General features: G+C 43.7%; 5 protein-coding genes across 10 annotated transcripts in view; 3 read left to right on the forward strand and 2 right to left on the reverse strand.

Moving 5' to 3' along the window:
• Nucleotides 1-2,222: 2,222 nt before the first annotated feature.
• On the forward strand, nt 2,223-4,845 carry LOC106901564 (translation initiation factor IF-2-like; the record flags this gene model as incomplete). Its single annotated transcript, XM_014964411.1, has 2 exons — nt 2,223-3,056; nt 3,900-4,845. Coding segments are annotated over 2 exons (1,780 nt in total), but the record flags the coding sequence as incomplete, so codon positions are not given.
• A 502-nt stretch (nt 4,846-5,347) lies between these two features.
• On the reverse strand, nt 5,348-29,620 carry APLF (aprataxin and PNKP like factor). 2 transcript variants are annotated; one of them, XM_014964531.1, is made up of 9 exons: nt 29,521-29,620; nt 28,276-28,427; nt 26,779-26,905; nt 23,983-24,161; nt 20,879-21,267; nt 14,719-14,844; nt 12,587-12,633; nt 11,181-11,219; nt 5,348-6,346 (listed from the first exon to the last, which is right to left on the reverse strand). In XM_014964531.1, exons 2-9 carry the CDS (start codon nt 28,372-28,374, stop codon nt 6,141-6,143), a joined length of 1,212 nt encoding a protein of 403 aa, XP_014820017.1. In that variant the 5' UTR covers nt 28,375-28,427; nt 29,521-29,620; the 3' UTR covers nt 5,348-6,140. The 2 variants fall into 2 exon arrangements, with proteins under 2 accessions (XP_014820017.1, XP_014820018.1); XM_014964532.1 differs by lacking the exon at nt 29,521-29,620 and adding an exon at nt 29,437-29,516.
• On the forward strand, nt 29,585-32,164 carry FBXO48 (F-box protein 48). The gene is made up of 2 exons (XM_014964540.1): nt 29,585-30,041; nt 31,673-32,164. Exons 1-2 carry the CDS (start codon nt 29,760-29,762, stop codon nt 31,832-31,834), a joined length of 444 nt encoding a protein of 147 aa, XP_014820026.1. The 5' UTR covers nt 29,585-29,759; the 3' UTR covers nt 31,835-32,164.
• Nucleotides 32,165-42,419: 10,255 nt separating this feature from the next.
• Nucleotides 42,420-70,621, reverse strand: part of PLEK (pleckstrin) — a 62,215-nt gene continuing 34,013 nt past the window's right edge. For 3 of the 5 annotated variants that reach the window (XM_014964535.1, XM_014964536.1, XM_014964533.1), the window contains 12 exons: nt 64,518-64,641; nt 63,395-63,567; nt 60,435-60,549; nt 59,957-60,126; nt 56,159-56,314; nt 50,844-51,025; nt 49,557-49,648; nt 48,641-48,825; nt 47,291-47,395; nt 45,404-45,487; nt 44,282-44,351; nt 42,420-43,577 (listed from right to left, as the gene is read on the reverse strand). In XM_014964535.1, the coding sequence (XP_014820021.1) occupies nt 43,438-43,577; nt 44,282-44,351; nt 45,404-45,487; nt 47,291-47,395; nt 48,641-48,825; nt 49,557-49,648; nt 50,844-51,025; nt 56,159-56,314; nt 59,957-60,004 (1,062 nt within the window). In that variant the 5' untranslated portion in view covers nt 60,005-60,126; nt 60,435-60,549; nt 63,395-63,567; nt 64,518-64,641 and the 3' untranslated portion in view covers nt 42,420-43,437. Of the gene's footprint in view, nt 43,578-44,281; nt 44,352-45,403; nt 45,488-47,290; nt 47,396-48,640; nt 48,826-49,556; nt 49,649-50,843; nt 51,026-56,158; nt 56,315-59,956; nt 60,127-60,434; nt 60,553-63,394; nt 63,568-64,517; nt 64,642-70,621 lie in introns of all 5 variants that reach the window. The other 2 variants (XM_014964534.1, XM_014964537.1) reach the window with 2 other exon arrangements.
• Nucleotides 69,020-70,621, forward strand: part of CNRIP1 (cannabinoid receptor interacting protein 1) — a 7,493-nt gene continuing 5,891 nt past the window's right edge. The window contains exons 1-3 of the mRNA XM_014964538.1: nt 69,020-69,036; nt 69,297-69,574; nt 70,256-70,400. Coding sequence (XP_014820024.1) covers nt 69,396-69,574; nt 70,256-70,400 — 324 coding nt within the window. The 5' untranslated portion in view covers nt 69,020-69,036; nt 69,297-69,395. The remainder of the gene's footprint in view (nt 69,037-69,296; nt 69,575-70,255; nt 70,401-70,621) is intronic.

Consider the following 70,621-nt stretch of genomic DNA (forward strand, 5'->3'; position numbering starts at 1 on the left):
ACATGGGCTCCTCTGGTGCGGCACCAGGACAGGCTCTTACAACGCTTTGCAGTGAAGCTCTTCTCCATGTCGCTGTGACAATGAGCTGCTCTTGTCTGGCACTGTGAAGAGTGTGATGAATGACTGCAAAGGGTGGTGTTATGAAGAGGTATTCTGGGGCAATAGGATGATGGACTCCTTCAGGTTGCCATTGTGAAGGTTTCTCATGGTTGTAACATGATTATTGGCATCTCTGGGGTGGTGCAAGGAAGGGCTCCTTTGCTCTGCATCTGTGCCAGCATGGGTTCCCCCGGGGCTTTGCAACCATGGAATCCTGCAGGATGGTGCAACAATGGGCTCCTCCAGGGCATCTCACTGAAGGGCACCTTTGGTGTGGAATGGTGAAGGGCTCCTCTGCGGCAGAGCAATGTATATCTCTTGGCCTCTTTCTACACAAGACGGAGATCCACACAGCAGGGCTTTTCTTTCTGTACACAGAAGTGATCCAATCTACAAAATACAGACACCGCTGAGAACAGGATTTTGCTTACCTCTGTGCACAGCACATACACCAAGAGGAGAGGAAGGCTTTTCAGTCTATAAACACCACAGCCTATCCACAATCAGAACAGACACAGGCAAGGTGAAGAGAGGCTTTTCTGTCTACACACAGAATATGGGGACTAAATATGCATGTACACAGAAAAGACATGCCTCACCTATGTCTACATTTAGTATCTACCACCTGTGCACACATGACAGGCCAACAACAAGAAGAGACTTTTATGTCACTATACAGACTCTAGACTGTCTTCCTCAAGACTACACATGGACAGGCTAAGCCAGAGTTGGTTTCTCTGGATGTAGCCCCTAAGAGGAGATACTCTGCCTATAGAAAAGAGGTAATGAGGCTTTTCTCTCCAGACAGAGACTGCATTCCATCTGTATATAGAATGTACGCAGGCAAAATATGTCTTTACTGTCTAGTCATAGGCTAGATAGGCAGGGATTTTGTGTCTGCTTGTATAGTGTACCCTGGCTGTGCAGAGAACAGAAAACAACAGGAAGACTGCGTGCTCACTGGAGTAAAGCGTCTTTCTCCCCTCGCCACTGCCTGGGGAAGAGATGTCTGCTCCCCTGGCCGTTCATCCCAGAGACACCCTCCTCCTCCCCCGCCTCAGGGCTGTGCTGCTCCTGGCAGCTCCACAGCTGGCACCTCACACCCCAGACATTGCCTCCAATGGACCCCATGTCAGCCTTGACTGCTGAGAGCTGATCGGCAGAGCTCCCCGCAGAAGTTAAGCTTTCACCTTTCTAACAACAAATCTGAGTCATCGAGCACTGACACAAGCAAAAAGAATTACGCAAAAATCACACTAATCTGCAGGTTTTGCCTCAGCTTCTGGCAGACCTGGATCTTCAGAGTTTCAAGAGCTCTGGAAAGTTCCCACACTCTGGTATTTCCAGATTTTGATCTTTCTTACCACAGGGATATCCCTTGGCAGTGCCCGGTGTAGAAGAGCCCTGAGGAAAACTCCTGAGCAAACCCCAGCTGTGTGAGGTGCTGCACAAAGAGCAGGGCCCTTCCACAGGGCTGAACTGAAATGACTTTACCTCAGTTTGGCCAGTGGTTACTACAGCCACAGGGAAATTTGGCCAGCACGGCTTCAGCCAAACTGGTAAAGAATGGATAACAAATGGGAAATTGTGGATATTCTTTTGAGGGCACAACCGTCACTTCTGTTCAATCTTGCTAAAATCAAAGCTATTGCACCTGGAAGAGCTGGGAGGGGGCACTTAAAACTTCCAGCCTCCTGAGAGAGAGGCAGGTCTCGCTCCATGGCAGAGGCATTTAGGGCATCGGCATCCCTGAGGGGACACGTGAATGAGGAAAAACACAACAAATGCTGCAGGAACCATGAAAACAAATGCTCCTGCACAACGCCATCAGGCTGGGGTCTGAGAAAGAAAGCCTATCTGTGGTCCAAGAACATGCACCAGCCTCACCAACCCTGCACTGCTCCACCACGTCCCCAGAGCAACCAGGTTTGTCATGACAGGACGGCGAGGAATCAAAAGGGAGGAGGAGCAAAGGAAATTTAAATTAAATGAAAAATTCATTTTCTACGGACTCCAGTGCTCAGCCTCACACCGGCTGCAACCTCAGGTTTCAAACACCCAGTGGGATACCCACGCTCCGCTGCCTGAGCCACACTGGCGGCCTGGGGCCGCCCTCACGGCAGGGCGGGGCCGGGGCGGACCGGCCGGAGGCTCCGCATCCCCGAGCCGCCCGACCGCCGCTCCCCGCAGGAAAGCGGCTCTCTCCCTTCGCCGCTACCTGGCGACGAGGTGGCCGCTTCCCCGGGAACACCATCCTCCTCCTCCGAGCGGCGCCGCTGCCGGCAGCGCCACAGCCCGAGCCCCGGCCGTTGTCTCCAACGGTCACCGCGCCGGCCTGGACCGCCGGGACCTGACCGGCAGCGCTCCCCACCGGGAAGTGCCCGCCCGCCCGCCCTGAACCGGCAGCGCTCCCCACCGGGAAGTGCCCGCCCGCCCGCCCTGAAGCTCCGGAGGGAGCCGGGAGTCAAAGCGACGCCCGATGCAGAGCCCGCCCCGGGGGAAAAGCCGGGCAGGGCACGGCCAGGAGGGCGAGCTCAGTGCAGGCCAGCACCTCATCTCAGCCCCGGCCTCATCCCACTTGAAGCCCCCCACCTGTGGAAAGCCCCAGCCCCGCACTACAGACCCGCTCCGGCCTCCCCAAAGCGGGGCAGGGCAGGCGGCGGCACCCCTGCTGACCACCCAGCCTCTCCCCGCCGCAGCACCGCGCTGTCCCCCCGGCCAATGCCCTGGCACCCGTCGCTAGGCGACGGCAGCCCCCGCTGGGCCCCGGGGCCTCCTGCACCCCCGGGGCCATCCCGGCACTTCGGCACCCCCGTTCCCACACAGACCCAACATGGGGGAGGGCTTGGAGCTGCAGGGAGGGCTGTGGCCATGCACCGCTGGGCGCAGGAGCGGCAAGGCCCGGTTAATGCCTTCTCTCAGCAAGAAAAAAGGCGTCCAAGCCAGCCAAAAAACACGTCGGGGGTGTTGCACAGACCACCACACCCACAAAGTCCTCCTCCCCGCCCAGTGGAGGCAGCCACAAAATCATCAGCACTGCAGATAAAGAGGGGATTTGGCCCAGCCCTCCCATGTCAGTATCAACAACGGTTCATGTTGACTCCCCTCAGCAAAAACAAAAAGGAATAAACATAGTAAAACACCACAGCTGAGCCTACAGAAATCTCCCATTCCCTCGTCCAGGCACAACCTTGGTTCAGCACAGGCAAAATAGCTCTTGTGGGAACCACAAGGACAGCACCTCAGAGATGCATTACTTATTAGACATATTATTAACCAGTTAAAGTGTGAGAGGAAAAAAAAAAACCACATTCAGAATCCACCTGCTAATCTCCAAAACACCCCAAGTACATAAATTATTATCTTTCTTGAGCTCTTTGAGACCTGCTGATTACAAGTGCAATGCAAAAGTTGAGCTTTCACCTTTCTAACAACAAATCTGAGTCACCGAGCACTGACACAAGCAAAAAAGTTACTCAAAAATTACACTAATCTACAGGTTTTGCCTCAGCTTCTTGCAGAGCTGAATCTTCAGAGTTTCAACAGCTCTGGAAAGTTCCCGCACTCTGGTATTTCCAGATTTTGATCTTTTTCATCACAGGGATATCCCTTGGCAGTGCCCGGTGTAGAAGAGCCCTGAGGAAAACCCTTCAGCAAACCCTGGCTTAATGAGGGGCTGCACAAAGAGCAACCTTTCCACAGGGGTGAACTGAAATGGGGTGACTTTACCTCAGTTTAGCCACGGAAAACACATTTTCCACCTACTCCAGTGCTCACCTTCACACCTGCTGCAACCTCAGGTTTGAAACACCCTCTGGGACAACCGCCCTCCTCAGGGGGCCTGGGGCCGCCCTCACGGGCAGGGCGGGGCCGGGCGGAGGCTCCGCCCCCCTGGGGGTGCCCCACCGACCGCCGGAGGGAAGCAGCTCTCTCCCTTCTCGGCTACGTGGCGACGAGGTGGCCGCTTTCCCGGGAACACCATCCTCCTCCTCCTTCTCCTCCTCAGGGCGGCGCCGCTCCAGTCAGCGCCTCAGCCCGCGCCTCGCGCCTCGCGCCCCGACCGTTACCTCCAACGGTCACCGCGCCTCGCGCAAGGCAGCGCGTGCACCTCCGGAGGGGCGGGAAGGGGGAAGGAAGGGGCGGGGCCAGGGGAAGACGGGAATGAGGGAAAAAGCACCAAAACCTGCAGGAAACCCATATTCTCCACAGAAAGCCCATTGCCAGCAGAAGCCCATGCTGTCCATAGTAAGCCAATGCCCAGCAGAAGCCCATGGCCAGCAGAAGCCCATGTTCTCCACAGAAAGCCCATGGCCAGCAGAAGCCCATACTCTCCACAGTAAGCCCATGGCCAGCGAAGCCCATGCTCGCCACAGAAAGCCCGTGGCCAGCAGAAGCCCATGCCCACCACAGAAAATCAATGGCCAGCAGAAGCCCATGCTGCCCATAGCAAGCCTATGGCCAGCAGAAGCCCATGCTCTCCACAGAAAGCCTATGCCCAGCAGAAGCCCATGCTGTCCACAGAAAGCCCATGGCCAGCAGAACCCCATATTCTCCACAGAAAGCCCATGGCCAGCAGAAGCCCATGCTGCCTATAGCAAGCCTATGGCCAACAGAAGCCCATGTTCTCCACAGAAAGCCCATGGCCAGCAGAAGCCCACGCTCTCCACAGAAAGCCCATGGCCAGCAGAACCCCATATTCTCCACAGAAAGCCCATGGCCAGCAGAAACCCACGTTCTCCACAGTAAGCCTATGACCAGCAGAAACCCATGCTTTCCACAGAAAATCGATGGCCAGCACAAGCCCATGTTCTCCACATTCAGAACAGTTGCCCATTGTGGACGTTCATATTTTTGATACCTACCAACTTTTGAGGGAAGCTTCGACCCACAGTTGACAAAAGATGACCCTGTGCCCAAAAGCAGCCCACTGCCCCCTTTGCAGCGCTGGCCATTTTATTTTAAGCAGAAAACTCTTTTGCCACTCAACTGAAAAGCTTGAGTGTACGTGGATGTCCGTTTTCAACCATGATGGGACAATGTTCACAGGGCAGCCCGAGCCATGCCATGCTTCCCCTGCTGAATTTCAGCATTGTGCCCCAAAACATACCCGATACACACAGCTCCAATCACCTGTCCTGAAACACACTGGAACTTTTTAGTTACCTCTCTGGGAAGCTCAGGAAAGCTGTGAAACACAGCAAAGGCAAGATCCTCCAATGAAGCCTTTAGAAATCACACAGTTACACCATTTTCCCACAGTATGTTAAAAGTTTTATTGTGCAAAAATACAGTCATCAAGACTTCAGCTTTATTGTGAACTTAACACAATTCCAGTGATGTACAGGCATGGAAAGAGCTACTACTGTAATTATAGAAAATACACCATAATTTTTGAGGCAACAAAGTGGTTAAATACACTGAGATACTCCTCTCAAGTGATTCAGGCATCCTGTATTTAACTACCTTACACCAAGAGAATCAAAGAAATGACACCTAAAAGGAAAGCCAGTATCCAACTAATGAAGTTTAAGACTGCACTAACTCAAAAGAAAATTAAAAACTGTTTTAGGCAGATTCCCCAGCGATGGCCAAGAATTAGTCTGCGATACTGCAAGCGTGAAGTGTAACTCTTCTTCAGTCAACACAGTATTTATTGTGTTTCAGCAAAATAAAAGGCTTTCCTAATGCCAGTATTTCTTCCAAGCACAGGAAGATGAAACATTAACGACCTTTAAATTGTATTTCAAACTATGAGACACCAATCGTGTTGCAAAAGAAACAGATTAGAAAACAAAACAAAAACATTAACAAAACAAAAAACGTCCAGAGCTCAGCCCTCCGGCTCCATCACTTAACAAAAAAAACCCCACCAAAATAACACATTTGGACAAGAGAGGCATTGCTGAATCCTCTCACCCCCATTAAAATCTTCCTGTAGCGCCTACATGACTGAGGAAAACAGTTTTCCAAGCAATTCCTCTCCTTGCACATCCGTGTTTTAACACAATCAGATTGGACATTCATAATGTTGTTCCGTGCAGCTACTTTTTGGTCTTAACAAATTTACGTGCTTCTTGCAAAAGAGTTTCAACATCTTCACTATCCTTCTCTTCTGAACTCGGTTCCCAGTCAGAGTCTTCATCAGTAGGTTCGCACTCCTCTTCCTCATCATCTATAAAGCTGTCGTTAAGGTCATATTCATTTGGTTCATCATCGTTGACACCGTCTTTCTCCACAGCCCTTCTTCCTGTAGGGACAAAATGTCATATATTCATGAACCATAAATACAGAACTAGAGTGACCTTTCAGAGACCATCTAGTTAGTCCCTCCCCTCAAGAGGGGACAATCAGCCAAAGCACTTTACCCAATGTTGACAATTTGGGTTTGATTTTCAAGACACATGAAAAGCTGTGCCATCTCTCTTTGACCCCTACTGCAGCACTTACCAGTCTGACCGCTTACAAAGTTCTCCTTACTGGCTTTTCTTCCAGCACTTGGAAGACAGTCTCAGGCCTCTTCTGAGAATGTCTTCTGATATCAAAAGATGACAGTATCAGGTAATGTCTTCTGATAACCCTCCTTTCCCTAAGGAGGTGCACACACAATTTTCCTTGCCATCTTCCTGCTACTTCTCTCCATAAACAATCTATCTATCTTGCCATTTGGCCTCTAGCTACTGCCAGATGTCTATTGTGACCCTTGATTTTCTGCCTTCATCCACAGATACTTACGTAGGACTATTTTATACTCACACCCTTTGGAATCTGACATGGTTTTTAATTTTCATTCATTTCTTTCCCGAGCTTCAGGTGAGAGAAGGGATCCGCTACATCACGTGCCTCCTACGTTCTCAACTTGGCTCCACGCTGGACAGTCTGTGCTTCCTTTCTGAAGGTGGGTTAAGGAAACAACAAAGGCTGAACACTTCTTTCCTGAGCTGGGGGCAGCCTACCCATTTCCCCAGTTCAGTCTATTCTAATAATCGCGCCGCTTTCTAATCTGCTCTCCATCCATCTTCTTCACAACTTATATTTTGTAATCAAATTGCCTTCTGCCTTCGTGGTACTTCACAATACTCTGTATCAGCAGGAATCAAAGACTCAGAAACCTGTTTACAGGAAATGGATGCTGTTCACAGCATGTTCCTAAACTTTTGTAGACAGCTTGTTTTGCAGTATTCTTTTAATTGTTTGACTATGTTGGCACATTTAAACCAATTCCCAGGGCAAGGATAAGTCTCCTATTTGAAGAAGACTTATCTGTCTGACTTGGTAGAATCTATAAAAAGCTGCTGCAATGGCAGCATTGTCTGCTCCTTTTATTTATCGGTAGCTGTGAACCTTTAAAAACTTTATTTCCACTGCTTCATATTTTCAGCATGTTTTCAAGCCTGAGCTACCTCCCTTTTTCTTTCATGTCCACAATTCCTAGCTAGCCAGTCTGTTAATATTCCCATCAAGTGTTGCCCCCTTAAATCATACCTCCGAATAAAACCATACTCATTCCTCCTCTTCTAAGCCTCCAATTTCTGCATTCTTATTTCATTCAGAGATAACCTGTCAATGACCTTGTACAGATCATTTATCTGTTGAGCAGGTCTTATCATAGCTCATAGAAAACTATCAATATGTATTTTTTTTTTTCTCAGCTACAGATCCCAGTCCAAATCATCAACGTTTACGTTAAGCAGAAGCATTTCTTAGCAAATTCTTGCAGCCTTAGGTCAGAGCTCCAGGCACTCAAGCTATGCATGTGGTGAACTAACGAGAACCTTACGTAGTCAGATCACATCTTCTATCAGTTACATTTTTCTACCAGAGGGAATGTTACTATTCCAGAATTGTCTTATGGTCTGATTTACATTTTGCACTCTATAGCAACTCTCTGCCAAGGTTTTCAGAAGCATTTACAGCATTAGTCACGTTACTCAATGATACATAATTTTACAGGTGAATTGTGCTGCAGAAGCACTGAATGACCTCCTCAACCACGTGTGACACACAATAATGTAACTGAGAAATATCCTATGGCCAGCAATCTATATTCTCTGAAGGACCGACTGTGCACCCCCTAGCAAAAAAACCTGAAAATGCCAACAGTGAATTGGAGATGTAATTCACTATTCTGCTTGCTAGTTTATTGTTTACCAGACTTCAGAGGAAATTGATCACGCCCGTCTTTACCCCTACCAGCAGAATCTCTTGAAAGAATCACAGACTGTGGTCCTGCAGAATAAATTATGTCTTGGAGGGGAGAAGTCAAAACAAAAATGCTAAATACAAGAACAAAATCCCTCTTCTCAGAATAAGCTTATGAGAGTAACAAGGCTAAGATCTCCTTAGCAAAGAAAAGCTCTTCTTCACTTTCACAGCACTGTGGGTGGTATATTACAAGCAAAGGAGGAATTCTGGCAAAATACCAATTACTTCCATATTTTTCTCACAAATGTTCAAGGAGCATACTATGGTTTTCCTCCCTGTACATCCAGATTTCAGCAGTGAAGGATGCACTTCCTTCCATGTCTTCCCACTCCACCACTTTCTGCTACAGTTTAACTCAGCCCCACAGCCCCTAAAGCTGCTCATTTAGCACAATCCTGCCTTTTCCCTAGTAACGTATTTATAAAGATGACCTTGAAACTTTCTCTGAAAGCATCCACTCCGCGTGGGGAGAAAAAGATTGCTGTCCAGGCTGATCACCTTTTTCAAAGAGTTATATTTGGAAGAGAGCTGATCAGCTAGCTAGAAAACCTACAAACAAGCACGTAGGAGAACCCTGCACAGCAGGGTCTGTAGCCACAGCAGGTCACTTCTTGGGTAGCAACAACGTAGTGAGGTCATTGGTCATTCAGTAGTGACAATTTAATGACAGCGCAACTCTAACCTTTTTCTTCTCCTTTTTTTTTTTTTTTTTTTTTTAAATCTTCCTCCCTTACAGCTATTCCCCCGGCAATTAGCCTTAGATTATTTCTGAGACATAGACCACATTCTCTACCAGCCATCTGCAATCCCTCCGGTAGCAATTAGACTACAAATGTGAAAAACTAAACACATCAAATGTCATGTAGATGGCACCCTTCTTTTCTTGGCTGGTGGAGCTTACATACACTTCTCTGGCAATTAATCCTGCTGTGTTCAACAGTGCAGTTGTGCCAAATAAAGGCACGAAATAAAGGTTAATGGAGCCCTGATGGTCTGTGTGACTGACCCTGCACGGCTCAGTAGAACTGCTTCAGACCTGAGCTTGCTAAGCCCAACCTTTTACAAGCTTTGCCCTTAAGAGAGCTAAGCAAGCCCGTCAACAAGACATTGGAAAAAAAACCAAACCAACAACAACAACAACAAAGAAATAGAAAATCGGCAAATATGAACAGCACGTTAATTAATGAGTTCCCTTCTTTTTCCTGGGCACAGAATACCAGTTCTTCCCTGGTTCTTTCTCAGTAAGAGGAACTGAAATTGATACGTTGAATTTCATTTCTGTGTTTAAGTTTTATGCTTACAAGAAAAGCTCTTTGCCACCCATAGTCACGCTTGGCTGACCTCATGCCATGAGCTGTACACACCACTCGGGTAAGGAAGGTATTCTTATGGAAGCACAGCTATGGTTTAAAACCTTCCAGATTTAGCCGTAGAGCAAGGAGGACTTCAGATAGGCACACAGTTCAGCTCGCTTCATGATAAAATCTTAACGCCTCACTGTTCTTACAACGCTGCTAACAACTCTCACCGTGCTGTCAAATTGAGTATTACAAGGGAGCAGTGACCAAGATGGGGCTGGTACCTGCATCATGGGGTACGGCAAAACAGAAAGGTAACAAATGTGCCTCAGAACATGCCAGTGCACAGATACAACCATATTCACCATTCAGTGATAGCCAATCGCGCACATACATGACAAGGAAATGGGATGGGAAAGACATTTCTCAGCAGAAAGTACAAAAGCAACCTCTTGTATCCACCCACAACAGAAATGGAGGCCAAAAAACTTTGCCTAGGACACGAACTATACCTATTTTCACTTTTTACTTCTTTTCTCTACAAAGTAGACCTCTCTATTTTGAGGATTTCTGTAGGAGATCATCTTGGCGACCTCAAGAAAGACAAGCCAGTTCCCACTTCCACTTGAGATGCAGCAGTTCCACATCCTCATCCTTTGCTCAGGCCGGTGACAGTGAAGACAGCATATCATCAGACTTTCAGACAGCTCTTTAAAGCTCACTTTTAAATTATTTTAGAAAGAATAGGCACCTTCACTGGTGGAAGCCGAGACACAAAAGAAGCCTGGAAACAGACCTAAAGGATATTTAAAACTGGAGCCTATGCACCCGCAATGTGTAAGATAACATTGTTGGCTGCAGCAAAGCAAGCTGGGTGTGACACTGGTAAATATAAATATCCTATATTCATGGAGAGTATTACAATTTCCACTATTAAGAGAGACTACAGCTTCCCTGTGCTACTATGTAATCCTCACTGATGACTAGAAATTAAAATAAGAAGGATAAATATATGGCTTAAAGTGAAAGCTGCCCCCAACTCAAAGGCATTAACCTTTCTCTACACTGTGGTCTTAATAAGCCAGTATCTTACCTGAAACATCGATACCTCACAGAAATTATTAGAAAAACTCATCAGCACATGCACAGATAGCCCTTGAAAGTTATTTAAAGGTCAATGCAATGCAGAAGGAATATATCAATGTCTCAAGAGCAGTCAATCTTTACAGGGCAACCTCAACTAGCTGTGGATGAAATATTGGATTCCTTTCATCCTACTATGACCCCTGTGCAAGGAAGGAAGAATCAATTTAGCCTCATGTGTCTCTCTTTAAAATATATGGTTTCTTGCCTGCTTCCAGGGAAGTACAGGTACGCCAGCCCAGGAAAGCCTGACACAAATCCAATCTCAGCAGTATTACTTGTGATAAAGCAAACAGGGTTTTACTGAAATAAATGTCTACTTTCTCCTCAGGTTAAGTGTTATCAAGCATCTCCAACATTATGAAATGCCCCAAAACGGAAGCAGATCAGTTGCATCCCATGCTGATGTGCCCATTCACAACAGTAGAACATGCTCACCGTTTTTTGAAGTTCGTTGTCGGGTTCCTCTTTGAGTTACTAAAGAAAGGAAAGTTGTTAGTCAGGACAGAGTACAATGTAGCAGAAGGGTTATTCACAATAGGATTTTACAATTACAATAGGAGACCTATTAAAATAAATGGTGCAATGGTTCTGCTGTAGTTACAAGTACAAAACCAGCTCCGCTGCCCAAAAAAAACCCCTCTTTTTTTTTTTTTTGGTATTGAATGATTTTTGACAGAACATCCAGATGAACTGTTCTTACTATTATGAACCGTGCCACCTGCAGACAAGTGTCACGTGGTTGGATTTTTTAAGTAGGAAATTGGAGTATTTCAAAACAATTAAATATTTTACATTACTGTTGCCATAAATGCTATTTCTCCTTAATAATGTCATAATCCTGATTCTTTAAAGTAAAATACATTATCATTACATTTCCATAACTGTTGTGCTCTGAAATATCGTTTATTGCATTGGGATTTCAAGTGGAAAAAAATCTCCAAGTCCAATAATCAAGTAAAAAGCACAAAAAATGCAAAGAACAGAGGAAATGTAAACAGTACATTCCCATGTGTTCTTCAACAACTCTAGTTACTGAAATATAAAAGACTAGAAAATTTTAGAACAGAAAATCAGATTCAGATTTAATAATATTCCATCCAAACCTCAAGAGAACATACATGCAAAAATTTGTTCTCTCAGTATTAAAATCACTGGTCCAAAACCAAATTTAAAATAAAATTTAAAGAGAGTGACATATGCTTGCAGTGTTTGTTTTAGAGCATCACAAGACTTTAAAATCATGTTACCTGAGGATTTCCTAGCAAAAGAAAAATAAGAATAGAAAGTAAGTATGAAATATTAAGATATAAATCCATACAGTTAAAACAAAATATTTCTGCATACATATTTTGCTATGGGGATGGGAGAAAAGCTACAGAAATCATTTACTGCAGTACCAATTCAATACGTTGAGAAACACTTCAGTAACACCTAAATGTATTCCCCGTTTTCCTTGTAATGCTCCAGCTCTGAATGGAGGAAGCAGAATACAGAGATCCGGTAGTATCACACTGTACCATGTTTCATTTTCAATAAAACCCATTAAATTCATGAAAATAGCCACTTGCCACACAGCAGTTTTGTCATCATGTGAGATACAAAGCAAGATCCAGGGTGCAAGTTTGCAGTGACCAGGCACAGTGGCCTCCCTTGTCACAGACAAGGGCAAGACCTCAAGCTTAGGAAGCCCAAGGGTGCAGGGTGATACAAAGTCAGCTGCAAATGTGTGTTTTTCACTTACAGCAGTTGAGAGCATTTTAGTCCAAATTTTTGGTATCTATTACTGGGTTTGGGGGCTTCACCCTCACAAAGCTTTAACTACATCGAACAACTTGGCTTACCCGGAGGAGCACTGTGCTTGTATTCTAGCTTATGCTGTGGATTCTTCCTGCAAAGAAGAAAACAGTAAAAGCTTGATTTGCCACCTTGTCCCACACTTACCTTGGCATTTTATGGATAATATTCGTTCCTTTTTTTAAAAAAATAAAAAATTCTGTGACCAGTGCGTTACTGCAGCCTCTCAGCTTATAGAATGTAGGCTTGAAAAAAATCAGGTTAAATAAAGAGTTCCTCTTGTTTCAGCATGAAAAAAAAATAGATGGCTGATCAAAAGCAAGAAATGAAATAGTTTCCAAAGTGGTATGCTAAGATGCGTTTGTTGAACATCATAATAATATAGTATTTACTCTCACTAAAAATGAAACCGGAATGTAACTTCTGGTGCATTAAGTACAATGCATGCAGAATGCATTACAGATCTGAGATATGCAGGGATAGTTTCCATATTCTGAAACATAAGGCTACAAATTAAATAGTTTGGGAAAACTAAAGGATTTGAGAAGAAGTGCTTGTGTCGAAGATCTCAGGGAAAGGCTACAGAAAGATTCTTCAGAGATTAGTCTCTTCTGCAATATGCAAATTCACTTTACAAGTTTGTATGTCTTCTATTAAAAAGAAACCCAGCATCAAATCAATGAAAGAAAATTTTAAGTAAGCTTCCTCTTCAATCTGCAGTACATGTTCCCCTCATTCAGGCTATGATCCAGGTCATTAACACACTGATTGATCTCCTCCCCCATTTATCCAGTGCTGCTCTAATGTTTTAACTTGATCTGACTTACATTATGCTAACCCATGTTGTAGGAGGTTTTTCTCAGGGCTGCACATTAAAATAGTTTCAACTCGACTTATTTTTGTGCAGAAATTTTTTTATAAATTCTAACATGGGAAGAAAACCAGTTCAGTTGTCCAAATTTTTGCTTCTGAAAATAAGCAACAATTAAAGCCCGCTATTTAAGAATGACAGATCATGTGACATCGCTTAAAACTTGAGATGACTTTCTGCAACTGCAGAATTTTGTGTATATTTTACAAAATACTAAGTCTGTGAAGACCGCATTGTAAAAGCGGTTGCTTATTTATGTTTTCTTATTCTTCAAAGAACAGAGTAATGCTGTCAGTCCTCAGTAGAAAAATCTTATTTTTCTGTCAAATAACTTGAGACAAATTCATAGGCTTCAAGTTGATTTATAATTCTATAGCTACTGCCATCCCAAAGTACCTTATGTGTACATGAGATAGAAGTGATAGTTATCTGAATAAAAAATGAAAATACAGTCTCCTATTAAATACACTGTACTGGAACAAAAAGAATTGCCTATTTCACTGTTTTACTTCTATCGTCAACAGCAGACCATTTGATCCCAACTCAAGGCATAGCATTTTGATCATTTAATTATGTTCCCTTCTAGTAATAGCCAACAGATAACGACAAACAAAAATAGCAAAAATTGCACCTGTTGCTTTGTTGAAAGAATTACCCACTGCTTCATGGTGCCCGCTGTCCTCTACCCCCCAGAAATGAAACACAGATTAAGAAATGATCAACTAATACAGTACAGAGATTGTCTAATCTGGAAGGAGAGAGGGTTTTGGCTTTGGATAAAGCATCCATTGTACTCCTGAAAAGTACATTGGTGACTTTGTTACTGATTTCTCAATTTTATGTTTTTCAGAAGAGAAACATCTTTTCTGCATGAGCTGAATATAAGATGGCGCTTTCTTAAAAGCCACCCCGATTTTGTTACATTTCTTAGAGAACACGCTCTTGAGGATCATCCTGCTTTCTGGGAGAGAGAGAAAATGTTTCTGCTCAGGCAAACCTTTATTAGAGGCAGCTGTTAGTTTCAATGAGCCCCCACATTAGTGGTATTGCCTCAAAATACATCCTTCTGTCCATCGTGTCAATTACAGAGCAGTCATTAAACTCTGCTAAATAGGAATGTCAAAACTAGACACTGAGAAACAAAAAGGAGTAAAACAATTTCTGAAGAAGATCAACAGTGCCCAAAAGAAACTGAAGTCCATAAACTGGATTTTATTGCTGTTTTACCTAAATTATGCTTTCTAACAAAGCGAATACTGATTAAAATAGTTTTTGTACAAGAAAAGCCATTTTGTACAATGTTTCTACCTGTAACAAGCCGTTCCGTATGGACATTCAGGCCGGTTATCATTGTTATCCTGAGTTACCATCTCTGTTTCATGATAGTCATCGTCATTCGGGTGACTGAACTGCTGAAAGTGAATGGGATTCTTCCTGCAAAAGACAAATATATATCGAAAACTGACTGTTCCATTTAAACACAAGAAGTGGAGATAAGAAGGGTGTTACTTAATCAGCGACAACTCATTTTTCTGTGGTCACATAAAAAAGAGCTTTTAATGTTTAACTTCATGCAGAATGATAGACCTACTTCACGATAACAGAAGAAAAGCCTTGTCTGCACAGGCTGCAAAGGAGGTTAAACCAGGAATTTTCCCATTTGCCATCAGCTTTAAGTTTCAGACTTCCAACATGTATACAATCTACTGATGTAGTCATCCAGCATGAGTCTTACTCAGTGGACAACTTGCTCAGGTACGACTCCATCTGGAGTATCGAAGTGCAACAGAAACTTCTACTTCAAGTCTCAGCACGAGTTGGAAGGGCCAACCCATGGCAGCTGAACAACTGCAGTACTAAAGACTCCCCACAGCCTCGGGTTATCACATACAAGCTTCAGGCAACCTGTCTCAACTGTTATTTCTGTTCTGTATGCAAGCTGCTACTCACTTGAATACTTCAAATGCCATCACAGTATTCCAGGTGGAGCAGTCTATCGGACGCTACGTTGACTATGCTGTCGAGTTTGGTTGGCTGCCATGACATTTTATTTGAAATATCAAATTGCAATGGTGACATGAAGTTGTACCATAAGATGTAACAGTTCTGCATGTTGTTGACTCACAGCAGTGCCAGTGATGAGAGCACATTACCAGCATCCACGACTTCTTGCTCTACAACATTTCCATAGTCAAATTCAAGTAGTGAACACAAACATATGTATCACTGAAAGAACGTTTCTACTGCTCCTAGGCAGTATGTTTGGATACACACCATAGAAGACAAGACAGCTGTAACAACACTACTCAGAGAAGAGCTTGCATTACAAAACTTGTGTAAGCGATGTTAAAAAGAACACAAAAACAGGTTACGACTTCAGGAGAAATTGACATGGCAGATCAAAACATACTACAAAAATTAAGTCAGAGTGAACATACTGGTACCAAAAGCAAATCTACTTTTTCCCCTATGATTTCAAGACACTTTTTTCCAAGCATAATATTTAAAAGCATGGAATGTGGGGTATTTTAATATTTTCCAAAAGACATCCACAAAATACTTCAGTGATTTACCACACCAATTCCCAGAGTACATAATCTTCAATGTGTTTGTGCAAATTATAAAAGTGAACTATTTGCCTCAAGCAAGAGGAATGACAGCTGCAACCTACAGAGTGATTACTGCTTTTATTTACACTTGTTAGAGCTGCATTTAGAAACACAAAGCCAGAAACACAACAGCTTCCTCATTGATCACAGGTATTCTCTCCTTTAGATTCACAAATACCTTTTATGAACTTTATAGGGAACACCCAATATTAATTTCAGCATTTCACCTACTACAGTAAGAAAAAAAAAAAAGGCTTCTCTTACAGCTTTTGCAAAGTGATTACTCAAGCACTGTGAGCTCGACGAGCCGTTCAGGCTTCCTTTGAGGCATTCAAAAACGATTAGATATTTAGTATTAATACTTCAAATCTCCATTTGCCTGGTATCTTTCACTCAGGAAGCTCCACAAGGGAGCTACAGACAAAGTCTTCAATAAGATACTTATCAAAGACCCAGTATTGCTTGAGTCTATTTACAAAGGTGACAAACTTCTTGTCCTGGTCTTTTCTATTAATTTCCGCAAATTGTGAGGTAAGTAAATTGTATCACTAGGTATTATTGCAAAATTGCATTTACCAGTCATTTACTCCACCACAAGCTCTCAGAAAACATCACTTGGATTGAGTTCAGGCTGGCTGCCTACTTATTTTCCCATTTAAAAATAAATGGGATGAAACCAAGTCATTTCAGAGGCTGCTTTGTTTTCTAAACGCATGAAGCTAGCTTATTAGCAATATAAGCAAGAATTTTGAGTCATTTGAGACACAATTCATCTTCTCAAAGCAACTAATATTCTGTAAAATCGTGTTTATATTTATTCCTACAATAAGATACATGTAACATCACAGTCTCTGAGGAAAGAAGGCCTAATGGCTGTAATTTAGCCAACCTATTGTATTTTAGAAGATACCCATTTCCTCTCAAAAGATTTACTTTGAAACCTACTTGGACAACACCAAACAGCCCCCGTTGGAGGAGAGGGGAAAAAAAAAAGAAGAAAAAAAAAAGAAAAAAAAAAAAAAGAAGAAAAAAAAAAGAAAAAAAAAAAAAAGAAGAAAAAAAAAAGAAAAAAAAAAAAAAGAAGAAAAAAAAAAGAAAAAAAAAAAAAAGAAGAAAAAAAAAAGAAAAAAAAAAAAAAGAAGAAAAAAAAAAGAAAAAAAAAAAAAAGAAGAAAAAAAAAAGAAAAAAAAAAAAAAGAAGAAAAAAAAAAAGAAAAAAGAAAGTAGTATGGGAGGAAGCAGGAAGAGAAATAAAAGAGTCTTAATGTACACTCCCTACCACAAGGCTTTGGGATTCTTTGGGCCAGTGAATGATCCTCCTCAAATTATACATTTCCTGTGAAGCATCTTAAACATGTCCTACTTCAGATGCTCAGGATCAACAGAAATGTATTTATCTTTCCTTTACCTGGATAATTTGTATGTATCCCACTTCTACATGTTGTGCAATGATATCCAGCAAAATAAATAGGAGCAGGGAAGTGCATAGCTTCTATTAAGCAAGCATTTTCCCTTCTTGCAAAAATCTGAAGCTTCTTTCTTTTATTAAGGGTTTGGTTTGTCTGAGGTTTTTTGGGTTTTGGTTTGGTTTTTTTCAGATCCAAAAGATTTGAGTTGTAAGAGCACAACATCTATCACACTGTGAGTTGCACTCCAAAGTTAATTAGTTTCACAACAAAACCTCACTGCACAGGAGTATGTTACTCATTTTATCAAAACAAAATCATTAAGCTTTACTCACACGAAAACCAGCCAATTAAAAGCCTATTTTAAGAATAAAGTTTTATGGGAGATTTGTCTTCCCATAAACATACTCAGACAGTTACTGTAACTTTACTTTCACAGAAGCTCTGAGTTTGTGTACTCACACTTAATGATGGAGAAAATTACACAAATAAAAAATTATGCAAATAAAACTGATAAAGTTCTTCAGAATTGATGCAGTTGACTCAAGCAGAAGTTGAGTATTGTTCATTAAGACAGTATTTTATTTGTGCAGCTATCAAAAACAACTTAAAAGCTTTTTCTAATGCAAGTTTAACTGATTAGGTCCGAATCCCTGGCTCTTCATAATCACATGCAGAAAACCCTGGCCATTTTAAGGGCTCATTTTCTCAGCTACTAAAGAAACTAGTAGTGAAGATGTAATGAGTTGCCAGCAGTAGTTATAAAGCCATAGAATTCAAGCTTGAAGTGATGCCACAACTACACTTAAGATGTTTCTAAGTTTTATGTTGTTAAGTCCTATAAGACAGGACTCAAAAAGACAGATGCAGGTCTTCAGCCACCAGATTTACAAGCTTAAGGAGAAAGGAAAAATACTTTCACAATCAAACAAAGAGCAAACTATTTTAAAGAATGCACACACAAATCCAAATGCTGGTTGAGTGTGCCCTGCTTTCACAGCTACAGGAAGATTTACACACACCCAATGTGGACAAAAATTGTGGGTTATGGTTTTAGAGATGAGAGTTCAGGTCTACTGCACCCCTTCTACACAGCCCTTGAAAACGGGGGTTGGATTTATTTTTCTTTTTCATTCCCTGTTCTTCTAAGTTCAGAATAACAAGCAGCAGACAAGAAAATGAACACAAGACAGGATTCAAAGGGTAAGTCCCTTGACAACAAACACAGTCAGATATAACATACACAGAGCACTTTGCCTCCTGGTGGTAACAGCAGTTTCTTTCAATTTGGTAAAGCTTCAGGCTACCTCAGAAAGAGAATCCGACACTGAAAGACAATGACAGGAAAAATCCCTACAGCGAAAGGTGTGCATCAATCTCGATTCAAAAGCAGTGTTTTCAAATTCAGAAATGAAGAAACTGAACTATGGGTTACAAAATTATCTCCTAAATGTTTAAGATATGTGTTAGAGAAATTTACTGAAATTAACAGAACTAGCATTTAATCTTTTCAACTTGTACTGTTTTACAAGGCATCCATCAAAGGTGCCAAAGTCACATCCAGAAGACAAGTATCTCTTAATAAGAGCTTACAAAATGAAGAGTAGAACTCTTAAGAGCATTTAGTTATTTGGTAAATGACATTTTATGAATAAGAAACCTCACCTAGAAGAAAACTTTAGGAAACGTTCCAGTTAACAAAGCAGCACTCACTTTAGACTCCTACAGTGCATCTTGTTGGAAGACACCTTTCTCAAGGTTAAAGTAATGAAGGAATGGGAAACCAACCCATTGTACTCAATAAAAGCACTCAAAGCAGCTCCTCTTCCTTAGCAACTCTAAAATCTAGTTTTTGCTCAAGGAAAACACCACACAATGAAAAACTGAATATTTTATCAACGTGTTCCTTCGAAGCACTCATTCATGTCACACTTACATACACGGTCTGTTAAAAATATGAGTAACTGCAAAGACTTGTTTTAATCTAACATAGCTATCCCATTGATGCAGAAAGACTACTTGGGGGTCTTGTATTAAAAGCAAATACTAAGATGGACTACAAAGCGTATTTCTTTTGCTGTTTGGTCTCATGACATTTCTGGCAGATCAAAGCTCGTGTTTTTGATATATCACCTTTACAAACTTCATCAACAGAAGGTTTTGTTATGTGTTATTCCAGAGCATTCTTTTTGCTTAAAAAGCAACACTTCCCAAAAGTATTGCTTCTGAAAGTTTTAAAATAAAGACCCAAGAACAAATGTACACATACTGACTCCTGTTCCATATTAACTGTAGCTAAAATTTGCCTTCCTAAACATTAGGAATCCTTCAGCATGTTAGAGCATTAAATCAGCTTAACCCCCATACAGGGGAAAACCTGTCTTAATAAAATTAAAAGTAGCTGTAGCAAACTAGAGACTGCATTTGTACTACTGGATAGGCTTAACTGCCTAATAAAACATGTTTTCATCATATTCATTAAGGGCAAAATTTGAGATATGGGGAAAAAAGCTACATGAAAGCTGGAAAACCGATGTGTTCGTCAACATAACAGCTTTACATGTTTGATTTTCACACTGAACATAAACAAGAATCCATGTACTTGTGCTTGCTTGTTTTCTAAATAACCTCACTCTTTTTCCTACTGTTCATGCCCCCTGGGGGATAAAAATAAGGTGGCACTCAGCACTGGCATTTTGGAACTTTGCTGGAACATTTGTATTGTACATAACATTTGTAGCACAGATCTTTCACCGAGAAGTGAGAGGATATGAGTAGGAGAAAAAAGGAAAAAAAAAAAATAATTCGTTCTTCACTTGAAGTATTACCAAAGACACTGACCAGACAAGGGTTAACACGGAGCTTGTAAGCATGCCTTGTTCTGGGTTTTAGGGAGGGACTGAGAGCATCACCAAAACAAAACCTGGCAGACTGTTAAATTTATAATGAAAGTAGTTCTTGATCATTCAGGGATGACAAATACTAATTATATCACATATTCAGATCACAAAGCATGCAATAACTTCAATTAATACAATCATCTTTCATAAAAGTTTCATCTGCTAATAAAACAAGCCTACAGGGTCTATGTTAGGCATTTCAACCATTTACACCTCTTCTCCCTGCTGGTACAAGTACTGTACACACAGGGGGTTTTATTTCTTCTCTTTTTAAAATGGGCCTTTGTTTCTTATTTCCTACAACACTCCATCTCTTAATTTGCTGGAGTACTTCATCCCTTGTTTGGGTTATATATGAGCAGTTAGCAAGACATCCTGGCTCCTCATATACTTTTAAAATTCCTGTTATGCCACTTGTTTCTCATCAGTCCCCTGCTTACCAAAAGATTTTTTTCAAATCAAAGCTCGTAACGACTTTACCGTTTTCTCTTCCATAGCTAATACATTACTTCTTAACAATAAGCTATCTTAAGCTAGTTTTAATTTTGCTTTACCTGTAACAGCCTGTTCCATACATGCAAGGTGTCCTCTTACGCTTGATGTGTTTGGAGCTTTCTGAAGCATCTGCACTTCTGGTTGAATCAGAAATCTCAGTCTCGCAATCCAGATTTGCATCAGGCTCAAGAATCCCTTCCTGGGCACCAAAATTTTGGGAAGTCCTGCCCCAGTGAGCTTGTTGACTTGTAGAACCAGTAATCTGCTCTTTGTTTTCTGTTTCCTCAATTACATTTGTTTTACTGGAGAACTGACCTATCCTTTTAGAACATTTACTATGCAGCTGCCTATCATTTTTTTCCAGAGAACTTCCAGGTTTTTTTGTTCCAGTCTTGCCATTTCCTTCCATGTTTGTCATGGTACTCTCAAGGGGAAATCCAGATGCACTCTGCGGAACAAGGTTACATTTTGAAGGACCTGAAAATTTACACTCTTCAGAATTAAAAGCTTTAAAGTCAATCTCTGCCTCATCTCGTCATTCCGGCTTTCAAAAATCAGAGAATCACAGAACAGCCCAGGTTGTAAGGGACCTCAACAGATCATCTGGTCCAGCCTTTAAAACCTTCTACTCCACTTTTCAAACTAAAGTTAGCCGCAACATGCAGCTGCTAGAATAAAAGGCTCAAGTTAAGAACACAGACACACACACAATTTAAAGACAAACTTATCCTAGAGCTTCTGTCCTCAGTTTCACTTCCCTCCCAACACAGACAGGCTCTTCCCTCACCACCTCAGTTTCTGAATAGGCCAAAGACTTTAGCTTAAATTAACTTTCAATTAAACGTACTGCTCCTGAAAAATGAATGGGGGTTATACACATGAAGATACGTGTATAGATATCTGTAGAACAGACTCTAGAAGAACGTACATTCCTATATAAGAATCAATTTTACCCCCTTAAGTACCAAGGTATATGGGATGTATATATTTATCTAGATATGGGAATTCATGATATACACCTTGAGCTTAATCCCACCCCAATACATCTTAAATGCTTCGTTTCGTGACTCTAAATCGTAATAGAGTTTGTCAGTAGATACCATCAGGCAACAATTTCACTTTTGACAAACACTGCATTTTAAATTTTGGAACATATGTACACTTAAAATAAGAGATGTGTGCTTTAGAAAAAGAACAAGATACACAACCAAGACAGCTGAGACATCACCTGGCATCATACCTATATTGAAGGCTGAGCTACTTTGATACACTACAGACCTACTCAAAGGTCTCTGCTCTCTACAGTTTATTATCTAGGTTCCCCTCCAGTAAATTTATACTTAGTTTGCAAGGGTGTGTTTGGCAGAGCTTGAAAACCAGCTGGTGGTTTCCTATTTGATTTTCTTCCTTTCAATGCAAGTCTCACAAAATGTTAACCAAAACCAGAGACAATTATATCTGAGCAGCAACGTGATTAAGAAAGGGCAAAGTCAGTATTAACATCAAATCACTCTGACAGCAGCATATTTAGCAAGTCAACTTGGAGACAAAGATGACTCTTTTATCAAGACTCCCAAAATCAGGCTCAGCAAACAACTGCACCTTGGGAAATTAGTCCTTCTTTTACAAAAGGAGAACTAAATTACACTAAATTTGCCACTTCCGCCTTTGATTTCTCTACTATATACTTCAATCCATTGCCTATATTGTATATAAGAAGACTAAACACTTTCACATTTATTATGACTATTAGTTAAAAAATAGGTTGCAATCAAGGAAAAGCAGAACCAAGTGCACTATTTGCACTGGTTATAACGTGTATGTGACCTCACTGCCATCTGGTGGCTGCTGGCGCTTAGAAGAATTAATATTCTTTTTACTTCCCACCCAACAGCAGATTTTCTTAATCGCCTTAAATACAACAGAGGGAGCATAATTTTGGTTTTGATATCAGAATTCCAATCTTTAAGAGCTCTTTCTGATTTGCTTGCATTAACCCATTCTTTTTTTCTGCAAAGTTCTGAAGGCAATTTCGTACACTATGATTAAGACAAAAATGATTTATGAAATTATTAGGAGAAAATAAGTAAAGCTTCGTATTTACAAATGGCAAAATGAAATAATTCAGTAGGTAGTCACTCACCTTATAATTTGACAAAGAGCAAACAGCACTGCAGCTGGTATTAACGTACCCAGCCAATGCAAAGCTCACCACTTGGAGCACTTTTTTGGATTAAAAGCTACCACTATGATTAAGACTACCCTTAGGATTTAAGTGAAAAGCAAAACCAATCCCTACTTGTTTTCAGTGTGAAAACCAATGAAGCATAACAAATAATAGTGTTTTATCAGGTCCTTTAACAGATCCAGGCAATTCTAATGCTAGAGACTAGAAACACCTCCCCAGGTTGTTCACTTAAAGTCAGTGAAAGCCTCGCTTTGCTCTCACCAGTGTATGTTCTGTCTTTGATAACGATCCTTCTCTGTTCGTGATTAGCAGGGTGCTATCAGTAAGAATTTAACTGCCTATAAATGCAGCTGTATTTTAAAGACACACAGACAGGTTGACCAGCTGGACTGAAGTGCCTGTTCACTCACTGCCACAGATAGTTTTGGATTTCAGATTATGTATTTTCTTCCCTTTTTTGGACTTGGATTTTGAGATCGTGGCATAAGCACACTCCCTGCTATCTTTCTTCAAGACATAGCAGTTGCTAAGCCACATACCATAATTTTCTGACCATAAAATTTCACCAATTAGAATGGCACTAGTTCGGGCAAAGTCCAGTGTCACATGACATCAGTGTCATACCACCACCTACCCCCAAAGGGTTCTTGGAAAAAGAAACCACACACCAAGCCACTCCCTAGGACCAGTACTTTGGTCCACGTCTTCCAGCCTCTTGCTGTAAAGCTGAAAGTCCGGTATTTCTCTGGAACATTTGGGGCTTAAATCCCAGATCCCAGGAAAGAAGTGCAGAAAACCAAGTCTCTGAAGACTTCCAGGCTGTCCAATGAACTGGCATTTCAAAACAACTCTTAAAACAACACATCACAAGCAGAACACAAAGTTATGCTGTAACCCAACCTTCAACATGACAGTGCCAACTACATTCTCATTTTTTGAAATACCATGGTTTTCTGCCTTGAGCCAAAAAATTACCTGAGATGAAGGAACATGGATGGAAAGACAGCTCCTTTTCCCTTGATCTTGCTCTTCACCTTCAAAATCCTCTATAGTTTCTTCAGAAGCTAATCTTTTCTTCCGCTGCACGTTTCCTTCTGATTTTAATGATTCCATATCACTCTCTCCCCTTCCTTGGCCTTTTTTCATTCTACCACCTTAAAAGAAAAATCAAATGGTACTTCTGGAATACATTAGAAATCTAAAGCTACATCAAAGCAGAACACTGGGCAAAAAGCATGAGGAGAATCAGCAGTTGTGCATGTGCTGTTTCAACAACGTATTTTTCACTTCCCGCTTTTAGGAGTAAAAGTATGTTTTAGAATGAAGCAGATGCCTGAGGGGGAAATTTGAAGGAAGACAATAAATATGTGGAAAAGAATATTCTGGACCGACTCTATCAGCATGACTGAGTTTCATCTACACAGTAGGAGCTGATCAAGTAAACCGAATGTCCAAGGATGACTACTACCACAGACCTTTCATGTAAATATCCCTTCAAACTACCAGTTTATAGACACAAACATCAATTAATTAGGACATGGCAAAAATCAGGGTATGCCCATTTGCCTAGTCAACTACATCACGGTCGATTACTTCATCAGCCAGTAACTGACAGCAAGAAACTGACAGCAAGACAGCAAATATTGTGCCCCTCTTTGGTAAGCTTTACATCCCAGAAAACTGTAAGTTCTCTATACTGAAGTAATATTTTCTGGATTATAGCTGGGAGACAGCTAGGGCCATTGTGCTGCTTTTCCTATAGCTCCATCTGCTGCAAAACACATTCAGAAGGAAAATACTCAATGGCAAATTTTGCAAGACTTTAAAAAACTCTCCTCCTTCAAAAACTAGACATCACAGAGACATCTGTAGGGAACAAGGAATTTTTCCAAACGTTAATATCTAACTCCAAAAGAACAAATTGGTGTTCCCTTTCCAATAAGAAGACAAACAGAAGAGAAACGAAAGGGCAGCCTTTTCATTTTATTACCTTTCCCTCCAATAGCACCCTAAAAAGATCCGAACCTTTTCACAATTTTAAGGAAACATTTTAGATCTGCAGAAGAGATCTGTTGTTTTAGTAAAGCAGCCCATTCTAAGCTGGAATCATCTCCTCACGTAATGAATTTTTAAACAGCTCCAGTAGTGTTCACACCTATCCCTGGCTCCCTCAAGGTCAGGTCTTCAACAGCACACAGATACCCCTTGCCCACACAGCTCCAAATCTCTGCACCTATATGACCAAAACATTCAGTCTTTGAAACAAACATTATATAGACACATATAACAAACACTGTAGTAGTTGTGGAGAAAAAACAAACAAACAAAAAAACCCACCCAACCCCCCAAAAAAACTCCAAACAACCAAACATAAGAAAACAATCAGACTAGTGCAGGACTCAACAACTCAACACAGCCAGTAGCAGGTCCTCTGGTACGTGCAATTTTTTACATCCAAGGGAACAAGCCAGCAGGGAACAGTCTAGATTTGGAAAGAAAAAAAAAAAAAAAAAAAAAAAAAAAAGAGTAAAGTTTCTTTTGCTTCTTGTAATTTTCTGAAAATTAGCTTTTGAGGGAAGGCATAGGCAGGGTAGCCAATGGCATATGAAAGAGGTGTCTAAAGCCAGAATTGCCCACATCAATCCATCCAAACACCTGCATTTACTACAGGAGATAAGAAGCAATCGGTCAGGCGCTACATGAAATACTTCTGCGGCCCGGCTTGGGCATCAAGAGCCAAATTTGTCCAGTACACCATCTCAGCAGAAATAGCAGGTGGAAATAGAGGCAAGAAAGAATAGCTGTCGACACATCCCCGCCAGCCACAGTTCATACATTAATGAAGGAAATAAAGCAGTTAGCACCTAAACCACCTCGCCAAGGAACGGCAAGAGACTGGGGCCTGCTGTCTTCAGCAGAGAGAAGTCCATCTCCCATTTCTTTAGTCCTTCAGCTCCACTGATAAAAGTTTCTGATGAGCAATAAATACCTTGCAGTAAGGTTGTCAGAGAAGGACAAATGGCAGTTTCAGAACTCTTCACAAGCTCCCAGGACGAAAAGCCGGACACGCTAGAAAATTTCCTTGGGATTGTGCCAATGCAGCACCCTTGTGTCGCCCGTTGATAGGACTAGGTGCAGTTTTCTGTCGCTGTTACCACTGATACACAGCAGTCAAAAGCTTATCCTACACTCAGCAATTTGTTTTTGCAGGAAGGGCAAGAGGGAATGCCTCATTCTGGTGAGAGACTACTATAATGCGATGAACTGCTCCTCCTGGGAAGCAACTTTGGATGGAATGATCAAGTCCGATTCAGTCGCAGTTAAAAATAAACTAACACACACCACCACCCAAAAAACCCCACCTTTAAAATTAGAAGAACCTACATTTAGAAGGGCAGGGCAATACATCAGTAACTTTAAGGTGAAGAAGGCTTAAAGACACAGAAAACTACCTAGAATTTACATACTAAACAAAACAGGTGAGTTTGTAGGACCAGGCTGCAGAACATCAAATGCCCAGCTGTCTAAAGAGAGTATATTACCAGGCATAAAAAAAAGAACAGAAAGAAAATCAGCTGTTCAGAAAGAGCTCTGTCACACCCGTAGTACTGATGACAAAGGAGATAACAGGAGTCAGGCTCTGTCAGCTACCAGGCACAGAACGCAGAAAGAGAAGTAACAAATTAATACTCTACCACCACCATTACAATTTAAGACAATGGTATCAAAGCACACGAATTGGCATGCAAATGTACTACACTGCAAACCTACCTCCTTTCATGACAGGCTCAGAAATCCTCTGCACCAGGAGATCTCTTTCCAGCATCCAAGACGGAAGCACTCTCTTTCTTTGAACAGGTTGGGACTGTTCGTCTTCGTTATCATCACAAAGAGGAACCTGAAACGACATTTACTGATCAGCACCTTTTTCCAGTTACAAAAGAGGGGGGAAAAACTAGTAGCAAGTGTGTACACAGTTATGTCCTTCAAAAACAGCCTGGATAACTACTGACTTTTTGGATGGTGCCCACTGCTTTATTTATTTATTTATAATTCCTACACACTCAGAAAAACAAAGTCTATAGAAACCTTCATGCAGTAAAAAAACCCAAACAACTCCCTCGACCTTTAGAATAAATATCTATAAGGCTACAGGCTGAAAGTTTCATAGAAGAGCTATATCAGCACCTTGCTACAGAGTTTCAACACAGAAATAAGAGGAAGAGGAGGTTTAACAAAAAAAAATGCCCATTTGTCAAAAAAACCCAAGAAAAGTTCCACTAGCATTCTCTCAATTCCTTTCTCCAGAAAGGAACCACACTCTAAACAAATTAAATACACCAAAATTGTGTTCAGTACATACTTATGTACTAAAAGTAATACTATCACTTACTGAAAGTATCCATCCCAGGAATCTCAGCTACACTAAAGGCTGACATTTTATTTGTTGTACACAGCTGTCTACTGTACAATGCCATTGACCAATGTCTCCCTTCTAGCACTGTAGCACTGGATACGCAACAGAAGACCTAACAAAAATCCCACCAGCTCCATGCATGCATCCAGCCTGTCTGAAAGCCATTCTCACTCAGCAAAGTTTAAAAAAAAAAAAAAAAAAAGCAGCAAAATATTTTTGCTTGGAAAAATCTGTTTTGCTGGACAAGATGCTGGCTGCCAGCGAAAAACAGGAGAGTTATTTGTCAAGATCCGTACAAACCCACAGATAACGCAGTTCCATCAAAACTGTATGATTCAAATTAAATGGGCTGCTAGTACACTATAAACAGATATCACTTATAGGCAGCACAAGGTATCTACAGTCCAGTTCCACACTCTCCAGATACAAATTTGAGAGGCTTTTAGGCTGGTTGGGAAAAGAGTCATTCATTGCCCAAGGTCTTCACAGCTACTTACATCACAGTTACTGATGCAGACCAGAACTGGACTTTGTTCTGAACTCAGCTGCCCTGTTATTAGTTTAAATTATTCCTGTAGCAATAACAATTTTTGTATATTCCACAGAACCGATTACTGCAGCATAATTATCATCAACATAAACACACAAGAGAAATATATTTATATACCTGTATAGCATACAATCCCAAATCAATAAAACAACCCATATTTCAAGCAAACACCTTTGTAAGAATTTACTTCTCGGGGAGTGGGTGTGGGGGGGAAGTAATGAAAAAAATATTTAGAAAACACAACACCTTTGCTTCATTCTCAACACATGCTTACAAATACTAAATTTAACTTAGCACCCACCAAATGCCTGGAAGCAGTGTCATTTTTTCTCATTTTTGCAGCTCCCTGGATCTCGCAGTTGGAACAGGCGGGTTCTATTAACGATGGGCTACACGACATCTCAACAGGACGAACAGTTGGTGCTGCTTCTGCATCAGCCTCCTAATTTTTTTCTGAGAAAGCAAATTAATTTTTAGCTAGTCAAAGTCATTATGAATATAAACATGTACTTTCCACAACTTGTTCTGAAGGTTTGCCATTAATACACTTTGAAATTGAACGTCACATGCTATTACACCAACTCACAGAGGAAATAAACATGCCTTCCCTTCCCTCTTACGCTGAAAGTATTTTGAACCAAAGATTTTCCCATCGCTGCAGACCCCTACCCTACTGTGTTTTGGTTTTTTAAGTACAAAATTTATACTAGGCACTGCCATGACAAAACTTTGAGAAAGCTGAAATTACAGCTTAGGAGTTGCTTTACCGTAAATCAGGGCAAATTCTCAAAATGTTATTCTATACTGATGGTTCGGTATGAACATTAAGATAGTTTTCCAGATGAGATGCCCAAGAAATCCAGCACTTAGAATCACAGAATGGTTTAGGTTGGAAGGGACCTTAAAGTTCATCGATTTCCAACCCCCGTGACAATCCCTGGGCAGGGACACCTCCCACCAGACCAGGTTGCTCAAAGCCCCCTCCAACCTGGCCTTGAACCCCTCCAGGGATGGGGCAGCCACAGCTTCTCTGGGCAACCAGTTCCAGTGTCTCACCATCCTCACAGGAAAGAATTTCTTCCTAATATCTCATCTAAATCTCCCCTCTTTCAGTTGAAAACCTTTACCCCTCGTCCTATTGCTCCACTCCCTGGTAAGGACTCCCCTCCCCATCTCTCCTGTGGGTCCCTTTAGGCACTGGAAGGGGCTCTAAGGTCTTCCAGGAGCCTCCAGGCTGAACCCCCCCGACTCTCTCAGCCTGTCCTCACAGCAGAGGTGCTCCAGCCCTCTGAGCATCTTCTTGGCCTCCTCTAGACCCGTTCCAACAGGTCCGTGTCCTTCGCTGTGCTGAGGACTCCATGGATGGACACAGCGCTCCAGGTGAGGTCTCAGCACAGCGGAGCCGAGGGGCAGAATCACCCCCCCATTTCCCTACCCAGCCCCTTCCCGAGAGACCCCGCACCGGCGGCGGCGGCCTCCCCCTTTCCCCCGGGGGAGGAGGCCGCACCGGGCCCCGCTTCTCCCGAGGGCCGGGCGCCGGCCTTACCTCAGGCTGAGGCGGCGGGAGGAGCGCCGCCGGCGGAGATGGCCGTCGCCGCCTGATGACGTTACTCTGACGTTGCTCCCCGAAAAGCCGAAAGATTGGCCTTTTAAAAGAAAAAAAAAAACAACAACATAACAAACAACACACCGACTCCCCGCCGGGAAGCGAGGAGATGCCGGCCGGCGGAGAAACCGTCCCGGGAGCGGCTGGAGGCGGCCGCCCGGAGGGTCGGTGAAGGCGGGATGGAGGGGGCCGGGCTCCCCCGGGAAGAAGGAGGAGGAGGAGGAGGAGGAAGAAGAGACCAAGACCAAGGCGACTTCGTGGCTGTCCTCCCCCCGGAGGTCAGCTGTCGGATTTTCGGCGACCTGGACGTGGAGAGCCTGTGCCGGGCGGCCGCTACCTGCAAAGGCTGGCACCGCGCCATCGAGGGCAACGAGCGGCTGTGGCGGCACCACTGCCTCAGCGTCAGGGCCGTCTGCCGCCGGGAGATCGACGGCGACCGCGGGAACGGCTACTCCTGGAAGGTTAAAATGTCGTGTGTGTGTGTCCCAACCTGTGGAGGCTGCCGGGGAGGGTGGGGGGTTGGCGGTGGGAATAGCTAAAAGAGATGCCGTCGGGGCCACCACCTCGCCGTGGCACCAGGTTGATGGGACAACCCCCCGGGTTCAGCCGGACACAGAATCACAGACTCTTCTAGGTTGGAAGGGACCTTAAAGATCAATGGTGCCTCAAACACCGGCAGATTAAAGCTTTCTAAGACTCAGTTTGAGGTTTCAGAAAGCAGGGGGTGGCTCCTCCTGTTGTGCGCGCCGGATGCCGTCGCCAAATTAAATTTTATACAACAGGTATACGTATTCAGTGTCATTCCAAGAAAACATGAGTGGGTTTTACTGTGAGGGTGGTGAGGCGCTGGAACAGGTTGTCCAGAGAAGCTGTGGCTGCCCCATGCCTGGAGATGTTCAAAGCAGGTTGGAGGGGGCTTTGAGCAACCTGGTCTGGTGGGAGGTGTCCCTGCCCAGGGACTGTCAGGGGGTTGAAACTCAATGATCTTTGAAGTCCCTTCCAACTCTGACCATTCTACAATTCTATACTCATTACACTTCTGAGAATTCATTTACATATTATACTAAGCTTTTGGGCATGCGTAGTTGTGCCTTCTGGTGGTCCTCATTTTGAGTTAGGGTCATTTCTTCCTCAATCTTCACCTTCTTCACCTGTCCTTTGGCTCACTTTTCATGTTGGCAAACATTCTAACTGCTTAATTGCTCATTAAAACTAATGATCTCTCTGCTACCACCTGTTTGCCAGACAATGTCCATATTTATTGCATCCCTGTCTTAGGTCACCATGTTCTCAGGGCCACAGACATCCTCTTTTACCTTATTAAGTCCTGCCAAGTCCAGCCTGCAAGCTGAGGTGGATCAGGATAGGAGGGGTTTCACAGTTACTGCTCTGGACCAGGCAGAGGATGATCCCCACCTGGTGTGGGGATCTGGTGTGTTTAGAGAGCAGGGGTGCAGCACAGCAGTGAAAAGAGAAGCAGCAGCAAAAAAAACCCCAGTTCTGGGCTCTCACCTTTCAGTGAAGTTGTCTCAGTATGAGGCAAAGCCTCAAGAAGGTAGTGGTTGCCCTTCCAATGTGCAGGTTGTACGACTCTTGCACAGGAATTTCCAGAGCTTCCTGCACTGATTCTCTATTTTACCTGTATTTTGGAGAGGGGATCTGAAGTAGAAGCAAAGAACACACCAAGTCAGCATTTTACTTGCACTAAAATGTTGGCTGAAGAGAAGAATCCAGGCAGCCTGCAGTAAGAGCCCAAACAAGAGTCAAAGGTCACAAATAACCTAAAGAGAAAGTGAAAGGCACCTCATTTAAGGAGTAAGGAGGAAAATGAATTCCCGGTTTAGGGTTTTCATCTTGACCCTCAAAGAATTGAGGCAAGAAGCGATTTTCCACCCAACTTGGAAAAGTTGGAAGTAGACCAAGCTCTGCTTCTGGACAGCAGTGCACCCTCCTGGGTTTAGCGTCTAGATATCCAAAGACACCTTACAAATCCCTTTTCTTCCATTACTCTTCCAATGCAAAACTTACTGGCATTGAATGCAACTTAAATCAGTTCATTTCCAAGATCTGAATTGTTTGTTTTTTCCACCAGATCACCTTACTGAGAAACTACTGGAAAAGCAAAGTGAAGCAAGAATGGCTGAGCGGGAAGTACAGCAACGTTCCTTCACAGAACAGCTTGCCAGAGAAAAGCATGTATCCGATGGACGTCGACACGTGGGGAGAAATCCTGGAAGCAGAACTTGAGAGATGAGAAACCAGTGCTGGTTCTTGCAACTCAGGAACCTTTTATGGAGGACTCACAGACTGCCAAACTGTAAATATTTTGCCGTTCAAAATCAGTTGTGTTTGCAAACATATGATGAAAGTTTTTAAAAACGCCCTGTCATGTCTATTTTTTTTTTTAATTTGCACTTTATCTGATTAATTTTCTGTAAAATTCTAAATAAGACTCAATCTTCAGTTGTAATTTTATATTTATAAATTTAATGTTCTGCTGTATTGTCAAAAAGATATTGATTGTACTTTCAGTTTGCACTTATTGTTTTGGAAGACATTACTTTTAAGAAAAAAAAAAAAAGAAGTGTGTTTGACTTGCAGTGTATCATATCAGCAGCACAACACAAGGGCCCACAAAGGAAGGCTGGGAAAAGGGACAAATCCAGACACTGGGAAGAAAAGAGGAGAAGGCAGCCACCTCGGGATCAGGTGAACATCCCCACTGCCCAGCTCAAGGGGCAGAGTCCTCACAAGGATCTTCTCTGAAGCTGCACCCCCAGAGGTGTTAGTGCTCAGCAGCGCTGCATTTCCACTGCCTGGCTGTGGGATTTTGGGATTAGGACTCAGATCCTGGCACCAGGCAGGACTGAAGCAGCCCCTCTGCCATTAGCTATGCATTTTAGTCATTTGCATGATGAGGAGGAGAGCAAAATTTACTCCTTTAAACAAAATAACTCTGATAACCACGCAAGGTAACAACTTCATGTATGTCTCTAGTCAGGCTAAAACACATTTAGAAACTCCATTTTTTCCTACATGATGACCTCCCATCACACGGACCCTGCTTTACCAGCACCAGTTTTAGGGACTGACTTTACAAACTGCTGCTAGTGAAACGCCTGTCACGTTACTCAACATAAAAATTACCAAAAAATACATTTATTACAATTCTGATTGAACGTCACCTTTCCCTACCTACTTTGCCCTAAAGAGTATAGAATAAGTGGGAAAAGGTCCCTATTGCTTGACATATTCCTACAAGATCCAGCCACCAACCTGGGACCCATTTTCTACAGGAAGGCTTCTGCCATGCTTATGACACTTGGCTAATATGAAGAGATTCCAAATCGATTGCTGTGGACTTTGGCAGAGGACTTTGCGGCGATGTAAGGACAGAAGTGTCCTGTCTTGAACATGAGGTTCAGTGGCCCTAGATCAGGCTCCTGTTAGAGTTTTCTTAAATGAGGTCCAGCCCTTACTTTTAACTGGGGGGCCCAGTAACACTAGATGGAGCAGTAGGGCAGCTTTGCTCTGTAATGGTGACACACCATGGGCCTTTCAGCTGAGACCCAGCAGCTTTTTTTGTTTGATGGTGGTTAAACAATCCATTAGTTTAAACGTGCTTCACAATTTACTAATTTTTATTTTCTCACAATTATTTAACCATTGCAGAATACCTGGTGAAAACACCTAGTAATTTTTACATCCCTTTATTGCAAGTGTCTGGGCTCGCAGGCTGTTTGTTGTAGGTCCCTGTATCTACAGGCCAAGCAAGAAACACAACAGCAAGGTGAAACTGGTAGTTCTAAAACACTCCCAAGAACAGTACGTTCCCTGATCCCTTTTCTAGTTTGGAGCATTCAACAGATTTCATTAAAACTCATCCACTTCCCTCAAGCCTCCTATACCTTCCCCCTTAGAATGGGTTTTCAGGTCATAAACACCAGTGCCTTTTCTAAATCCCGAATAGCATAATCTAATTGAGACAGCTTTCTCATCAACAACACACCTAGTTAGCTCAAATAAAATAAAATTAAATAAAATAAAATAGAATAAAAAAAACAAGCACAACAGTTTTTCCACTAAAGGTGCTGTTCACAATATCTTTTACCCTGTCTTTAAGAGAGCTGGAAGTGAAAAAAAAAAGGTATAGAAATTCATAATGAAGAAAATAACACTATATAGTCTCCTCACCTCAGGAGTGCCCAATTTATTAATCATAAGACAGGAAAAGTGCGCATTAATGGATCTAGTCCCTCACCCTTCTCCTCGCCCAGCCTCCTCTTGTTACCTCCAGCGTCTGTAACTCCCAGACATTTATCCCACCTTCCTGCTCCTTTTCCTGCCCCTCTGCTGTCAGTTCTCATGTATTTGTCTCGGGATACCGTTTTAAAATAGAATAATTATTCTGGCATAGATCCTGACACACAGAGAGCTGTTTCACTGTAGCTTCTCCCCATTCTCGTAGGAGTGTAGGAATCACCCGTACCTGTCACGCCTCTACCTCTGTCCAGGACAGGTGGCTGTGACTCCTCAAACACACCAGGAGTTACACACTCAGCTCTGCCATTAGACAAGGCCAGGACCTTTAAACCAGGAGCAGATGCTGGAAGTTTTGCATCAAAATCCTCACAGAAAGAAAAAAAAAAAAAAAAAGTATTTAAGTACAAGTTCTCATGAAAACAAAGCTTGTTTCCCCCTGGAGATTTTATACATCAATTCTGGTCTTCTGCTCCCCCACATTCTCCCCCTGCACCACCTCCTCAGCCTTTCAGCTCTGCTGCAGGCTGGATGTTCTCTCTTCCCTTCAAAGACCAGCGTCCATCGCTCCGACCAGCAGCACTTCCCACACCAGCTGCTTTGGGCTCATCTCTTTCCCCTCCTACCTGCAAGCAAAAACCACCAAAATGCCGGTGACAGGAAGACCACCCTGGTCCCTAAATTAGCACCAGTGCATAGATATCCATCTCCAGAGAGCATCCTCAGCAGCTGAGGTCATGCATGTAAACCCCAGGACAGGCACCAGAGATCCTCTCACCTACGTGGCTGGTGAAACCCTTTTTTCACAGAATCACGTGGGGTTGGAAGGACCTCTGGAGATCATCTAGTCCAACCCCCCTGCCAAGGCAGGTCCACTCAGAGCAGGTTGCACATAAACATGTCCAGGCAAGTTTTGAATGTCTCCAGAGAAGGAGACTCCACCACTTCCCTGAGCAGCCTATTCCAGGGCTCTGCCACCCTCACAGGAAAGAAGTTCCTCCTCATGTTTAGGTGGAACTTCTTATGATCAAGTTTGTGCCCATTTCCTCTTCTCCTATCCCTGGGCACCACTGAAAAGCACCCAGCATTACTGAAGCTCACTGAATGCCCACTGAACTGGGCATGACTTCAGTGCCCAGCTCTCTTACCCCTGATTTTTTGAGGAAGTGAAAAGTTCTAGTTTAGCAAGCCCCGGCGACCTTCCTGCTGCATTCACACACCACTTCTGCCCTCCTACTCGGAAGGTGCCCGAGGCGCCCATCACCCAGGCATCCCGTCACCCACACAGCCTTCCTGCCTTTCCCTTTCCTGCCCACTCAGCTTTCCTCAGGTGGAGGCCTTTGGAGAGGAGCTGGTGGGGTGCAGAGCAAACAGCACATCCTCCACCCACACACCTCAGCTACGCAACGGGGACTCAAACCGGCCAGGTTTCTGGGATGGAGAAAAACCCAAAAAGTTTCCCTGCTGCACAATATGAGCTGCTGCAGACAGCTGGACATCAAAATGCCCGGCACTGAGGCTCAAGGTCAGGTCCCCCCTGAGGTCAGTGTTTTATTTCTGCTTTCCCAAAACCTCCAGCAGCGTTTAGAACCTTCCTCACAACTGCTCAGTGTTGCAGTGCCCCATTTCTGAGGGGAGGAGCTCACAGGGTGGCTTTGCTTCACCACGGGGGCAGGATGTGGCTTCCACCCATCGCCATTACCAGTCAGACTAGGTGAAAAAGAAAGCACAAGATGTTTTAATCACTGTCGACTTTTCTTCATTAGACCACTCCAATTTCAAAGTGATTTTTTTGGTTGGTTTTTTTTCCAAGAGGAATATTTCTCCTGATAGACAGGCACTACCTTTTCATGTCTGGAAGGTTCCCAGTGACAGAGTTATTCCAACTGAAGACAAACCAATCAGGCTCAGGATTGGGATCAGCTGCTTCAGCCCACCAGTGCCGACAGAAGGGTGATAAAGGCACAAAGACTGGGGGGATGTGGGGTGTGGTAGTGGGTTTTTATCTCCAAATTAACTTGGGTAGAGGGATATCAGACTCCTAAGAGCACCCTGACATTTTGTGGCTGTTTTTCAGCTTATTGAGAGAAGTCTGTACCCGAAACTGTGGAAGAAGTCACCTGCTGCAGTTAACACTGCGAGTCAGCAGCAATTTCTCATCAGCACAACGCCACCAAGAATTGGGGGTTTGTGGTGTGTTTTGTTGGTTTGTTGTTGTTTTTTTTTTTAGACCCCAGTGCTAAGGGCTAAACCCACTTCTCGTATACTGATAAACCAAAAAAAAACCCCACTCTTCAACTGTGGGCAGAAGGAGGAGAAGGAGAGAGGTGATGCACAGCAAACTCAGAGGTCCCAGGGGACCTACCAAGACGAAACCCCAGAGGACAATTCTACGTACCAGCAGAGTTTCCCCTGAAGCCCCCTCCACCTCCTGGGGATCGGTCCTGTCCAACACTGCCACCCATGTTTGTTCAAAACAAACAAACCAGCTGCCCTAAACCTTTAATCCTAACAGGAGACAAAAAGTTGAGAAAGGCAAAATATTTTTGGCAGCAGCCTTATCTAATAAAGCTAATAAATGAAGTATGACAATACCCTGTAAGAACTTTGTTCAACTGAGGGAATGTTTTCAATAACTACCACTATTTTTCCATCCCAACGCTAAAGAACAAGAGTACTGTACAAGTTCAGGTAGAAAATCCTAACACCTAGGTTTTGCAAGATACAGCATATAGCATTTGACAGTATAGCCAGTAACAGAAATGTGCCTCAAGTTTCATCTAGTGCGGCTAACTAAACTAATCAGCTTTCCTAATGCACCTTTATTCTTGAACATCACTAATCTGTATACAGTTTTATCACTAAATTATACTCCTCTAATGTGCAGCTCTTATCAACACAGGCACTTGGAGATATTAAAGCTGGGGGCTCCACAAATGCTTAAACAGAGAGACCACAATGGCACTGCATGCCCATGAAGTAACCAAACATCTACATATGGCACGTAGGCATGAGATTAGTGGAAGTTTTTGGTGTTCTAGAGGAGTGACTAACGACCACGTGGTGTGCTGTAGCACATCTGAAATGCTTCTCAGTGTTTATATTTATATACCTGAGTTCCATTCCATGATGCCTAAAAAGCAGAGCCACAAACTCTTTTTATAGATTAGGAAGTTTAGGTCAAACAGCTTTAAGAAGGAGGAGGCAGCGTTGGGGGAAGAGGAGAAAGGGGAAATTGCAGCTGTAGCTTGGGAAAAAAAAAGCCTTAAGTAAAAATATCAAGCTAAAAAACCCCACCAACCTTATTTCACCACTTACGTACCAAGATGATTAAATATTTCCTTTTATTAATCAGAAAACCACACAGAGGCGTTAAACACCTGATATAAAAAACTCTTTCTATGATTCAAAAATATCTCACACGTGCATGTTGATGTTGTTACTGCACTTTCACCATCACACACGAGGGAGTCACGCAGCAACTTAAGCCTTCAAAAGCAGGACACCTACACACACACAGAGCAGAAGCACTGAAGGACAAAAAGAGATCATTTCTTGGTTTTCTTTCGATATACTTTAGTGCTTTTCAGACTTTTCCTTATGATGTGGAAGCAGGCACGTGAAAAGACTGAATTATCCATTGATTGCTATAATTGATACTCTATCAGCCTGCAATACGTTGTTCTTGTATATTTCATAAAGGGACTAGTGGCAATACTCTTAAGAAGAAAGTTCTCCATGTCCTTTTAATACCTGGGTTTGAGGATGGGGGAAGATTGGGGTGTCTAGTTTGGATTTTTTTAGGTTGTTTCTTTTTTAAAATTAAACTAGTCGATCCCCAGTTGTTCCTCCTCTCCCTTGCCCAGTTTGGTTTATTAATATTCAAGATTTTGGTGAAAGACGTACTGAAGGCAAGTTTTGAAAATATACTAACATAATTTCCCTCCCTTTCAACTGCTAGAGGCAAACATCCATCAGTTCCATCAGCTTTTGCCTTCGATTCCTTTCCTCACTCATTCTCAGTCATCTTTTAGTGAGAAAGAAAGACAGGGAAACGTGTTGCTCTGGCAAAAAAAGGCAGTAAACGCAGGGAAGGTGAAGAGTTTTCCTCCATCACACTTACAATGGAAGTCCAATGAATTATGAAAAGCAGCATTTTCCTCAGCTTTCATACACAGTTTTACTCTCCCTTCAACCAAACTGAAAGGTAAAAGAAAATTAAGCAGCCTACAAGAACCAGAAACAAAGTGTGAAAAGCCACAGTTTTGATTCTAAAAGCAAAGCAGGAAGTCCCATGTTCTAATCCAGTTAAAAAAAAAAAACAACAAACCTCATTTTGAAGCCAAATGAGAAGCTCTATTTCAAGAAGTCTCACGAGTAACAGCAGAAGAAGAACCTTGTTTTCAGTCAGAGACTTTTCAAAGGTGTTTTTCTGTTTGCTTGGCTTGCAGATCACCAACCCGCTATTTTAAGAGGCGAAACAGTTCCTAAAATACCTTTGAAAGGTGCTGAAGTAACCACATTCAAATTATTCTTCAGGCGGCGGATTCATACTTCAACTCGATCACCTTCCCACACAACAAAAACAACTCACAGACACAGATGGTGGCTCCCTCCGGCATTCATTTTGCGCATCCAGCAGGACTACGTCTGGTTTGAAGGCTGAAGCTACCTCCACAGAGCTGGCCAAAGACACTCTCCTCCTTCAGGCTCCAAGCCGGTGGCTGCTGAAGGCAGGTGGGAATGCTACAAGGCTCCCTCGGGCAGCTGGACCATGTGCTGTTGGCAGGCAAAGTCATCTGGAAAGGCACCAGGCTCCACCGGTCCTGTCTCCACCCTTTGCTTTTTAAGTTGTCTTTGTGCCACAGGAGTAACACAGAAAGATATGAAATAGATACGTTATGAACCATGATCCTGAGAAGCTGAGAGGAGATTAGAAAGTGAAAGACTCCCTACTCACCACCAACATTGGTCACAAGGAGCACAACTCAGATTTCCATCTTGTGTATTGATGTTAAAGGACAAACGTCTGACGCTTTACACATCAAGAACTGCTCAGCTCACAGGAAAAATAATATCACAACACAATTACTTAATTGTATAATCTGAAAGCAATCTTTCAAACCAGAGGCTGTGAGAACAGCCTTGCGTATTATTTTTTTTCCAAGAACCTCTTGCCTGTTGTGGCATATTCTTAACATGTAAGAGCATGTATATTCCACTTCCATTTACTTTAGGGCAAACTCAACATAGTATATTTACTTAAAAATTATTCAAGTAGGTAGGCTAAAGAACTTAGGACTATTTATTACACAGCACACATGGTTTTCGCAGCCTGCCAAAGCTATCAAACCCCAAAACACCTCCAAAAGGTGGCTGGTGAGAAGGGAAGAGGAGAGCACACATTAGCCAGCAGGAAACCCAAACGGGAGTGAGAAATTTGAATTTGAAGTCCAGCTTCACATCTTCTGCTGGGCACAGAAGTTTCTACTGAGCACTATCAAACTTTGATGTATCAACGAGAAGCTCACAAGCAAAAACATGTTCACTTTTCAAGACACAAACTGAAGGCACCCACAGAAATACTGACTCCCAATAACCAGCAGAGGACTGTTAGCTACTCATTTTGGGTTTTAAAGTTCCTGCTACAGCCCCCTACAGTTTTAAACTGTATAAACAGAAAAAAGCCCCAATGAAAAACCAGCCAAAAAACCCCAAACAAAATTAAAAAAAAAAACCACCACCCTGGTACAACATTTCTAGTGCTCACCAAAAAAGGTAACAAGGGAAGTTTTCAGGATTCTTAGTTTTAGTGCTACCCAAGCCTGAACTCAGAACAAATACAGACACATTACAAACAATAAAAAGCTCTTATCCAGAGCACTGTGAAGCAAGTTGTTTAACCTTAAAATGCCTTCTAAATATTTGAAACCAAATTAGGGGATAAAAACCAAAAGGGAAATAATTAGCGTTTAACATTTGCAATGAAGTGAAATCTAAGACAAACACAGAAGGAGTACTACTGCAATGATGAATTATCTGCAATATTGCACTCACAAATACAAATAAAAACTTAGTCTAAAAGAGGGATTTGCCAGTACACACTAGATCGTACCTTAGAGGCCTTAACTAGTTTTTTTCCTCTTTATGAAAGAACTTTGGTTAAAGATTCCTCAAGAAAGCGGTCCATTACTAAAAACACATCATCAGTAGACCTTTAACATTGTTAACTATCCTGTCAATATAAAAGCAAAGACAACACACTGCAAAAACCACCACCAAAATAACTACATTTAGCAACAAAGGAATACTAACTTTACCCTTCAGAAGGAAGCTGCAGTTTAGGGAAAGCAAACAGCTCTTAGAAACCACTCCTAGAAAGGTTGTTAAGACATAACAACCTCCACATGCAGCATTTATTGGACTGTAAGAAGCAGCAACACCTGTGGCTGAAAGCTTGTAAGGCTGTTGCAGTCCTCATGGATGTTGGTTTTTTTGGTGTGTTTGTGGTTTGGTTTGTCCTGTTTTCTTTTACACCGTGGAAGAAGGAGCTCTGTGGCTACAGAATTGTTTTTATGAATACATGGTTAATGAATGTTCCTGAAAATCTGACTGTAGTAAGCATGCAGGCAGCATTCCAGAAAACTGCTCAGCCCAGGCAAGTCAAACGTGAACCTGAGAGGATCTTTATAGTAGATTGTATCATACAAGTCTTACAGTAATTGAAGATTATAAATACAGTCCTTATCCACAGTGGTTTATTTTGCTGTCCTTTCGTCTACAAAAAAAAGACTAATTCATGTTGTAAGTAAAAAAGGAACTGATGTTGTTGTGCTAACTGCTGAGTATGTAGAAGTAGTGTGATTTAAATAGTTAGAAGGTGAAAACAGATGGAGGAAGCATGGCCCATGAAGGTCTGCTCTTCTGTTTTTCCTCTTTCAATTAGTAGTTCCTTGTAATAAGCCTGCTCCCTCTTCTTGTGCTACTATTCAGTAAACATGCCTTTTCCCTTTCATGCTTTCCAAGTATGGCCTCACAATCTATGACAGATCTTTTTAGTTGCTTTTTAATACTGAATTCCCTTGGACAAGATCTATTATCTCTAGAAATGGTAGTGATATAAAATTAACCTTCTTTCTTTTCCCATATACAGTCATCTATTACAGAAGTCCTCACCACCTTGTCTCAACTCCAGTAGATCCTTAGCAACTTTCCTGACTCTGTTCAAGGGTTGTGACAATCGTCAGCATCTCACACATGATTCCTGAAGTCAGACTGCTGGTGGCATTCAGGAACCTACTTTGATTTTCAAAAGCACTGCCATGAGTTAGGAAACCAAATGCCTTTGAAAATGAGCCCCATAGTAACCCTGGTCTCCAATTCATCCCTTGCTTGTGAAGAGCTCATCAGAGAGAAAGGTCTGTGAAACATACTGTTTTTCTTGTCAGGCCTTGACTGAAAATGCACTAGAGGACATTCACCCTGGAATGTAGAGCTAATTACTGATGTCCAGAAACACATGAGAACCTGACTAAAAGGAAGACCAGTTCGGAGTCACTCCCAGTACCAGTCTCAGGCAAATGAAAACATTTATAACAGGAAATGTGGGTAGGGTGGCATCAGACGTTCTTCCAAGACTTCCAATTTTCCCTTTTCCGCCAAGAAGCAGACACACCTAAAAACCCTCGGGATCTGTCTTCACAAAAACTACCTGTAAGGTTAGAGACCCTGTTGATAGAGTCTGGTACAAACATCATAGCTCTTCCACAAATACAACAACTAGCATCACCTACCAGAGAAAATACCGTTCATAGGTGGGCATTTACCCTTGACGGGGTGTGAGGAGAAATGACACAATCAAAGACTGGTAAAACTTTTCAGTTTTATTAAAAATTGGCAGTTGCATCCCTCCTTTGCTAAGCTTGGCAAGTTTCTGTTGTTTGGTTGTGTGGGTTTGTTGTGGTTTTGGTTTTTTTTTTCCCTATTTTCCTGTGCCATAGGATATTTTGTGGTTAGTGAGCTCTGAAAGCAAAAATAAGCAGCGACCACAAAGCAATTATCAAGAAAGCAGGCTGTGCAAAGAGGGTATCTTTTTGCCATGAGTCTTCCTTCCTCAGAATGACAGACGAGGCTTCAGCAGCCCTGTCAGCCTGCGTGAGACACAGGAAATGCCTGCCAGAAGCTGATTTCCTCTGGATGCCTTGAACGGCCAGGACGATGAGGGTTTGCCAGGCTGCTGCCCCGCAAGGCTGTGTTCTCTTTGTGATAACCAACACCAGCACAAAAGACCTCCAGGCTCATCAGCTCAGACACAGGTATCATTAAGCAGAATTGAAGAGAAGCTTTCACTCCAGATTTCTTCTTAAACAGAAAAGGATAAGTAAAGGTATCTTAAGAATAAGGCGTCTTACTAGATCTATGAGCAGAGTTTTAAAAGTTTTGAAGTTTACTTGTGCTCAGAAACATCACTCTGCATCAGGAACGTGCAGAATCTGACATGAACTTGACTTTCAACTCCTGCTTAAAGTTTAAGACTTAAAAGTTTGATACAGACAGTCAAACAAAAATACAAAGATTGATCAGGTAAACTGACCCTGTCAAACAATAATGTTTATTTCAGTTATAGTAAGCGTAACGTTTCATTTATATTACTAAGGCACAGAACCAAGGACTGAGTGTGTTGCTGCAGGTTAAAAAGCAAAACCTAAATGAAACCACTTCAAGCAGTAGTTCAAATAAGTAACCCACGAATCCCTTTCCCTTCTCCTGTGAGATTCTTAATTCAAATCCAGGTCAAATCAGCAGTACGTGACACCCTAGCAACTGTTTTGGAGACCTAAAGTGAAGGGAAACAATGTCCTATTGGACAATGAAGCAGATTCTTGTGGAGAAATTTAGCAAAGTCAAAACCAGGTGATAAAGAAGTTGAACTGAGTGTTTGAAACACAGTGGAAAGAAGCTTTTCCTCATACCACTGTCATTGAGTTTTCTTGCTTTCCATGTGGTATTCCCCTACCTGCCTGCACTCTTCCCTCCCTTAACACTGAAGGATAATAAAGGAGTGGATCAGGCTTCCAAGTGAGTTGATTTCTTTCCTTAAATCTACAGCATTACTTGTATAGGTGAACAAGCAGTAGAAAAATCTGGTGAAGAAGAAAGTGTGAAGTTTGTCTTGGGAAGACATTGAAATGTTTGATTATCTTGAAACACAACACAGGCTGAAGGGTAGGTGACTAGTTGAGTTCCTCACAGTCAGTGACAGGACTGTCCCCTGTTAATGGTGAAATTCTCACTATCAGCTGTGGCAGCAGGGAAAGTACAGCCTTCCCAAGGTAGACTGATTAGGCTAAGAAGCACACACTAGCATGGCATGTTCTATGCTATAATTTAGTGCAATATTACCATAACACAAGCGGAAAAATGTTAGTTTGTTAGTGCCCACTACAGAATTAAAACTTACTCCCTGCCCTCACCCCCGGCCCACAAGCCTTAGGATGCCCTTCTGGATGAAATTGCTTTCTCTTGGTAAAATGCTAAAATTCCCGCTTTTGTTTTGAGTAACTAATTTCAGCTGTCTGTCTTCTTGCTGGCAGATCTTCATTTTCCAGTCCTAGAAACTGCCTGAATTGCTCTGATCCACTCCGTGCGCTCTGCGGATGAGGCTGCTTGCAAGTAATAGTGGATTTCATTTGCCGTGATGATCTCAAAGAGGATGTTGTCAACATCGTACTTCTTGGCTACAGAGAAGAAATAAGTCAGTCAGCTAGGAGCGAATAAAGTATTGTATTTACAACGTTTCTTCCTTTACACACTGTAAGGGGATGTCTTTCCTTTCTATAGGCCTTGCCAGCTACAAGAACAAGACATTTAAGTTCATGTCACATCCAGAATCTCCGGTTCTTTCCGCATCTGCCAGCAGAGCCCACACAGGTGCCCAGATGCCAGACTTTCTTGCTGGGTACGACAGTCCACCTCTCCCATGGAGGGGAGGATGCACGGAATGAGTGTGTCCTGTTCCTTCCAGCAATGCTTAACCATTGTTGTCCCCACAAACTAGTTCTGGGAGGGAACAGAATGTGAACAGTAATAGTCTGTTGGCCCAACCATTTCTAACGTGAAGCTTCCATCCCAATTTCATCAACTAAAAAGAGCAAACTCAGCTTCCTTTTGCCCAAGGCCACTTATCATAACATAGGGATGGTGTCACCCTTTTGACAAATCTTCTCTAGACAACTGAGAAAACGCAAAATTCCCTGTTACTACCTTTACCACAGTATCCTTCTCCAGTAATTAAGACAGCAATAGAGAGACTAGTTACTAGAAGAATTACTGAATCATTGCACGTAAGTTGCTTTTGAGTAAAAAACACTTGTGATTTCAAGGCAGATTGAAAGAATGTACCCAAAACTTATTACACAGCTTATTCAATATGGTTCCTTACAGTCTGGCATATCTTCCACTGCTGACACCACACTGCCTCTCAAGTGAATTGCTCCTAGGGGTTCTTCTCCCTGGTGAGGACATGAAATCCAAATGAAATGCAACACTTCTGAAACTGTTCACATGTTAAAATCTGCCTACAGCTCCAGAATGGAAACACAAACACTTGCTGACTTGGTATGTCAGCTGGGAAACCAGGGGATCCTCAGTCTGTGGGTGACATGGAGGGTGGGGGATATGGTAGGGGGAAGACCTGCAAATACATAGGAAATCTCTTTTGGGCTTTGGAATTCAGGATCTGCAGAGTACTTAGCATGTCCTGAAAAAAGGTACAAGGAGAATATAAGCCTTGTGCCAACGGTAACTTTCCTTTTGATGTCACAGTGAATTAAAAAAAAAAAAGATCAGTTAGAAAAAGGGTAGATCTTAGAAGTATTCTTACCAAGCAGCAAGAGCAGATATACCCTCATTTACAAGTTGGTCTCTTATGCACTTGAAGACTGTGACAGTCAAAGAACGGGTGAAGATGCCTTTTGCTGCCTGAGTTTCAAAGAAGCAGTCCCTATAAGCTGACACAGCCCTTTGGGAGGGGATGCCAGGAGCAGGAAAGGCAAGCTGGGAACAGGGAGGTCAGAAACTCCTCAGCGTTGATTCTCCAGTGTGTTTAGGCTGCCTCTGCCAAGGGGGACAGGCACAGCATAAAGCACCTGTATAACCCATAATGGCTCTGCTCCTGCAGCAATGCAGGATAAAATAAACCCTGTGGGCTGAATCTACCCAAATGCCTGCTTTTGGGGGCCAGGTTTTGTCTGTGGCAATGCTCCTTCCTTTCTTAGGGCAGGGTTTGGCCCGTTAGAACCACATAAGAAGTGGAATGCCATGTCTCAGCCTGACACAGAAAATATCTCAGTTATAAACTGCAAAATGACTGTATTGTGTTCATTTGTGCTTATGACCTAGTTCATTTTAATCAAGTGAGAGCACATAGTAATTCTGATTAATCACATATAAGAGGTGAGAGCACAGTGCAGTGTTACCTGGGGGTATGCAAATACTCCATTCAGATATTTCTACAAGGTGTTTGCTCTAAAACAAACAGGAAAATAAATCAAATGTCTCTTACTCCAGCGGGATCATAGTAGTGAAGATATGCAGGGTCGTCTCTTAAAACAAACTTTCTCACTTTCCAGTTCTTCCTCCGATGTCCCTAGGAAAAATTCCAAAACAGGAATGTTGTGAACTGCTTCGGCTGCAAGTACTTACAGTCAGCTTACCCACGTGAGAGAACGGGGAAATACAAAAGGGAAAACCTGAATATTTTGGACAGGAAATACTAATTGGAGTAGGACTTGAATTGGGCTTTTCTGCATCCCACTGTTTTGCACAATAACTGGGCTATCACACTGCTATCACATTGGTTTCCCCCCTAAAGTGGGCCTACAGGAGAGATGGGGAGGGACTTTCTATCAGGAAGTGGAGCGATAGGATGAGGGGTAACGGTTTTAAACTGAAAGATTTAGATGAGATCTCAGGAAGAAATTCTTTGCTGTGAGGGTGGTGAGACACTGGAACAGGTTGCCCAGAGAAGCTGTGGCTGCCCCATCCCTGGAGGGGTTCAAGGCCAGGTTGGATGGAGCTTTGAGCAACCTGGTCTGGTGGGAGGTGTCCCTGCCCAGGGTAGGGGGTTGGAAATTGATGACCTTTAAGGCCCATTCCAACCCAAACCATTCTGTGATTCTATTTTTTGTACAAAGCAGAACAGAAGATAGGAGATTCCCCTAAATACGTCTTGTAGTCTGGTAGCTGGAACATTCACATGAGGTCTGTGAGACCTGGCCTTAAATGCTTGCCAGAAAGCATGGCTGTGAAGTGCCTTGCAGGAAGGTACCTTGAACTATTGGCAACAACGAGCCACAGGTGGTTCTTTCCCTACAAAGAAAACAACAAAAAAGGCTTATCTGGCTCCAGTACCCTGAAAAGGGTTCCTGGCTGAGAAGCTCCAGCAGAAATAACGCCACCTTCCAATATGGATGCAGATGCCTCATTGCCTGTTTTCAAGACTGAAATGATGGGTGAGGAAAATCTAGGTCTGCCAAAATCATTTTCAGCAGAAGCAGTGACACTTCCAAGCAATGATGTACAGCTCACTGAGGATGACCCAGTCCAGACTAATACTGCTAGAAGACTCATGAATCACTTCCTCTCAGCATTTCAAAATACTCGTTTCTCAATCAGCTACGCTGTTGGCAAGGAAGGTCTTACTAATTAGGCAGACGTGAATGTGACAGTGTAAAAGTTAGCAGAAAGATGTATATCTAATCTCTTCTATTGCTTTTGAGTAATCTGGCTGAGCAAGAGAAATACAAGCGAGCACCACCAAAAAGTTCTTAGGCTCCCAAGGAATATTTTAACAGTAGAGGTTCAGACTTCCTTTACAGAGCTGGTGGTCAAACAGCAGAACAGGCTTTCTAGAGAGGTGACTGATAGAAAGCAAGGATATTACCATGATGTTCACCGTATTGCTTAAAATTATATTGGAAAGGAGGTATACAGTTATCTTTCATCTTACAAATGGGACAGGATCAAACACTAGTGACTGAAAGGACTCCTTTGTTCAGGTGTGCTGAAAAATCCTGTGGAAACTGGCAACTGAATCCAGCTGTGTGTCCAGAGGGACTCTGGATTGGCAGCCTTCTTACCTGACTTCAGTTCTGCATTGTACCAATGACTTGTCACATCTCCTGCTATTAAATTAAAACTATTAATTAAATTAAAACTATAAGCTATCATTTCATAGCAAGAGCAATAAAAATGTTGGGCAAAAGCCCTGCTGCTGTGCTGCAACAAGCACTATTTGTGCAAAGGCACGAGGGACAGAGGTGGGATCTGTCAAGTGTGGAGATGGCATAAGCTAGTTTCTCTCTTCTCTAAAGCTTTTAGGTGCAGAAGAGTAATCTTGTATCCACACAACATCATCCCAATGACAGGATGGAACACGTACAATACTCACCTGTTTCAGCAAACATCCTTGTTTGACTACTATGCCTCTGAACTCTTCTTTCAGGACCACATCATCATCACTAGAATTTCCCTCGCAGAAAAACCCACTGTCTGGCTGTATTACCACAAGAGAAAAATCAGAAGTTACACGACTGCTGCACGGTTATATACACATACAAATGAGACTTCTCTCCACCCTCTTTTTGGCACCCAAAAAAATCAACCCTTTTACTGGAAAAATCTCCCAGTGAAGTTGAGGAGATCTCCAAGATACCATGGAAGCATCTCAGTGTGAGATAGGACTACATCAATGCGTCTCAGGGCATCTGAAGACAGCTGGAGCATCAGTGGATATGTCAGTGCCTCCGTTCTCCCTGATTCTTGGGATCACATTTCCTCCATAACGGACAGGCTGCCTTGATCCCATGAGGTTTTTAAAAATGCAGACAGACAGCAGTTTCATATGAACAGCACAGCCAATACACTCCAGGCTGTCCATCCCTGCACCCAACACAGCCTTTCTCTTCCTCTATCCGTTACAACCATCTAGAATTTGGGGAAAAAAAATGCTTCACCTGGGCTGTCTTCTCCAACAACAAGAACTGCCCTTAGTTTATGAAATTTGCCATTTGCTATAGCTGTGATGTTGTGATGTGTACACTGAGCCCAGGCTGTCTCAAGATCCATGCATCACATCCATTCCACACCGGATAAATTGTGAGGCTACTTACTGAAACCTTACACTGTTCAAATGATGTAAATGTAGGGAACCATTTTATGGCTTGGAGTAAACATCTGTGCTGCCTACTTGTATGACAGCAAGTCAGACACTGATCTGCTGTGACCTCCTCACACCACACTGGTATTGAATCAAACTAGAAACAAGCTGAAAGCAAGCAGAGCGTGCGCACACACTGAGTCAGATTTGACAGCTCTGCACAAAAATGGGTTTGTAGCTTGTGCCACTCTGAGAAGCTCCATGATCATGAATTACTCTCTTCCCTTCCACTGAGTCAACAGGGGAACTGATGGCTAAATTCTGGTTTCTGGTGAAAACATCAGGAACAAAGTCCAAGTTAAATAGAACCCAGCTTGATCTCAGCATTCAGTTCACACTTAGAAGGGTGCCAGAAAAAAATATGTTCTGTCCACAAATATTAAAGTGAGCCAGTTCATTCTGAGTACCATGTAGAGAAAGACAATTAATATGGATCTCTCCACTTCTGTACAATCTTTCCTCCATGACTTTAGAAACCTGACAAGAGGCCTGAGAAAAGCAGAGCATCAGCAAGTCTGAGACAGTAAAAAAAAAAAACAAAACAAAACCAAACCAACCAAAACCCCAGAATACAACACTCACAAAGTAATAGTAGGCATCACTGAGATCTAAGAAGGGGGTGTCTGACAGCCCTTCAGCAGCAGCCTTGGATGTATCTCCTGCAGGCTGTAGGTAGCCTTCGCTCAGGAGGGAAGAGGCAAGCATCAGACCTTCTTTTCGATTTCGGATGGAGTTGCTAGACACCAGCCAGTCAATCACAGAGGCGCCTGGTTACAAAGGAACAAATAAAATCAGCCACAAACCAAGACAGACACAAATAAGCCTAGAAATACACAGGCAACAACCCTACTCTATCTATTCGGCGATATCCTGAAAGATGTTTTTAGTGACAACACAGAAAGCTGATTTGGAAAGATACTTAGGTCATCCAGGTACAGCAGATCTGATTGATGGCAGGGGCCAGTACAACGCTTGAACACTGTACCTGAGGGAGAAGAGAGCTGGGACGAAGGGCTGAGCTGGGAAGCCTTGGGGACAGGGACTGGGGAAGGACAAAGGACAGCCAGGCCTGGAGAGGGCAGTCTTCCAGGCTGCTATGTTACTGACACAGTGCTGTCAGAAAGGGGAGACTTTGGACTCTAGCACCCACAGATTTGACTTGGAGCAGGACAGGAATGGCAATATGTCACAGTTTGTTGATGAAAAAAAATTCAGAAAGGATTAATTCTTCTGGACTTAAATGTTTCAGCAAATTTCTACAAAGATCTACTTCAATCTTTCTGGCACTGCTTAAGTTTCTTTCTCATCTCTTGCTTACCATGAACACTTTCAAGCTTCATCCTTTGAGGACCTCCTATGCTGGTCAAGAAAACATATGCCAGGTTTTCTTTTCAAACTTCCCTGTGCTCTACTGAGCTTAGAGTTGTTTTATCTATCTTTAGCCTCTCAGCCCTGTGCCCCCTTTATTGTATGGAAAAGAGGGACAAGAGGACCTCACCTGTAAAGCAGTGGTTGAACACTTTTTTATCTTTTTCCAGCTTCAACTCCTTTATTCCCTTTTCAGGATCTTTCATTGAGAGGTACAAAGCACTGTGCATAAAAAGAACCACAGTTAGCAAATAAAAAACTCTCACCAGTTCATACAATAAGATCATTGTCATTCACGGGGTCTTCGTGTTTTGCTGGCATATTGATCTCTGCAGAGCTATAGCTTGGCTCCTGATAAATTTATGTTGCAAAGCCCAGAGGCCTCACTACGTCACTGTCACAGCTGCAGGAGCAGAGCAGGGAGTGCAGAGATGACTCACCACACCCCCACATGTTGAGAATGGAAGAACTTGTGGCGACTGTAGTGTGAAGAGGGGGAACACCCATTGCTGAGGCACCTTCACAGGGCCCCACAGCCTCGGTGCCAAGAGGGGAGCTCGCTGCTTTGCTACGTTCCCCCAAAGTCCTTGGCTGAGCAGAAAACCTATTGCTGTGACACCTCCAAAGCCTGCATGCTCTCAGAGGCCCTAAATAACGTCAGTGATCCCGGTCTGACTTCCTTTCTCCCACCCACTTTTCACTTGCTCAGAACTCTTAATTCCTTGAAACTCTGGAATGACAAGAGGGGCAAATATTAAATTGGCCTGTTAGGATGATCCTCTGCTGAAGGTCAAATTTAGCTGGATCTTGGCCCTGTGCAGTTTTACTGTCCTCTATGGAGCACTGCTAGCTCATGTGTATCTTGGTATTTATTTACTGATCACAGGCAAAAAATAAGCCGTCCTTCATTTTTTTAAGTACTGACAAACAGATGGCTTCCTGTCTGTGTCCTTCCTCTCTTTTTTTCCCTTTGCCAGTTCCAAGATCTCTGGCAGGCACCACTCTCCCCTCACTAAAACTAGGCTAACATAAGCGTTTCTCTGGAGAGTAGACAAAAAGTTTAAAATATTTTTGCAATAAATTACATATTGTATTAAAACGCCTCCCCTGGAAGAATTACACTTTGGCTGACATCTCCTTTTGTGCTGCAGTGTGCTCAGAAATCTCCCTTACCAGCAAAATCCTTTGATAAATAAGCATGTTTTGTTATTAAAAATGATCTTCTCAGTTCTGATTGCTAGCTCATTTCTGCCACATTGTGTGGTCTGAAACTGTTAGTCATGCAGAAAGGACTCCGAGGAAAACCAGAGAGGCAGCATGGACAGACATGCTCATAGCTCTTCCAGACTGAGGTTACGTATCTGGCACACTGCCTGAGGATGGAAGTGAACGGGGGAGAAGAGCTAGGAGAACAAACCTCAGGTTGATTGTTTCAGGCAGTCTGATAGACTTTCTTGTGGATTTTCTAGCAAACCTTTGGCCTCCGTCTATGCAACTAATTGCCTTCTTTATATCCCGGACCCAGGCATCTCTCTCCTCCAGGTAGGAAGCTTGAAAAAAGTGGTCCTGCTGCTTGGCTGCAGTGAGCTTGAAGACAAACTGGAACGATAAATGATGTTTTATAGAAGTTACTTTAGTGTAGCCAGTTGATTAACCCAGTCCCACCACGACATACAGCCTACCTGTGCCTAAGGGACTATGGAAAGTGCCTTACACCCACAGTTAAAGCTAAAAGAACACCGAAGAAAAACATGAACAGGCAGAGAAGGTAGCTCACTCCTTTTGTGATTTCAGTTATATCAGTGCTGCTGATTTTTAACTTTTGCTGGGAAGTTCAACACAGCTGAAAGGCTGAAGTGCCCAGCCCCTGCAGGCTTACAGTGGGTGTAAGTGTCTTAACACTTAGAGGTGTGGTCAGTGTGAAGGAGTCAAAAAAACCCCACATGGTGTTGCTCAGCTCCTGATTCACAAGGGGAGAAAAGGTCACAGTCACACTGGAGAGCAGCTGAGCACATTTGCAACCTTGAAGGGCCTGGTATGGAGATGATACATCCAACCTTTGGCTATACCTTATGACCATTACCTATGTAAACACACTAGCAAGAATGGAAAGATTGGATTTCCCCAAAATTAGAAAAGCTCTTTTGAAAGTAGTTCTAAGCAGACAAAAATAACACCAACCTGAAAAAAAAAAAAACCACAACACAAAGTTCACACAGTTTGATCTCAGTAATCTTTTGAATGGAAAATCTGGATCTAATTACTCAGGGAAGAGGGTTTCCACTTCCTCTAAAATATAGTTCCCCATAAGCGGAACTGTAATTTGTTCCATAGTTGTATCTGTATCACAGATGTTCTGACACAGCAGGCATCTAAAAATGACAGGCAATCATTTTCAGCAAGCAAAAATCAGCAAGCAAACTGCATGGCTTTATGAGGGCAAGTAAAGCAGAGACAATCATCAAAGAGCAGAGCGCGGTGAATCTACAGCAACGAAATCAAAACACTGAATGAGTCTCCTGAAGCCCACACTTGTCAATGGCACGTTTCTGAATGTCTCCAACATGCATCTTCCAGGCTGTCAATGGGAAGAACTCTGACACCCTGGCAATTGTGCAGAAGCCCCACTGACTTTCATGGAAGAGAGATTTCAAACTTAAAAAGCAGTGGGTCCTCAGAAATCCATTTCAGACAGAAAAGTAACAATTTCTCATCTGACACTGTTCATATTTCCATCAACACGCACCTTTTCTATTATTCAGTGAAGAGCTACATCCTTAAAAATCAATGTACAGTGCATATGAAAAGCAGACAGATCTCTCTGAATCTCAATATCCACGAGTCATGTTTAACACACCAGATTAACAAAATGAAATAGCAAAGCATTAAAGCAAGCTTTTACCGAAGGAATAATCAGCACTCAAAGTCAAAAAGCAGAGAAGCAATGCTACTGAAATGCTAAAGAGGAGTTTTCATTTCCAGTACCCAGAGGAGACTTGGAAAGCTCTTTTTCTTAACATTAGCTTTTAGAAAGCTAGGACACTAAACTTGACATCCAAGCATCCTCTGAAATTGGTGAAGGAGTCTCCAATCCTAGAAGCAACCAAGACTTCCTCAGATGTTGCCTATCAATTTGTGCTTTTGAGAAAATTAGACCATTAGACTGAATTAAACACCAACTTTTTAAATATTTTAAGTTAGGGCAAATTAATCTGACCATGAGCAACCATACATGATAATGTTATCCACAGGAAAGCCATGGGGAAAACAGAGAAAGCACAAGTATAGCAGAATTAACATCACATTAAGCAATGATCAAACTTCACATCAGGAACAGCACACTTTGAAATAAAATCTCAAAATATGCACTTGCAGCCTCTTCTGAACAGGCTGTATCTGTTTAACGAATCCAGGATTGCGTCCTTTCCTCTCAGCACCTGCTTTTTGCAATTGATTTAGTAAACAAAGTCTATTGGTCATGTGCCCTGAGGTTTCAAGGTAGCAGACATACCACCCAATTCAAAAAGCTGAAATCTAACCAGATGGATATAAAAGTCTGCTCATGGCTCAACAGTCCCTGCTCCAAACTGGGCCCAAGTGAGTGAGACTGGACTTAAAACCGGCCTCGTGAGAATTATCCCACTTCTCACCCTACAGAACTCCTGTCTTAAAAACACACTTTCATTCCTAGCCATATAAAATAAATGGATACAAACCACTAAGAACGAGAATAATTCCCGTAAGAGGAAGAACTGTATGTTTTGACACCTAACCAGTGAGAGGGCAAAATGGAGTGCAGAGGCTTCGGATTCAGCAGTAAAGTTGTAAGACACAAAAATCAAAATACTACATTTTCAAGGAATAAATGTAGAAATTTAGCTTTAATCATATTGGGCAGTAACTACTTGTAAGAACAATCCCAGTGACGGTGTTGCTCATATGGATGAGCATGTTGCAGTTTTGACTATTTGAACAGTGCAATTTTTAAGGGAAAATACGCCTCCAGGGCGGTTGGGCTATGGACTTGCTGAACGATCTCACCACTTCAACAAGGAGGATCTCATCTTGCACCTGCTGACGATGTTTCTTTCACTTCCACTGACTTCAGCAAACTCTGCATCAGATCTTACTTATGAAAAGGTGTCTCAACCCCCAGGTCTGAGATCCTTCTTTTTTTTTTTCCTCTATTCTCCCTCAGAAAAGACCACAGCAACTAAACCGAAACAGAATGTAAAACTCATTGTCTAAACTAATGATGTAAAATGAAGCATAATGTAAAACTTGATCCTCAAAGACTTCATCACCCTTCAATACAGATGCAATGCATCTTCTGCAAACTGGTACATCCTCAAGCAACCCTTTGGGCAGGTGATGATCTCTCTCGCTCTGCCTTCAGCAGGCATTGGGTATTTCAGACCTCTCTGCCTGTTTTACAGAAGGCACATACACTAGTGAATTATCTTCGTTAGTGTTAAATGTGTTACTGACATTTCCAAGCAACTAGTGTAGACCAATAGTGATGCCAGTGTCTCTGTGGGAGTTTTAAAAAAAAACAATCAAACAAAAAATAGAATCACAGATTGGTTCGGGTTGGAAGGGACCTTAAAGATCATGCAGTTCCAACCCCCCCTGCCCTGGGCAGGGACACCTTCCACCATACCATGTTGCTCAAAGCCCCCTCCAACCTGGCCTTGAACCCCTCCAGGGATGGGGCAGCCACAGCTTCTCTGGGCAACCTGGGCCACACTCTCACCACCCTCACAGGAAAGAATTTCTTCCTGAGATCTCATCTCAATCTCCCCTCTTTCAGTTTAAAACCATTACCCCTTGTCCTGGCTCCCTTCTCTGATCAAAAGTCCCTCCCCAGCTTTCCTATAGGCCCCCTTTTTAGGTACTGGAAGGGGCTACAGGGTCTCCTGGGAGCCTTCTCTTCTCCAGGCTGAACAACCCCAAACAAATCCCAACACAGCCGTTTGTGATGAGAAAAAAACCCTTAATTTCTACCATTATAATGTAAGATCTGTGATACGTTTGGACATAGTACCCTTCTCCCCATGCATTACACTTCATGTACAGAGTAAACATGAAGAGTGTTGTGCTGAGACTTTTTAATTACATTACGTAGAAACGTGGCTTCAAATCAGCAGAATTAGAACCAAATGCATGCAGATAGACTTAGCTTCTGTTCCTTTCTTTGGTTATTTAATATTCCTGGTCTGTGCTCTACTCCCTACATGTAATTATGCTTCACTTTTGTTAGTCGTGGTTGACAGAAGATGTCAAGTTGAGCTCATCATAGAATCATAGAATTGCCCAGGCCGGAAGGGACCTCCAAAGGTCATCTAGTCCAACCTCCCCGCAGTCAGCAGGGACACTCCCAACTAGACCAGGTTGCCCAGGGCTTCATTGAGCCTCACCTTGAATATCTCCAGGGATGGGGCCTCAACCACCTCCCTGGGCAACCTGTTCCAGTGATCCACCACCCTCACAGTAAAGAACTTTCTCCTTGCTGTAACATGGGGCTCCCAGCCAGTGCCCGGGCACTGCAGTGCCACACAGCCACGCTGGTTGAAGCAGAAGGTCTGATCAGAAGCTGCAGGGGCTAAGGAGTCAGGTTCGCCCAGCCATGCCACAGGGTGGCTCAGGCAGGAGCTGTTAGCATTACGGAAGAGTAAATGGCCTTGACAAGCAGTCAATCTCAAACCCTTCTGAACCAGTTGGACAATCATCCTTGCCAGCTCAGGAATCAAAAACATCTGTGGGGTGGGAATGCATGACCATGCAATTCTCCTTCCAGGCATGACAATACAGTCTCTTGTGGACAACTCCTAGTACCTAGAAAGAGCTACGAAGAGCAGAGAGCTCTTGATGATCCTGCTTTGGGTGGGATTTCCAAGGTAACGGTCCTCTAAAACCTCCTGTTCCCAGGAGAAGCAGCCGTCTACAACTTCTTTGACTCAGCACAGGATTAACAGCAATCTTTATTCTCTGCCCCATGCTTTTATTGTATGGCCTCAAAGAGAGCTTTAAGTTTAGAGCCCTTACTTGTTAAACAGATGTAATTCTAACAAGACTCCATAAGAATCAACTTTTTTTTTGCCTCCATATAAATATTGTGTCTGCACAAAGAAGAAAAAAAAAATAAAATTAAAAGAAAGAAAGAAGTTGAAGAAAGAAAAGAAGAAAGGAAGGGAAAAGGAAAGTCAGCAAGTCCAAACCTGACACCAGGGACCCTGACTCCACTTGCCACAAAACCTAAGGGCAGGTGTAATTCTCCTCACTTTACTCACATGAGAAAGTGAAGCTTGCTCTCTCATGCTTTCTCTTTTTCTAGTGCTCTCAGAGGCTTCTATCTTTAGTCAGGCATCCTTACAGTAAATGTCTTTAAACTGTAATTGGATAGTGTTCCAGATTCTGGGGGACCCCTTTATCAGAGGAATTCTTGGGGTTATAATGCCTATTTGATGAAATTAAGAGTTGCTGAAATAACAAGTGACTGCCTAAATATATGACTCTTTGCTCACATCCCCTCTTGAAGTATCCTGATTTTTTCCCAAGCAGTCACACCTTTCAAACACTACACAAGTCCAAGCCTGCTTGTGACCTTCCAAAACAAGAGAGAATCTCCACTAGGATAAGTGTAAGGAATTTGTAACCACCACCCTTGTGCTCCTTCAGTGCCTCCAGGAGTATAAGTCTACTGTCAATTATTGTTATAAAAAAAGTACTTACCATTCTTTTGCCAAAATCTTGACATGGGCTGTTAATAGAGCTTCCTTTCAGTGGGATCATCCCTTTGGGGCTGTTGTCAGCCTTCCGCTTGTAGAATTCAATTCCATCATCTAAGAGCACGACCCACATCGGCTTCCAGGTATTAAACATGCTGCCCTGCATCAACAAACCATTGTGTATATTATGTTCGATAAATAATTTTTCACATGATATCCACTGAAGATGTGACCTTCTAGGGAGCGTGTGACTGACACTAAAATAACTATAGTTAGTGTCTCAAGGGGAACATACCACAACCGCACCCATCTTACTATGCAGTTAAAAAACACTGTTATTATTCTGACTACCATTAATTTCCCCTTGTAGTCACTGGAGCTATAAGTTTCTCCAAAATTGCATTGAATGCCCCAGCAGGTGTTTCTTTTCAGTATCAGTCCCAACCATTGTCTTCAAGATGATATAGTGGTAGTATTACAAATAATCCTCAGAATTTCTGGGTGTGAACTGGCACGTTAGGACTGCCTCTTTAACTTGGGCATCCTGTGCTGTATTTGGGACTTGATGCTACAACACAGTCAGTCGTTGAAGCTTGCCTGTGTGATAGGAAAGCACACATCTCAGAGGATTTGTAGACATGGAGGAAGAAACTGTAAGAGTAATTAATAGTTTAAGGGCCTGAGGTTGTAGATCTCCAGCTGCTCTTGAGAGGAATTGAGGTGCTTCATTTCATCTTTTAAAGCTTTTACTTCTCATTCCAGAAACACAGCTGTTAGATGCAAGAAATACAGAGATAAAGACATGGCCAGAGCCCACATTCAGTGAAACACACAGCACAATTCTCAGGGACTCACTTGTGCACTTGTATTGTCCACGATTAACTCCTAGAATTACTAAGACTGTTGTACTCTAGCTAGATGATCTCTCCGGTCCTGTCTGCAACCAGCTTCAAAAGGGGTCATTAATCCCAGATACTCAAATGACTTACTGCTCAGCTAAATGAGTGTTCAGATATGCTGAATACCAACAGTTCCTCTGAAGAGTTAACAAAGCACAACCAACACTTGTGGGCCCCGAATCAGAAGCTGTCCTTCAAAAACCTTAGCTTCCTCTGCTCTGTTACAAAGAGAGACCTAAATTTATAAACACAGCCCCTACAACTCCATCCACAGCATCCCTGTCCTCTTCTAACCACAGTGGCCAAACTGTGCTAACGCTGCAGACAGAAGCAAGGCAGCCACTGTTGTGTTGCACAAATGGCTTGGTTTGATTTGTTAAACCTGAGACCTGGGCAGCGTTAGCTGTATTTGCATTTTGTATTTCTGCAGAAGTGAACGGGACAGAAACATGCTGAGTCTTCCTTCTTTTCTTTCCTATTCCCCAAATGAACCCTTTGTCTCTCGTATCCTTTCTGGTTCCCCTACCTTCCAAGAAAGGCCTTTTGCACTCGGAATCGGACCTTATGTTCAGTTACAGGGTGGGGAGGGAAAACTGTCAGCAGAGATCTTACTAAGAGCAGGAGCTGCAGCCCTCACTGGAAGCAGAAGGTGCCCCACAAACGAATGCCACCTTCCAAAGGAAAGTCACTGCCCTGGGTGTTCTCTGGAAACCCCACTAAACAGGGAACTACAAAAAAGAGCCTCATTTGGGTACCACATATGGGTTGACTGCTGGTTTTTTGGTTTTGGGGGTTTTTTTTGAATAAGCCACAAGAATTTACCATTTTTTGAGAGCCCAAATTGACCCACTGGGTGATTTTTCTGCTAAGAAATCAATTAAGATGATGAGCCAACACAAGAGTTGTTGCAATTTCCCTTTTTTTTTTTTGTGCATTTACCACAGGTTACAGCACTTCTGCTCATAAACAGACAAATCTAGTAATTCCAGAAGACCAAATTCTGACAATGGAAGCCACTGAGGAGCAGAGTTAGACTAGCAGCCTCAGATCACACCATCAGCAAACCCAAACACGGTCACACTGTTCTCCCTTAAAACATCTCATGAAAGACAAGCAAGCAGGATGCTGGATTTGATTTTCCTGGACTAAAAATCAAATTGTCACACCTACTCCAAAGACTGCAGATACAGACAGGTGCTCCTTGAACCGCTCTCTGAAATCATTAGCCACTTTAAAAACACATGCAGCTTCCCTTTGGTAGAACAACTTATTTTTTTAACATCTGCAGGGCTACAAGATTAGAAAATTTGCTGTTTCCTATGCTCAGATGACGACACAAAGGCCCCAAAATATACAAACAGAAGTTTAAGCTGACCTAAATCAGCACTGAAGTCTGAACCCACATTTACAGGAGGCCACATTGTTCCAGCTAAAGCACTGAACCCCAAGCACAGCAGAGGTTCCCCAGCCCCCTATAAAGACCAAGAGGAGAAACTCAGTGATAAATGGCCTTCACTGCCTGCAAAGCGAGCTGTGGCTGCACGGATGACTCCTTTGGGAGGTCAAGTTCTTGGTTTCACTTTACAGGCGTGAGAGGAGGAGAGCACTTAATTAGCAGGTAAGGTTAATCATGAGCATGCTCATCCTAGCTGGAAGCTAGGTGGTGGAGTTCACAGCAGCCTCACTGATATATCAAACAGCTGGTACCAGTCTGATCTGTGTCTTCTGCTCCTTTTGCCCTCCAGCCCTTTCTCTAGCACACTGCTGCTCCTCACCACCAGCACAAGCTCACTTCTGCAAGGACAGAGCCATTTACGAGTCTGGCTGTTCTAGGAAATTGGCACAATTTCCACTTCCCTGTTACCATTGCAACAGCACTCAGCTGCAACAACAGAGAGACTTTTTGGGGACCCAAGACCCATAGGTATGTGAGGGACATCTGTGTGCATCTTTTCCCCAGCATACCCAGCCAGGCAGACAATTTGGGATTGTCACAGTGTCTAAGTTTCCAGCCATTCCCCTGTCAGGGAGGAGCACAGATTGTGAGCCACTTGTTCCACATATCAGGCCATTGGAACTGGAGATCTGCAATCTGCACAGCACGAATTTGGCTCTCTCCTTCCTTGTGACAGCATGACCATAACTTTGTGATTACTTTATGAACTTATTTCCTTTCAGTGTCAGTGGAAATAAGACTGAGGAGTGGTCTCTTCACAACAGTGGTGCTAGATCAGAGATCACTCCAGCCAGCTGTTCTAATGGGTGAAATTCTCATTTTGATGAGCAGAGACCCCACATGAGAGAGCTCCTCTCTTGCTCCAGGACTGACACTTGCTCCAGGACTGTTTAGTCAGGTTGCTTTAAGCCAGGCTGATCTTGCAGGATTTAAACAGCAGTCAAGGCCTTATCCTATGGGCTCTGCCACAAGAGAATCCTACGCTGCTGCTGGGTAGTGACTAAAGAAGGGAAGTGCCCATGGCCCCACACGCTGTCTCTAGGCCAAAGTGATCTGACCTCTTTAATCTCACTGTGCTTCCCTGATGTTTAACTCAGTGATCAAGCGCTATCGAGTAGGCTGTGGCCATTCCAAGCTGTTACCTGTTTTGCCAAGCTTCCACTAAGGGCGTTAGGTTACTTAATAAAAATACAAACCTTTTGATCCAAAGGTGCATGTGAGATATGTGCAACATGCCTTACGTAGTATTCTGCCAAGATCTAACCGATAGCAAGTACCTCTGTCATCTCTAACACCACATTGTTTTACCGCTCCACGAATTCTGTCCACTTGCCAGGAAAAAAACTATTCTTTTTTAATAACTGAAACCCAAGAGTGTTTCTTCACACCTCCCCAAGCTGTTTGGAGCTAGCTCCCTCCTCCTCTCAGTCCCAAACTGCCCACTTACCTTCTTAACTAAGTAGCCCTCCCTTATGCGCATCGGTTCTCGCTCCATGTTCTCCGGCAATCCCGCTCTAGGGTCTCTCAGAGCTGGCAGCAAAGTTCCTCTGGCAGCAAAGTCTGTAGGCTGGCTTTTCTACAGCACAGCTGTGTCACTTTCACAAGTTCCTCTGCCTGCTAATCACATGAAAACAAGCCCATTTCCTCTTACGGAGAGAGATAGAGAAATGCAGAAGCACGTGTGTATTTATAGTTGCCTCTGACAGAACAGGCAGCAGCCTGACAGAATGCTCAACTCTATCAAACACGGCCAGCCTGGATGACAGAGTCCAGGGAAATTAAATAAGCATTTTAGTGCCCAGTCCCAAGAAATAAGGCCCGCTCCGCAAACATGTGAGCTTTAGCAAAACAACAAACAGGGCGGCAGACTGTGTTGCTGCTTGGTGCATGCCCAAAGGATCTCAAGAGACGGGTTTCCAACTCACCAGGTTCTGTCACTGTGTCACTTCATCCCATCTTCAAAGTCCACGTCCCGGTGGGTGAGCACACGGGGTCCTGCAGGAGCAGGAGGGCCCTGGCTTGGTAATGATGATGCGCCCTCTGCTGATACAAGAAATTTATTTATCGGACTCGAACAGCTTTTGGAGTTTGATGTTGAGGCCTCCCAAAGAGATCAGCTGTCAGACAGGCACAAATGGATTAAACCAGAGCATGACAAAGCCACTTTCTGTGAGCACCTTTTACTTGCTGCACAACTCATTTGGATGTATTTGGTGAAAGATAAGGCAAAATGATAATTTTCCAAAAATTGATATATACCAGAGTCACCACCTGCCTTCCCCATACAGAAGGCAATAAGGAGGCTGCTGCATTGCCAAGAACAAAGTTTTCTCCCACACACAAGACTTTTACATTTGAGCACATTCAGGTAAGGACAAAGCCCAGGGTCTGTCACCTCTGCCACTTCTAAAGATCCCAAAACAGGGATTTTTTCCACAGAAATCCCTGCTCTCCATTTGACTCTCTGTCTCAGCCTTTACTCAGAAGTACAGAGAAGTCTGCCAAGGCCTGTGATAGAGGACCAGAAGGTCAGAAGAGCCCTTAGAGGTTTTCTTTACCCGTTCCTCACTGATGCCTAATTTAGGGTTCTCCCACAAATGAGATTCCAATCTTTCCTTGGTTACCTGTATTAGTGCTTCACTATCCCAACTGCTGAACGTTTCTCCTCACTGTCTGAACTGAAATTTTCTTTTCCAGACCTTTCTGAATTAGCTGCTGTTCAAATGATCCCTTCCATCCCATCTTCAGGCAGAGCACCTGTGTGTGCCAGTGATCTCAGGCTGTACGCTTTGCACTGCATTCCGCTCAAAGCATACCTTTTTATGATGCTTTTACACATTTTTAGGTTGCTCAGATTTTGTTTCTAGAACCTACACAGCCTCAGTATGTTGCTCCTTTGCTCATGTAAATCACGCTATTGTGAGGGATCAGATTGCTATTAAAGGCCCTGGTGGCTGACCAAGCCCATCACCCATCAGGCAGTTAGCAAATCAAAGATTGAATACACACTTTCCAGTTCTCTGGCTGTCAAGTGTACTTGACATCCAGCCAACAGATTCTAAAATTATTAGAGCTAGAAACTCACACGTAGCTAATTGTCGTGGTTTCAGCCAAAATCACCGCAACCGGACCGGAATGAATTGAAGATGCATTCCAGAGCTGAGATGATCTAACTGAATTTCATAGAATCATAGAATCACAGAATGGTTCAGCTTGGAAGGGACCTTAAAGGTCATCCAGTTCCAACCCCCCTGACAGTCCCTGGGCAGGGACACCTCCCACCAGACCAGGTTGCTCCAAGCCCCCTCCAACCTGGCCTTGAACCCCTCCAGGGATGGGGCAGCCACAGCTTCTCTGGGCAACCTGGGCCAGGCTCTCACCACCCTCACAGCAAAGAATTTCTTCCTGAGATCTCATCTAAATCTCCCCTCTTTCAGTTTAAAACCATTACCCCTCGTCCTATCACTGCAATCCCTGATAAAAAGTCAGATTAAATCTGCTCATTAAGCACAATTTGGCCTTTTCCCTAGTACCATATTTATAAACATGACCTTGAAACTTTCTCTGAAAGTATCTGCTCCACATGGGGAGAAAAAGCTTGCTGACCACCTTATTCAAAGTGGTATCTGAGTTATATTTCTGTGAAGGCTCCCTTCACTTCTCATAGGCCTTAAAACGATGCTTGATGGACACAGGAGATTGTTGACTCCTTCTGCATAATGTCTTTTTTTGATCAGTAATTCCTTTTGCTTTAAGGAGGTGAATTATTTCCTTCTATTCCCTTTCATTCCAGTGGTTCCACCTTTGGGAAAAGGTACACTTTTTTTTTTTTTTCTCTCTGATTGGATAACCCAAAAATACAGGTCATGGACAATGATAACTCAAATTAAATACCTTTCACTGTATGGCTGGAAGCCAAACTATCCTTTTATTAGCTGCCTTGAGGCCATAGTGCCATAGAACCTGGGGCAAGCGTTAGAGATGAAGAACTGTCTCTACCTTGCTGCCTCTCAGGCCTGAGGAAAGGAAACCCAAGCTGGTAGGGCTTATGGGGAACAAAGACAAAAGAATCTGCCAGCATTTTTCTCCCTGCAGACAGCTTTTTCACAGGTTTTCCTCTCAGCAGCCCAGCTCCTGCTGGTGCAGTGTTTGTGCTGAGTCAGGATGGCCCTGCACAATGAATTGATGATCTGTCCACGGACAGATCCTCTTCAACAGAGCATCTATATGACCTTATACTAAAAAGTGGTTTAATGCGAACAGAAAAGGATGCTGACTCCACAATTTAGCAAAAGCTCAGTTACTCATTAACCTGCATGAACGGCCCTTGGAAGTGTGAAATGCAATTCTAGATACAGTGGCACCAAGCCAACGACTCCAGAATTTACCATTAACTACTTAAGCAACTCAGTGTCAAAGCATAAAATTACCTCCATCCAGTATTAGCTGGAAGCAACTACTTTTATAACACTTCTTTTTGCTATATTCTTTCTATTTCATCTTCAAAACTCAGCTATTCTTTTGCCCTTATACCTTACGTGTCTGGAATGATCCTTCTCTGTTAACACTGAGGTTTGATTTCATTTATCGAGTACCACCTCAGGGGAATCAGCACTTCATCTTTCCCCAGGCAGAAATGTCCTGATCAGCCTAATTATTCATATGAAGCAAAATGGTCCTTAACCATACGGGTGCCACGGCAGGAGTGAGGGACAGCCTGGACTGCTGACACACGCCTGTCTCTGTGCAGCTATTTATTCCCAAAGAGCAGCACTGGGCATAAGAGAGAGGAAGAGCTGTGTTTCTTCTCAGTCTCCACAGAGGGGAGGATAGAACTTTGTCTGGCAGAAAGTAACCTGCACTGTGGAAACCTGCTATAACTTACCCTGTTCTCCAAATATCTCCCGAAGCAGGTAAAAATGCATGATGCTGGATTAGCAACATCTGGCAGCATCTTGGCTCGGTTTACTGGTGAGTGATCTGCTCTTGTACGGGAGATCGTGCTGCTGTATTTCCTCAGAAAAATCTGGTTTCTTTCTGCTGCTTCAGGGTCTGCTCCTGCAAGCATTAAAAAAAAAAAAAAAAAAAGTAATCTGTCTGAGCAAGGGATCTAACTGAGACTGGTGGGCATTTATACCAAAAATCAGAGCTGTATCTTTGCAAATAAGTGTCAGCTGCAAGAAAGAGAGGCGGTTTCTCAGCTTGTTACATCAGCTTCAGTGCCCTCTCTCTACTAGCTCTTGCACAGCCCTTCTTCAAACATGTTTGCTGCCTTGTAAATGCCATAAGCCCACTCCATCTGTAACAGAGCATGTGAATTCTCCATAAATATGCATCTCTCCAGCAAATCAAGCTGCATTTCCAGGGGAAACTAAATTAAATGCTATATTTTCAAAGTGACAGTCTGCATGGAAAATATAACATCCACATGTGGTTTGCAAAGGTGACAAGGACTCAGTCTGGCTTATGGTTCAGTAAAACCCTTTCTCACTTCTGCACAGAGGTCTCCGAAGAATTACAGTATTGCATGGAGAGCTGACAGGTGTAAGTCTCAGCACAATTCACTCCATACGGAATCACATATACGGCTATTTTTAGTGAATGAGAGATTGTGGCTTTACATCCTATTCTCAACGAGAAACCCAAAACCGGAACGTTTCCAAATTTAGCACCGTGTTAAGAAAGTAATCAAAGAGCGGCAAGCACGAAAAGTCTAGTACAGGTATTGTCCATGTTACCTTGGAACCTAAACGCTGTGGGTTGGCTGTCATAAATAAACCACCTTGATTCTGACCTCAAGGCCTGCACAAATGGCAACACTGAAAAGCTTATCCAGTTGACATATACCATGCATAGAGTGATCACATGAAGTGGATGCAGTCAAGAGACACCCAACGGACATCTCCAGAACATTTTCTAGACAAAATGGATCAGCAAAAAGCATAGGCCATGGCTTAGCTGCATATTAGCTCTGACTTCTCATCCAACCTCACCTGTGACATACTCACCTCTCCCCTACAGCATCTCCCCATCAGTGTAACCTCCAGGTGATGCAGCTGCAGCAGGGAAGGCCTAGGCATGAGAGAGAGGTCTTGGAGGTTGAAGCTGTGGTGTGAGAAGACTTCCCTAGTTCTGGGAAGAAAAAGAGAGATGAGAATAGCTGAGCATGCTGGCTGCACCTCACTTGAGGGAGCTCACCACTCCCTTAAAAAGCACTAAGGGATTCTCCAGGGCACAAGGGAGTGCTGCAAAGATCTTGCCTTAAAGGAAGGGAATTAGCTAGGAAGCCTCAGATGCCAGGGTAGATCTGAAGGACTGGAGAAAAAAAAAAAAAAAAAAAAGACAGTTTTCCACTTTACAAAGACATTAATGATTCCAACCCCTCAAATGTAGGTGTAGAGAATGGAGGAACGGCCACAGATTTATTGCTTTGTTCCTGGAAGTAAATTACTGCTGTGGCTTAGAAGAAATGGGACCTTGTCCTAAGTCTACGATGATCTATTTAGCTTCACTTGTAAAGGTCAGCGTATTTGCTCTGTACTCCTGGCAGAACCACACTGCCTCCTTCGTCCTGCAGGTATTTTGCTCCCTGCAGAATATAAGGCAATTAATATCAGGTAACCAGGCCTGGGGGCCACAACCCACAGAAAATCCCCACAGGGACTGGAAGGGCACGGGTTTCTCTAACCATCCCACCACCCTGAGTGAGGGAGCAGCCCACAGCATCAGGCACCTCCATGGGGATGGGATGAAATCAAACCGGGTAGTCACCCTGCACGTCAGGATGAACACCACCCATGGCTGGATACATCTGTGGCAGAGCTGGAGACCAGCACTCCCAAGCATAACTCAGGAAGAGAGTGAAGGCCCAGGGCTAAGCTGAAATAGGGCCCATGGGCAGAGACGCGGGTGGAGGCTCCTGGTGAGGCTGGTCAGGGCCATTAAGGTGGGCAGCAACAAAACTAACCTCCCCGAAAGACTTAGCAAAGGCTATGCCTCCCCTGATCTACACTGATCAAGAGCATGTGGTAGGATCAGGTAAGTAGATGCACTAACAGCATGTGAAGTTATCAGATCAATACAAAGAAAGGCAATGCCCACATTTAAAATTGCTTCTTCATAAATGTTCTACTCCCATCGTGTTTCACTTCCATGCGGTAAAACAATTACTCAGCCTACATATCTGTGACCCACAATATGATGCTTTTTTAGTCCTCCCTCACGTTTGCCACTTTATGTCACAGTGGTCTGGAATAAAGTCACTGCCTGTGCTGTGTCCAGAGAAAGATGATCATTCAGGCAGAAATAACACGGGGGGAAAAAAAGCTCGTTATAGATTTGACCTCTCATGTACTTGGGAAACTAATTGTAATCAATGTCTTCAGCTACACACAATTTACTACAACATGATATGTCTGGCCCAGGAGGCGAGTAAAACTGATCCCTGGCAATGGCCATTATTCTTCACACTCCACTTTAAGTGACACTATCGGATTCCTCATGTGTAAGGCCTCTGATTCCGTACCAAATTACATTTAAAATCCCAGAAGCGGGGATCGCTGCAAGCAAACCTTTCAACAAGCCACAAAATGCAGCAGTTTCAGCAGAATATAAGGAAAACGAGAATTCTCTTGCAATGAGCAAACAAGATAGGGAGAAATGCACATGGGGTCTTCTTTTGTGGAGCCACGCTGTTATGAGATACGTGTCTATACACAGCAGCTGCTTCCTCATCTGAAGCCCTGTATCTTGTCTGATTGTCTGATAACTTTCAAGATATTTTCAAGACCATTCACTGTTGACCTCAACAAGGGTTGGAGAATCCATTCTACCTACTTTTGGTGTCTGCTTTTGAGGACCTTTAAAGTCAGTGATGATCTTTGCAACAAATTGAGGTCAGTGTATGATTCACGGTCAATAGTTGGTTCCCCCCAATGGCATGAGAAGCTCCTGAAACTTACTACTTTATTAGCTGCAACTACTCTTTGATTAGGTGCCCTTTGGCAACATAAGAGTCTCGGATGACTCACCAAGCCCAAAGGATTCTTCTCATACATTAATATTGATAATGTCACTACCTCATCATACACAGGGAGTTGTTTTATTTTTCTTTAATGGCCTTTGTTTCACTCTTGACTGTTCAGTGGGAGAAGCAATGACTGCACTGCATAACAACTTCCCTATAGGGGAAAGAACTTCCCTATAGAGGAGCCCCTGCTGACAGTGACTGCTATCGAAGGTGGGATGTTACTCACAAAACTAATCACACACACAGTTCTGAGATGCAGGGATCATGCCCTGCCTTTATCTTTGTGGAAATCTTGCTGGCTGGACACATTATGAAGCCTATTCTTAGCTGGGTACCTAATCAAGGCCAAAAAAGTAGGATTATTTTTTTTTCAGAGGTTAAATTTTCAGCAGAATGTATTCTTTTGCTTAACGTTCATAATAAAATTAATTCACTAATTAACTTGTGCGCACAAAGAAATGCCGCTGAGTAATGCTCTGTCTTCCATTTGGCTTAGCAATCCTACATTTTACCACCATGTGTACATCCCAGCTTTAGAAAAACAAAGAAAAGGTCAGGTCCAAAGCAAGATGTAGCTGTGAAATTCTCCTAACAAAATCATGAACTCTGCCATTATGTCCAATCACAAAAAGATATATTTGTGGCCCAAGTCCTGTGTCAGCCATAAGAATGTTGCAGTTTTAACAGCAAACAAGAACAAATGCAAAAGAATGGAAAGAATCCTGCTCCTGGGTTAAAAGCAATCTCAACTGTTAGACTGGAATGAGAACTGCGGAGACTTGAATTATGGTGCAATTTCTAGGTTCAAAGATCTTTCTGCCAGAAGAAATGGTATCAGTCATAGGTAAATAGTAGTATTAGGCTTAAAGAAATGAGATTCTGATCTGATACTGCAATTACACTAATGCAGTCTTCTCCATTAAATAAGATTGTGACAAGGTGATTAAAAAAAATAAAATCCGAGCAGAAAACCTGAACCAAATATTGATGTTGACATTTGACCTCATTATGCAAGAAACTGACCCTTAGCCTAAGCACGGTGGCTCACAAAAACCTTTCACTATACAGGGAGGAGTAACACAAACTCACGTCTTTACTCTCCACCCTCCTCTTCCTCTCAGGCAGCTCTGGCTCCTGAGAGCCACTACGAAGATGCTTCAGCCCACCCCAGAGGGCTCAGTCAGACGGTGGGAGCAATGACCTGGATGAGGGGACAGAGTGTACCCTCAGCAAGTTCGTTGATGACACAAACCTGCAAGGAGTGGCTGACACACTAGAAGGCTGTACTGCCACTCAGGGAAGACCTGGACAGGCTGGAGAGCTGGGTGGAGAGGAACCTAACGAAGTTCAACAAGAACAAGCGTAGGGTCCTGCACCTAGGGAAGAATAACCCCATGCACCAGTAGAGAGTTGACCTCTGCAGCTCTGCAGAGAGGGACCTGGGAATCCTGGTGGTCAACAAGTTGACCATGAGCCAGCAAAGTGCCCTTGTGGCCAAGAAGGCCAATGGTCTCCTGGGGTGCATTAAAAAGAGTATAGCCAGCAGGTCAAGGGAGGTCATCCTCCCTCTCTGCTCTGCCCTGGTGAGGCTGTATCTGGAGCACTGTGTCCAGTTCGGAGCCTCCCAGTTCAAGAAGGACAGGGAACTGCTGGAAAGAGTCCAGCAGAGGGCTACAAAGATGATCAAGGGAATGGAGCACCTCCCTTATGAGGAGAGGCTGAGACCTGGGTCTGCTTAGCCTGGAGAAGACTGAGGGGATTTTATCAATACTTATATATCTATACTTATATAATACTTATATATCTAAAAGCTGGGTGTCAAGAGAATGGGGCCAGACTCTTTTCAGTGGAGCCCAGCAACAGGACAAGGGGCAATGGGTCACAAACTGAAAGATGGGACATTTCCTCTGAACATGAGGAAAAACTTCTTTCCTTTGAGGGTGGCAGAGCCCTGGAAGAGGCTGCCCAGAGAGGCTGTGAAGTCTCCTTCTCTGGAGATATTCAAAGCCCACTTGGACATAGAATCACAGAATCATAGAATCATTCAGGTTGGAAGAGACCCTTGGGATCATCGAGTCCAACCATCCACCCTACTCTACATAGTCCTCCCCTACACCATATCCCTCAGTACCCCATCTAAACGTCCCTTAAACACATCCAGAGATGGTGACTCAACCGCCTCCCTGGGCAGCCTATTCCAATGCCCAACCAATAAACCCAACATGTTCCTGTGCGACCTGCTCTGGGTGACCCTGCTTTGGCAGGGGGGTTGGACTAGATGATCTCCAGAGGTCCCTTCCCACCCCCTGCCATAGACTGTGTGATGTGGAGGAGCACCCCTCCGGGGAAGGGGGGGGGATCCCCCGCGGGGCCCTCCCCGCCCGTGCCGCTGTCCGCCCCGGTGGTGCTGAACGGCGGCGGCGCCCTCCCGGCACGGCACGGCCCGGCCCGGCTCTCCCGTGCTCCCTCCGGGAAGAACGAACGGGATTAAGGCTGCGGTAATCGGGGCCGGATTAACTCCCTGGAAACCGGCTGCAATCTGAGCAGCTGCAAATGTCCCCCAACCCGGGGGGAAGGAGGGAGGCTGGGGGGTGCGCATCCGCCGCCCAGATGCCGCGCCGAGATTAAAACGGGGGGGGAGAGGGAAGGGAAAAAAAACAGAGATATATCATCCGCTGCTTTTGGGAAGGGCTAGGCTGGCCGGGATCCGGCAGCCCCTCCTCTTCCTCCTCCCTCCTCCTCTTCCTCTCCCTCGCAGCCTCGCTCTCCTCTCCCGGCCAGCCGCCTTCAGCGGAGGGGGCGAGAGGAGCGCAGAGCCCGCAGCCCGCCCCCCCCTCCCGCTCGCCGGCGACAAGAGATGGGCGACATCCCCGGCCTCGTGAAAATCAGCGTCTCCCTCAAAATCCAGCCCAACGACGGGGCGGTGTATTTCAAGGTGGACGGGCAACGCTTCGGCCAGAACCGCACCATCAAGCTGCTCACCGGGGCCAAGTACAAGATCGAGGTGTCCCTCCGGCCCGGTACCGTCCAGGCCACGTAAGTACAAGTCTTCCCTGCCCGGGGCGGCTCCCCCGTCCCTCCCTTCCCTCCCCTGCCGCTTTATTTTTAGAGGTTTAATATTTTTTCCTGGCAGGCTGACAGCACGGGGTTTCCGCGATTTCTCCCTCCCCACCCTTTTCGCCTCAGTGGCCCGGTTTCTAGGTCCCTGGCCAGCTGTTCCCACTGCTTTGCCCAGCTGGCTCGGGAGAGAGGCAGCATTTGGGAGTTGGTTCCTTCCCTCTCCCTCCCCGACCTCCTCCCTCAGCTCCTTTCCTCCCTCCTTCCCCACGATTGGCCCTGGAGACAGAGGGAAGAGGCCCCTCTGGCCCTGCATGTCAGGGATGCACCCTGCCCAAGCCTCGCAGCAGAAAAGGGAACCGGGGAGGATGCAGATGAGGAATCGACCCCGGTGAAGGGGATTCAACTCACCCATCCCCAGCTACTGGAAATCAGACACCACCACCTCCTTCCCTTTCCACACCTTCCCTGGGTGACTGCAGAGCCCTGACATTTTTCAGGAGCCCCAGTGAGTCAGCAGCACCTGCAGGTCTGCTAAAAATCCCTGAAGCATCCCCCAAGCACAGAGGCTGCCAGGCTGCAAGCCCATGTGCTGGCTCCAAGCTGCCAGGGGAGGAGGCGTGTGAGGCTGCTCCAAGGCTGGATCCCATCTCTCTGCAGGACAATGGGCATCGGGGGCGTCAACGTCCCCCTGGAGGAGAAATCGAGGGACGCACAGGTGGCCTCTTACACAGGGATCTACGACACAGAAGGGGTGCCCCACACCAAGAGTGGGGAGAGACAGCCCATCCAGGTCAACATGCAGGTATGTGGGTCTCTGCGGGGCGGGAGCCTGGCATGGGAAGATGAGGGAGGGCAGCTGACTCTCAGGGAGAGGTGTGGAGGTGAATTAACTCCAGGGCAGAAGCCTGATCACAGCTGCTTGCCCTTCTCTTTGCTGTGCATCAGTATGACAGCTGGTCGCTGTGGAAAACACAAGCCCTGCTTCCCAAGGGGAAGCCAAGAGAGCAGCAAGGGCCAAGAAGC

The sequence above is a fragment of the Calidris pugnax genome, unplaced genomic scaffold (genome assembly GCF_001431845.1).
Source record: "Calidris pugnax isolate Ruff unplaced genomic scaffold, ASM143184v1 scaffold219, whole genome shotgun sequence".
Classification (NCBI taxonomy): domain Eukaryota; kingdom Metazoa; phylum Chordata; class Aves; order Charadriiformes; family Scolopacidae; genus Calidris; species Calidris pugnax.

Coding starts and splice junctions, on each gene's coding strand:
- FBXO48 (XM_014964540.1), top strand. CDS start 29,760: ATGGAGGGGGCCGGGCTCCCCCGGGAAGAAGGAGGAGGAGGAGGAGGA. Junction 30,042..31,672: donor GGAACGGCTACTCCTGGAAG/GTTAAAATGTCG, acceptor TTTTTCCACCAG/ATCACCTTACTGAGAAACTA.
- APLF (XM_014964531.1), bottom strand. CDS start 28,374: ATGTCGTGTAGCCCATCGTTAATAGAACCCGCCTGTTCCAACTGCGAG. Junction 14,845..20,878: donor TATGGAACAGGCTGTTACAG/GTAAAGCAAAAT, acceptor TGTCTTTTGCAG/GAAGAATCCCATTCACTTTC. Junction 12,634..14,718: donor TACGGAACGGCTTGTTACAG/GTAGAAACATTG, acceptor TCTTCTTTGCAG/GAAGAATCCACAGCATAAGC.